Below are 72,089 nucleotides of genomic sequence, written 5' to 3' on the forward strand. Positions count from 1 at the left end.
CTTCTAGGGGTTCATGGGAGTCATGGTTACCTTTAGCTGAGTTTGCTTATAATAACAGTTATCAAGAAAGCATCAAGATGGCTCCATTCGAAGCTTTGTATGGCAGAAAATGTAGAACACCACTGAATTGGGTCGAGCTAGGAGAAAGAAGGTATTATGGTATTGACTTTGTAGAAGAGGCCGAGAAGAAAGTTCATATTATTCAACAAAATATGAAGGCAGCCCAATCATATCAGAAAACTTATGCAGATAGAAGGAGACCCCTTGTGTTTGAAGTTGGTGACTATGTTTATCTGAAGGTCACGCCAATAAAGAAGAAATGGTTTGGAGTCCGAAGAAAGCTTGTCGCTAGATTCGTAGGACCATACAAGATCTTGGAAAGAAGAGGTCCAGTAGCTTATAAGTTAGAGTTACCTGAGACAATGAGTATCGTCTTCCCAGTTTTCCATGTATCGCAACTCAAGAAGTGTTTGCGTGTTCCGGAGGAAAGAATAGAACCTCGAGGCATCAAACTCAAATCAAATTTGGTGTATCATGAGCAACCGGTCTGTGTGTTAGACACTAAAGAACGTGCTACTCGGAATAGTGTGGTGAAAACATACAAGATACAGTGGAATCATCATGATGAGGGGGATGCAACTTGGGAAACGGGAGAATATCTATAAAAACCTTATGAAGATTTTTATAACAAATGGTTCGTAACCCAAATCTCAGGACAAGATTTTTATAAGGGGGGAGGGCTGTAACACCCCGGTGTTATGCAAGCATTTAGGCACTGCAAATCATGCATGTTATGTATCATCAAGCATCATAATCATATATGCCTAATCATGTAAATAATAACTGAAACAATGCTTTGAAACATACGAAACATGCTCGTGAAACATGAATGTTGCATACACTTGTTTAGAGTTATTTTTGCCCTAATTATGCTTGCTAGGCTAATAAAACATGTTTGGCTATAATTGTAAATCATCTAGAATTATTTAGCACAATTTTTGGAGCAATGTTTGTATTCAAACTTTTGACAAAATATGCTTTTGAAATTATTATTGAAAAGGGTCAAAAATCCTCTCTATTTAGCTTTTACTTCCTAATTCAAAATCTATTTGGAATTTGACTTTGGTCATAAAAGCAAAGTTGTAGAGAATAAATTTTTGAGCAACTTTTATTTTTGGGCCAAAGTTTGAAACTGCTTTGAAAAAGTTCAAAAATTCATTTGAATGAATTTGGGAGAGAAAATAATTTGAAAAATATCATTTCACCTTAGTGGGCCTCGCGCCTCGCTTTTGGCCTAGCCGCACAGGTCGGCCTGGCCTACCTCCACGCCGCACTCCTGCTCCCGCATGCCGCGCTTGACCGGCGCCAGAGCGCGCACATCGCGTGGCCGCCATACGCCGGCGAGTTCACCGCGCGGCACCGTTGGCCTACCCTGCGCCCCTCCTGTCGCGCCTACACCCGCTGCGCCGCATCTGCCACCCCCTCCTCCATCTCATTTGCTTCCTCTCTTCCGCCAGCGCAAGCAGCAGCAGCGCACACACCTACCACCGCCCGCACAAGTGCCATCGCCGGCGTTGGCCGCTCCCGCTCGCCGTAGGCCGCTCCATCTCGCCAGCAGCACCCCCTCCACCTCTCGCAACCGGCGCTCGCGTCAGTTCGTAGTGGTAAGTCTTCTCCGGCCAGAAATTCCTCGCCAGAGTAAGCTCTTCCTCGCCGGAGCTTGGCTCCACGCGGACAGCCCCTCTCTGCTCCACCTCTCTCCTTCCTTTCGCGTGCATGAGCGCCGCCTTGCCCTCGCGAACCTCATGCGTGCCTCCCATGCCCTACCATGGCCGGAGTCGGCATACCGTCGACGAGCCACGCCACTACTCCCCCATGCGCACTGTCGAGCTCCATTCCGAGCTCCTCCTATGCCTTCTCTTGGTGCATCGTGTCCGCCTCATCGCGGGTGAGCTACTAGTGGTGACCGCACCGCCCGCCTCGTCGCGGGTGAGCTGCTGGTGGTGACCGCACCGCCGGCTAGCTCACCGTCGACGAGAGCCGGTCGGTCAGCTCCGCCCTTGTTTCGGTCTGACCGATAGGTGGGGGCTATTCAACCATGGGGGCACGCTTGTCAGCGCCCTGACTCGGGTCTGGGTGTATAGCACTGGGTGCACCCAGCGTTTTCATCGGCTGATTTTTGAAAGGATTTAGGAAATGATTTTTCCAGAAAATGTTAAATGTTTCCAAAAAGTCATAACTTGCTCAAAATAGCATCAAATTTGTTAAAACAAATTTTGCTAGGCTCCTTGTCACCAGATCTACACAATAAAAATATTGCATGTCATTTTTGAGATACTTTAATGAAGAGCTTTATTTAATTCTTGATATTGCTGATATCTTGTAAAATGTTTAGTAAATCCTATATATATCAGAAAAATGTGATTCTAAGTTTGTTACTCTTCTTGTATAATGTACTTCCTAGGAAAAATATATGTCATGCATGTCCTGTAGAAAAATTATGAGGTGTAGTTCAAGTGCCTTTAATGGCTGATTTTTGTTATTTTGCTAGAGAGCAAAAATTTGTATAAAACATGCATGTGATAATTTTTGTACAGTGATTATTTACTATTTAGAACCTAGGAAAAATACTAAATCTTTTGTTTGACACTTTTCATAATACAAAGTATTTTCATGCTCATATTTAGGTCCAAGCTTGTCATTTTTGTGTAGGCTATTCCACTTATCCAAATGCCATAAAAATTTGATGGTAGACTACTTAGGGTAGTACTGTGCTATGGTAATTTTCTAAGATTTTTCTATGCTATAAAAATAGATGTTGCTATTTAAACATATTATTAATTAGGGTTTAATCAAATGTTGCTTTATGCATGATTAATAAATTAGTGAAGCTTTGGTGTATCTTTGAAGCATTTAATGAGATGTGTTGACTTAGCATATTAGTAGTAGAAGAGAATGCAGTAGATGACATGTGCTTGTAGTACATGTTCTTGGATGATGTTGACTACCTTGCATGCAAGCATATTCATTGTGTTCATTTCATCCGATGCACCTTTTGCATAAGCACTTACGCACCTGCATCATATAGGATCGCAAACCAAGAGCCCAGGCATCATACCCGAGGAGCAGCTCGAGGCGCAGCTGCAAGAAGTGATCGAAGCAGACGAGGAGGACGTTGAGGAACTTCCGAAGTGCCCCGATCATCGCTCGAGCTCCTTCGAGAGAGGCAAGCCCCGAAGTATTTTTCTCTCCGGTTTGCGATTATTAATTAATGCTTTACTTTAATTGATGCATTACGTTCAGGAGTTGTTTGCAACCGTTGCTACATTATACCTTGTTTACCTTTGTTATACTATATCCATGTTACCCTGGTATCCGCAGTCGAGTCAATGCTTAGCTGGCTTAGATCGGTAGAAGTCGGGTGATTTCCTATCACCTGCGAGCTATAGGTGGTTACCTAGATCTACTCGGATAACTATGTAGTCATGGTATAATTAAGTGTTAAATTGAAGTTGAGACCGGACGGAGACTTACAGGGTTTTGGACTGTAGTGCTTTCTGTCTATGTCGATTAAGGACCGACCGTTGTTGGGCCTCGGGTCATGTTGAACGCATGCCTTATATTTAGCTGGCCGAATAATGTACCTTTCAACCACGAAGCTGGGAGAGTATTCGGGCCGAGTGGATTGTGTAACGTCCCGCCTCTATGAGGCCGGGCCCGCTTACATCTGGTAGCTTTTCTAGGACATAGACTGCCCTCATAGACCCACACAAGTCTTTTCTGCGCACTTTGTCCTCACTCATGCGCACCCGAGAAGGACTTCCCGGTCGGTCACCCATCCTGAAATTACTCTAGACCAAGCACGCTTAACCTCAGATTTCTTGAGAGATGGGCTTTCGGAAAAGAAATTGCAACTTGTTGATACAAGTATTATATTAATCCTGTTAAGCCCTAGGGCGGGATGTTACATCCTCACCCCCTTAAGAGACCGACGTTCTCGTCGGTCAATCCCAAGCTAGGAACGCCCCCTCTTGGCCACATCCATGTGTCTAGTGCCAGCGCATGTGCCATGCTGTGTGACCACTCCAGGACCACACCAGCCATGAGCACCATGCCTACGCAACTACGACACGCGTCTGTGAAACCGCGAGAGTTGGCTCTGATACCATTCTGTAACGTCCCACCTCTATGAGGCCGGGCCCGCTTACATCTGGCAGCTTTTCTAGGACATAGACTGCCCTCACAGACCCACACAAGTCTTTTCTGCGCACTTTGTCCTCACTCATGCACACCCGAGAAGGACTTCCCGGTTAGTCACCCATCCTGAAATTGCTCTAGACCAAGCACACTTAACCTTATAGTTCTTTAGAGATGGGCTTCCAGAAAAGAAGTTGCAACTTGTTGGTACGAGTATCATATTAATCCTGTTAAGCCTTAGGGCGGGATATTACAGACTGCCCACAGCGCACTATACCAGAGCAGGTGTGGTAGGACACGGGGGCGCGATGATAAGACCGAAAGGCAGTCAGTCGGCCCCCGAGTACATGTGTTCCTGGCAAACTTGAGATTTTTCTTGGATAGTTGACTCGGTGACCGATACCTCACTTTAGCGGGTGAGTGAGGTTTGTGTAAGAAATAAATTAACAGCTGGTTAATAATCGATTTGAATCGCCATCGTTCACTAGATAGTGAACACTTGACTTGAGTTACTTCATCGTAGTAATGTTGATGGAACACTTGGACAGTTATAATGGATATGACATTATGGAAGTTGTTAATGATCATTGGTTATCATTATTTGCTTAATCACATGCTTGCTCTAGTATAGGTGCAAATGTAGTCGACAGGTTAATAATAATTAACTTGACAATAATGCTTTTGGAAAGGTTCTTGAAATGCTAAAATGCCTTTTTGCAAATGAGTCAGCTACCCTACTATAAAGCCCTTCATAATCCTTGGTGTCACTTTATTTTCGGTTATGTCGGGTAAGTCTAGCTGAGTACCTTCTCGTACTTAGGGTTTTGTTCCTACTTGTTGCAGATGGGCAGATGTATTACGGCTACTGTATCAACTGCCTTTATCCTACGATGGGTGATGCTTAGGACCATGGGCATGGTCATTCCTTACGTCTCATCTAATGCTTTTGTTGGGGATGATCATCAGCTGGCACTGTATTTGAACTCCGTGTGAGTGTGTGTGGTTTTGAACAAATGGCTTCCGCTACTTCTATTTGAACTCGGGTTGTAATAACTATGTTTAAACTCCGATGCACCTGTGATGTGAACTTTTATGTAATATGTGATGGTGATCGCTAAACTTATTACGATCTTGGCTGGTATGTGAGTTGGTTTGAAATCCTTCGTGATTTCATGGACTACCGGGTTATACGGGCTTAAGTTTGCTAAATTGTCTGCTTTGGCGGGTGATTTTCTTACTTGATTTCGTATAATTGGTTGGTTATGTTACATCACCCACGCGGCTCATGATGCCCACACTCTAGGGATGGGGCTTCACCCACATGTCTCACGCCACCCACGCACGGTGGGCTCCTGGCGGCGCACCTCGCGACGGCCACGATTCCCTGCGACGGCCGTGGCCATTGTCTTCTTCCTGATTTCCAACGACGGCTGTAAACCCCAATTCCCCACGACGATCGAGGTTGTGGTCTTCTTTCCTGATTCCCCATGACGGCCGCGGTCGTGGTCTTCTCCCCGATCCACAATGTTTTGGCCGCACGACAACCGAGTCCCATGTGTCATTCTCTGTTAAAATGAATTTGGGGGCTCTATTTTTAGGGCCACCGCTAGAGTACAACCTAAAAACATGGCCCTCAAAAGTGGGGGAGCACCCAAATGAGAAGTAGGGGCCCTGTTTTAGGAGCTATTGCCGGAGGAAATCACTTCACCACACAAGAGCTACTAGTGAAACAAAGCTACTCTAACTAACTAACTCGTGAGCAACTAAACTAGCTACTCTACTACTAGAACTACAACTAATTAGAGAACACCTAACAAGCAACTACCACACAAGCAATATATGAATGTAAATGAACAAGTGTGGAGCTCGATACTGAACTAGGCAAGATTTATCCCTGAGGTTCGGTTGTTTGTCGCAACCTATGTCCTCATTGTGGTGAGTCTCAAAGTGATGATTCGCGTCCTAACTAGCCACTCAAGCTAGACCCCCAACTTGGATGCCACAAGAATCAAACACAATGGGCACTCCAACTAGCTGCGAGTATTCCACTAGAGTTTCTCTTCGTGATCTCCCATAGGGACAAGCACAAAGAGCCCCTTACAATCAACTCAAGCGGAGGCGGCAAACAATCACCACAAGCCCCTTAATGATCCTCCAAGCTCCAAGCCAGCTAGGTGATAGAAATCACCAAGAGTAAAAGAAAACCGCAATCGCCACACTCAACTTATGTCACGAGATGCAAATTGAAGATGTAAATGCACTATAGCACTCTCAATCTCACTAAATGTGATTCAAAGCAAGGGAGGTGAGTGAAGTGTGTTGCTCAACTTTCAAAGGATATGCACAAGTGTATAGAGTGCCGAGTGGCCAGGCCAGCCACAAGGTCTAACTGTTACCACCTTTGGTCAGCTGCTGCGCCAGAGACCTCTGTGAGCATCACAGTGCTACACCAGAGAGCCCCAATGGCTATATTCTAGTGGCTAGAAAAATAGTTGTTAACCCTATTAGGAACTCCGACTACCAGTGAAGCACCGATGCGTGTATGCCCAAAGCACCCACTTGCAACCTCTCTGGACTGAAGGTCCGGTGTCACCTCCAGTGACACGCCGAAGAGCTCCAGTGAACATTAGCTCGGTTTGTGCAAGTTGTCACCCTCTCTGGTACTACAGTGCCAACTCTGGTGGCTGCACCAGACAGATCCGGTCAGCCCCTTGAAATTTCCCACGCGTGGCTGAGATCCACTGAATATCAATGGTGTGTGCACTCCGGTGAAGCCGCGAAAGGCAAGGTGCGAGCGCATAAAACAGTTAAAAGCCTTTGACTCTTCCAGAAGTGAGAACAACACTTATTTTGGAATGTAGTGGGTATTGATTATTAAGGGTGCGTTTTGCATGTAGGATCGGTTCTGGTTCCCTCTAGAATGCCAAACATGATGGCCATGAAAGTTTCAGCAAAAAAAACATTTCTCCTTATTGACAAGGACATGGTTTCGCAGTGATTCACGCACTGTTCTTCAGTACTACTTTAGAAATACTTTTCAGCAAACGAACGGTGTTTTCCTCTTATAACAAATCAACATAAGCTAAATTTCAGTGAAACAAATAGGGCCTCAAGCTTCTGTTTCTACGCCTCTCTTCTATGAAACCAATTATATTTTCTTTAGTTATAATTCTTTTGCAGTGCAACATGTTAAAATGGATTGTATTTATGCCATGTTCGCTTGAACTTATGAGTCATGGTATAGTATTTTTCTCTCACAACGAAACAATATCAGCCGACTTATTAGCCACAGAAACCATCGGCATCCGATGTATGATCCAAATAGTTCCATAAAGAGCTTGCCATGCGGAGTTGTTGATGTGCGGTGGCGAATCCAGCCAAAAAATTTAGGTAAGGCGGGTCGCTACATACATATACCAAACTTAACCGGTAATCCGGTTTTTCGGTCTAGCCATGTAAAAGGAAAATATACACCGATCCGAAAACAGGCCATTTGGGGGTAAACTTATATTCCGATCTCAACACTCAATTCACCAGAGGCGTGAGGCCTTGTCCATCCATCACCAATTCACAGCCGAGGCGCTTTAACACTTAATTCTAGTGACCTTCATCTACTGTAGTTACAAAATTAAAATATAATCAAAGTTTTTCTCTCTCTTCTTTTTTAACAAAATATCAAACAAAGTTACGCCTTATTCGCTTAGAACTTATCGGCCCGGCTCATTAGCCATAGTAGCATCAGCCAGCATATCAGCGAAAACAATCAACCGCTACGTGATCTTGTGGGCAGTAGCATAGGTCACAGCATTACATCGGTGGAGATCCACACACCACACTATCAGGTTAGATGCTTACGGTCGCAGATGAACTCGTGGCAAAACTGCAAGACAAGCAAACCCAATGTAAGTATGCGCGAGTACCTGGAAGATCGAGCGACGTGCTAGTAGTAAATCCACAAAGGCGTGAGGCCAGCGCCAGGTCAGGGTGGACGTTCAGTTCTCGGTTCGGTTCCCTCGGTTATTGATGAAATCCGGTTCCTAAAAAACGGGAACCGATCGGTTCCAAAAAATTTTAGGAACCGAGCATTTCGGTTCTCGGTTATTTCGGTTCGGTTCCGGTTCCGGTTCTAACCGAACTAACCGAATTTTTTTAGAAGACCTCAAGTCAACAATAAATATATGTGTTCTAAGGTAAATTTATGCAATACTATATTCATTTTTAATAATAATAATGTATAAGAAAACAATAGCAATATAGTAACACAAATATATAGCAGTTCAAATATAAAATACTACACATAAACCAAACATAATCCTACAAAATACAAGTAAGTGAAGTATAATTCATGTATTCGGTTAATTCGGTTAACCGAGAGTAGGAACCGAATTTTCTTCGGTTATTTCGGTTCCTCAATATCAGGAACCGAATAAGGAACCAAAATTTTCGGTTCTGGTTCTTTCGGTTCGGTTTTTGGTTCCCGGTTAAATTTGCCCAGGGCTAACGCCAGGGGCAGGCCGCATCCCATAGTGGCGCAACCCCCAGGCTCCAGGCGCACTGCGACATCCCGCTGGCCACCGGGCGTAGCCACGGCTGCTGCTGCTAGCCTGCTGCCGTTTGCCGGGAGGAGTGCGTGGGACAGGGAGGGGGAGCCGTCGTGGCGCCGCACTGGCCGGCGATGCCTTGGATTGGAGCGCCGCCGCCGAGCACCCGTGGGTGGGAGACTGGGAGTGCCCTGTGCCCTGTGACCACTGCCCTTGCTCTGCTTTCCCTAAGGGCCAAGGCTGACTAACCGGCTAAGTGATGGGCCATGGGCCTGGCCTGGCAAGACGACCCAGTCACGCGCCCTCATAGCCTTGAGCGTGTAGCCGACTCCGTCTTCAATCTTCGCTCGTCGCTCGGAGCCTCGGCTCGGACTGTTGCGATCGTGGTGTCGTCGGCTGGGGGTATAGGGGTGCTCACCGGAGGGGAGGTAGGGCGCCCTATAGGGGCATCCGCCTACGTTGACGCGTTCCATGCGACGCGTAATAAGCCGGGAGTTCCATTACCACATGTCCACATATATGATGACTGTCGTATGGGCCTCGACGTGCCGTTTTAAACCTAAGACTGTCTCCAATAAGGAGACCCAAACCCAAAATGGGTAGTGAGAGACTCAAAATCAGCCTCCAATAGAGTACATATACGTGAGACCTATTTTGAATTGTCCGAGAGACACAACCCAAATATGAGTATCCTTTCTCCTGGAAACCTATTTATAGAAATGATTCTCTTTTGGGTCTTGTTGTTGAAGAAGATGCCGAACATGTATTGAACCTTTTGCTTGTAGCGCTACCCAAAGTATAAATGAGTCTTGTATTTTAGGTGGTGTTGTTGGAGATAGCCTAACCGGCCGAGCCCAGAAGATGCATAGGTCCCGTTCGCTGGTCTAAAACTTGGCTAAAACTGACTAAAAAATACTGTTCCGACTGAATTATTATGAGAAAAAACATTGTTCCGACTAAAAAAAGCCAAACAAATCGAATACGGAATAAGCCGAACATGACCATAAAAGAGAAGTCGGGAAACAAAAAAAAAATAATCGTGAGAATTGAGGGATTTTTGGGCGTTTAAATAGCCCCCTCTCTTTCCAAAGCCCTCCTCCCTCTATCCCCCAGCCGCCTTGCCTCCCCACTCCCTTCTCTTCCCTCTCACCTCCTAAAACCTCCCTTGCCCGCGCGCACCTCCAGTTCGTGCGTCCGTGCGCGCGCGCGGTTTCCTTGATAAGAACTGTCGTGCGGGTTGGGGGATTGAGGAGGAGGGTGGGCGGCGGCGGATTTGTCGGGCCCGAGATTCCTGGACAAGGCGAAATGAAGTACGTCCTTGTCACCGGCGGGGTGGTGAGCGGCCTGGGCAAGGGCGTCACGGCCAGCAGCGTCGGCGTCATCCTCAAGGCGTGCGGCCTCCGCATTACGTCCATTAAGATCGGTACGTGCCCGCCGCCGCCGCCGCCGCCGCCTCTTCCTTCCGTTTCAAAAGACACATTTTCGGACCAGGAACGGTGCGTTAGGGTTGCGCTGGGGGATTCGACCGAGGGTCGGGGGTGGCTCTGAGCCCTCGATCCGTTCCGGCAATACGGGCCGGCAAAAGATTTGGTTTTGGAGCGATACTCGTGGCGGGGACAGGTGGGAGTTGGTGTGCGGAGGACCCGGGTTCCTGGTCGAGCTAGGTGAAAAGTCCCTCTTTTGAACCTTCCGCTCAGTGCTATTGCCGTTGTATTCGTTGGTGCCTTGGGTTTGGAGGATATGGTGTCAAACTGGTCTTTGATTTTCATGATAAGTTTGCCAATCTTGTCAGTAAAAGAGGTTGTACTTCTTTTCCTTCAAAGATTGCTTTATAATTGGTGGGCACCTACTCAGGGTTACCCTTTGTGCAAAGGGGGTTTCCCTTCCTGGCACCTTCTTTTGACTTTGTAGTGGTGTTTAGGGATTCTTCTGGTTAAGCCATAAAGCCTTGGAGTTTGAGCAATGGTAGTTCATTCATGATTTGCCTGATATTCTAGAACCTTGTGATTTATTTTACTTCACTGGTTGTCGGTCAGCTCTTATGCTTGGGCAAGTGCCTCTGGCATTATGTTCTCTTTAGTATTTGTTTTTACAGAAAGGGCTTGCGTTCATGTTTGGGACAAGAAATATGCCTTTGTTGGATGCCCAAAAATTTGCTTCGTCTCTCATTAGTTGCGCACAATTTTTGGTTCTCGATGCTGTGGCCATGGAAAAGATAGTTAGAGAAGACTAGGTTTCACCTCCCATGCTTCTCTCTGTCTTCCAGATAGATTATGCTATGGAGGGCTTGCCTATGCTGATTTAGATATCACGTGACACCAATGCTGATTTAGTTATCGTCAGGCCACAAACCTATGGATGCCAGCTCCACACTGTGGAATCATTTGACTTAATTCAAACTAATGTTACATGTTTTGTTTGCCCATACTTATTCTTATCCAGTGCCACCTAAACCCTTCTTTGTTTTTGCTGTTGTTGCCTTGTCACTCTTTGTACTATTGTTGCACTTGTGCTCTGATTGTGGCCTTTGCCTTGTAAAATCGGTGGTGCAAGCCAGCTATTACTTGCATTAATGCTTTAGTTGCTTGTGTTTGTCTTCATGTAGTTGACATGTTCTCATTGAATTTCCTGAATATGCAGATCCTTACCTTAACACTGACGCTGGAACTATGTCTCCATTCGAACATGGTGAAATGTTCGTGCTGGATGATGGTGGCGAGGTATTGATATTGACATGTCACAAAGTCAAATTTTGCTAGCCAAAGCGCTTGTTAGCCCATCTAATTTAAGTACTTATTTTGCGTCTTTTAGGTGGACTTGGATCTTGGTAATTACGAGAGGTTTCTGGACATTAAACTTACTCGGGACAATAATATAACCACCGGAAAGATCTATCAGGTAAGAATAATAAATACTATTTTCTTTCTGTCAGACTTTAATCCGTTGCGTTGAACTGCAAATTGGTATATGTATTTAAAATTCTATAATCATAACTTCAGTTTGTTAACTAGCCATATAACGTCATTCTTCGTCATACAAATATTCAGAACATGAAATAGTTCACTTGATGTTGGTGTTGACATCTTGTACTAAATTCGGGGGAAAAGGACATCCTTGTTGTCTTTATGTTATTTGAGTATCTTAAGAATGTAAGGAGAAAACAACTAATCACAAGGACAATGAACATGTCGTATATGAGACATTGAAAACACAGTTGCTTTTCCCTGCATAAAGGGCTGCCTTATTTTTTTTCTTATATTTTTCAATGGTTTATGCCAGTCTGTAATTGACAAGGAGAGGAAAGGGGAATACTTGGGAAAGACTGTCCAGGTATTTGGATCATGTTTTGTGGACTCGTGTTTGTTTCATCTGTCTTGGAACTTCTGCTTGTGTTCTTGTTCTAGAACTGATCGCCCAAATGATTTTACTTTTAAGGTTGTGCCACACATCACAAATGCCATACAGGAGTGGATCGAGCATGTTGCCATGATACCAGTTGATGGCAAGGAGGGACCTGCTGATGTCTGTGTGATAGAACTGGGGGGCACTATAGGTGGCATGAGATAACCATACCATTCCTTTTTTTTTTCTTTTTGGGTCAATAGCTGTTCACAGTAGACATTTTATAGCTGGTTTTCCTGTTATCGATTGTATTGTGAACACCTGCAGGCGATATTGAATCCATGCCATTTATTGAAGCTTTGGGTCAGTTCTCTTATCGTGTTGGTGAGAAACTTCACACTTATTATGACGCATACAATCTCCAGTCTATCTTCTGCTAGTAAGCAGGATTGATGATCTTATTTTTATGCTATTTTGGTTGACACTTGACAGGTCCTGGCAACTTCTGCCTGGTGCATGTCAGTCTAGTTCCAGTTTTGAATGTTGTTGGTGAACAGGTATTCTTGGTCATTAGTTATGTTCTAATGTTTATTAACTGATCATAAAAGTTATGGTTTGAATAAATCTGTTTGGCTCCACTGACTTTATTCTTGACCTATGTTGCTTGCTCGTGTAGAAAACAAAGCCAACCCAGCATAGCGTACGTGGTTTGAGGGGACTCGGGCTCACCCCAGATATTTTAGCTTGCCGCAGTACTAAGGTTAGTTATCAAACTAATTATTTTTACATTGGTAGAATATGACCTTTACTGAGTTCCTTAACAGTACTTATAATTGAAACTGTGTAACAGGAATTAGAGGATAATGTGAAGGAGAAACTCTCCCAGTTTTGCCATGTGCCGGTAGGGAAACATTTTCATTCAAAGCTTCATATGCTGTAGCAACTTTACTCCAGGAAGCTAATTCATCATTTGTTTTTGCAGGCAGCAAATATTTTCACTTTGTATGATGTTTCCAATATCTGGCTCATTCCTTTGTTGCTACGGGTAAGGCACATCTGTTTTCTTTGGACTGAAAGTCATTTCTGTGTTTTGGAATTCACATTCTGTGTTCAAATGTCATTTTTGTGCCCTGCAGGACCAAAAGGCTCATGAGGCTATTCTTAAAGTTCTGAATCTGGAAAGGGTGGATAGGTTGGTCTTGAACTATCTAGTTAGTATGTTCTCTGCAATATGTGACATTGCTTTGTGCCTGAAAGTAATTTATTTATAACATTTCCAGCATCGCTCGAGAGCCAAAGTTAGATGAATGGGTTGCAAGAGCTACTATATTTGATACCCTTCATGACACTGTTAGTGTTTTCTCCTCAGTCAGTCCCTTTCTAGAGGAAATTTTTTCATCCTTAGTTCCATGCAACTAACGGTGATTATTTCAGGTGAGGATTGCTATAGTTGGGAAGTACACTGGCTTATCAGATTCATACCTCTCCGTGTTGAAAGTGAGCTTGCCAACTTGTTCAGTGCATTGATGTTTTTTTATGTTTCCAAATGTGAATTCTGTTGCCTAACTATTGTGTCATGCAAAAATTTGCAGGCCCTCTTGCATGCATCTGTTGATTGCCGCAGGAAGCTTGTTGTTGATTGGGTTGCTTCAACAGATCTTGAGGACTCCACAGCAATTGAGGTTTGGCACAGTAGTCTAGTATTCAATGTGCTAAGTCTTGAGGTGAATCGTTTTTTTACTTGGCTCTTTCCAAACTTTCTAGGCACCTGATGCATATAAAACAGCGTGGAATTTATTGAAGGTAAGTTATTATCAAATGGACTGTTTTTAGGATATGGAAAATTGGAGTCATATCACATTTGATTTCTGAGTATCGTGGTTACAAGAAGAGTTTTCATTACAGGGGGCAGATGGAATTTTGGTACCTGGTGGCTTTGGTGACAGAGGTGTTCAAGGGAAAATTTTGGCTGCTAAGTATGCCCGTGAAAAGAATGTCCCCTATCTTGGTATATGTCTTGGGATGCAGATTGCTGTGGTGGAGTATGCTCGTCATGTCATGAATCTCACTGATGCGAACAGCACTGAATTTGATCCAAATACTAAGACCCCTTGTGTTATTTTTATGCCTGAGGTAATTGTTAATGGGTTTGCATTGTTTTGAATTAGGCTTCACACTGATCTGTTTCGATGGCAATGAGCAACCTTTTGTCAGTTTGTTACAGATTATCTTGGAATTTAATTTGTAGGGTTCCAAAACACATATGGGGGCGACAATGCGCTTAGGATCAAGGAGGACATTTTTCAAGATTACTGATTGCAAGTCTTCTAAATTGTGAGTTGCATATAGACCCTTCTTAATTTTCATTGTACCCCTTCAATAAAGTTTCTCCTTGAATTCTTTGTTTAGTTTTATAACCTATCCAGTCATTGATTATTTTGACCTTTTTAGGTATGGCAATGTCACTTATGTTGATGAAAGGCATCGCCACAGATATGAGGTCTGTTTATTGAAGTTCACCAGTTTCCTAAATGTGCATTTAAATGCTATGGTCCTTCTGTCTGTTATGTTGTTCCTACATTTTGCATGTTCTTTGGACTGAAATTTTGTCTTCTCAGGTGAACCCTGATATGGTTCCAGAGTTCGAAAATGCTGGACTTCAGTTTGTTGGCAAAGATGATACTGGAAGAAGGATGGAGGTCTGAATCGAACTGAAACTTGCTTTACAATTTTTATTTTCATGAAATTTGTCTCTTAACCAACTTGCTATGTTCTAGATTATTGAAATGCCCAACCACCGATATTTTGTTGGCGCACAATTCCATCCTGAGTTCAAGTCAAGACCTTCAAAACCTTCTCCCCTATTTGTGGGTAAGATGCTATCTGATGCTGAAAACTTTGTACTTTTTCACTTCACAAACATTTGTGCTGTACTATTCCGTGGAATATATCATAACCAAATTTATGTTTCTGCAGAACTAATTGCGGCTGCATCTGGGCAGCTGGATAGGGTGCTGCAAGACTGCTGCAATGGTCATGTTGTTGCAGCTAAACATGTTCTGAGCAATGGCTCATATACATCCACAGTACACCAAAATGGGCACCCAAAGAAGCTTGCCAATGGTCTGTCTAACAGAACATACTATGCCAATGGCAATGGTGTGCATGCTTAGGGCATCAGTCGATGGATCAGGGATTTACAACTATTTACTTCAAATTTTGTGGTTCCTAATGCATCAGTTTTGTCGTGGTTGGCTTGACTATCATCACGGATTCACGGTCGCTTGAGGAAGAAAAAGTTCTTGTGCTCGATGCGGACTGTCTGCTGGGGATAGTGCTCGTTCGGTGGTTTTTAGTTAAGGAACCGAGCTGGATCTCGTTGAAGCCGCGAGATAGTGGTTTCTGTGTTCGTCTCTACCCTCTTCTGTAAGCAAATGGAGCAGATTTGGGTCAGAAGAGTTTACATGCTGTACATCTTAAAGAAAAGCTGTATGTTTTGGTTACTTAAAATTAGGTTTTCAGTGAGGTCTAGAGCTGATGCTTAAAAAAGCACAGCAGTGCAAGGGAGTATTTCGATATCAAGTCTGTTTTGATTTCGGACAGTTTGTTTTGTGCTTGTGCGCAAATAAGTTGATGCTCTGCTGCATGATCACATCAGTTTTGACTTGCGAATCCATCTTGAGCGCTTGCTTCTCATAATTCCTGAGACTACGACTTGCCCAGTGGCAAGCTAACGTGGGTTTTAGTGAATGCTGCAATTATGTTTGACCGACTTTGGGCGTGTTTGGGACCATGGCGTGGCCACCGCGCGGCCTCCACGCTGCGGTGCATAAAACGAGCAGTGTGTTTTCGGTGGAGGTTTTCTCGGTTCTCACAGTGAGCGAGCGCAGATGCTCGGTCGTCTTCCATCCTAGCCAGCTATCCTGTCTCATTTGTCTATTTAATTTGATTTTGAGCGGTTCCAAACACGCCTTGTAGCCAGCTATCATGTCCCCTTTGCCTATATAGTTTTGAAGAATGATGCTATTATATTAAGGGGACAATTGGCCACGGGACATGCCAAATGAGCACCGACGGCTGGTGGACATCCCAAATCCACAAAGTTGCTGCTGGACACTGTGTTTCCACTTTGAATTGCCAGAAGACACCGCGTCCGGTTTCAGCCAAGAAAGGTAATGATTTGCCCAAATTGCCCTTGTCCCAACTGGTCAGCCCATTCTTCTTCCTCCCCCTTTCTTTCTCTGTGCCGGCCGCCGGCCTCCCGCCGTTGAAGGAGAAACGGAGGAGAGGGTGCCGGCAGCAAGGCGAGCTCCGTGCGGACGCGTCATGAATTTGGGGCAAAGGAGGCGCCGGAGCCCGTTGTTCCCGGCCGGAGGAGGCTTCCCGGCCGCGGTGGCGCACACATGCGCCCATGAGGCCATGGCGGAGCCGCAGCTCGCACGCGCGCCCATGAGGCCGCAGCGGAGCTGCTGCTCGCGCGCGCCGGCGAGGCCATGGCGGAGCCGCAGCTCGCATGCGTGCCCATGAGGCCGTGCGGACCGGCTGCTCGCCCGTGCCGGCGAGGCCGCGGCGGAGTTGCTGCTCGCGTGCCTGCCCGCGAGGCCACGGCGGAGCTGCTGCTCGTGCGTGTGCCCGCGAGGCTGCGACGGACCGGCTGGTCGCGCGCGCCGGCGAGGCCGTGGCGGAGCGGCTGCTCGCGTGCGCCCGTGAGGCCACGGCGGAGCTGCTGCTCACGAGCGCCGCCATGTGTGGCCAGCTCAACGGCGGCGCGCGGCGCGGCCAGTTTGGGAGCGGCCAGCGTGCTCCCGCAGAGCTGCTCGGCTCGGCTGGAGGTGGTCCGGCAGCCACAGGCACTGGCGGCTGCGACCGCGTCCTCGCCGCGACGGGCTAGCACCGGCGGCGGCGACCGGGGAGGAGAGGCGCGGGAGCTGCGATGCGCCGATAGGGAGGCATGGTGCGGTCGTACGGAGGAAGGGCGTAGCAGCGGGGCGACGGCGTGAGCTCGACGGCCGGCGGCAGCGAAGGTGGGTTCGTCTGGGAGGCTGTCTGGCTCGCTGACGAGGACCGCGTCGCGGCGGATGGAATGGGCTGACCAGTTGGGCCAAGGGCAATTTGGGCAAATCATCACTTTTCTTGGCTGAAATCAGGGCGCGGTGTCTTCTAGCAATTCAAAGTGGAAACACAGTATCCAGCAGCAACTTTGCTGATTTGGGGTGTCCACCAGCCATCGGTGCTCATTTGGCATGTCCCGTGGCCAATTGTCCCTTATATTAATCACGTTTCTGTCTCGTTTGTCTGGTTTTAATCGTATTTGCCCATCGTAGCCAGCTATCCTGTCTAATTTGTCTATTTGATTTTAAGCAGTTCTAAATATGCCTTGGAGCCGGCTATCCTGTATTCCTGTCCCCTTTGCATAGTTTTGAAGAACGATGCTATTATATTAATCACGTTTATGTCTCATTTGTCTATCTGATTTTAAGCGTTTCCAAACACATCCTGGAGCCGGCTATCCTGTCCCCTTAGCCTATAGTTTTGAAGAACGACGCTATTATATTAATCACTAGGGATGAAAATGATACGGATATTTTCCGACCGTATTTGAAACCGAATCCGTTTAGAGGGGTTGAGATCTGTCCGTATCCGAGTCCGGATATCCAACATTCGATACCGTATCCGTATCCGAATACTCAAATCGCATATTTATGATGTTGATATCCAATCGTATCCTATCCGACATAGTTGACACTATCCGTATTCGAATCCGAATCCGGACAGAAATATGAAAACAAATGTAATATCGGTGATATCCGTCCGTATCCGATCCTTTTTCATCCCTATTAATCACGTCTCCTCTGTATCGTCGATGAAATGCTTCGTTTGTTCAGCCGACGGCTCGTCTGTCCGAGCTCGTGCCGTAGTTTGCGCTGCTGGTGATGTATTCTCTGTATTGGGCTCGCTTTACCATCGGATCTTTATACAAACCCGCTAGCAGGGCACTAGATTTATCAGCTCCCTCATTTTCTCTCGCCCGCCTGATTTTTTAGTCCTCTTTTGATTTGCCCTCTTGTAATTTGTCCTCTTTGTGATATGTTAGTAATTTATTAATTGTTTCTGTGTCATAATATATCAAATTTTTATTTTGTTTGACTATAGAATAATTGTTAATTGTCTCTGTGCCAATACGGATTAGATTTTGTCAGGTTTATAGTTTTATCTAAGAGGTATTTTATTCTCAGAACAAAAGATTACATATTATGCCTACATAAATTGTAGCGAACTAAAACTGAATTTTTAGTATAAAATATATGTAATAATTGTCGCCTGAAAGAAAGCTAAAATTAAGGGCACCTGAATTTTAGCAATTCCCTATACTAATTACCAAAATTCTCTTGAATTTGAAACAGTGTGTATTGAACGTTTTTCCCTGTGTGTCATATGCATACGATTCATAACAGAAACACCTTGATAAGCCATATTGTCGACTACAGTCAACCAGCTGCCATTAGAAGGCATGGCATATGCTTTCTAAATTTATGGATTACTTATTTCAAACTGTAAATACACAACAGCAACCAGCATCTACTTGCAGTCATGTCTGCTGCTGTTTCGGTTGGCCCCGTTCGGCTTACCCCATATTCAACTTGTTCGACTTGTTTTTTTCAACCAGAACAGTGTTTTCTCTCACAATAATTCAGTTAGAACAGTGTTTTCAGTCAGTTTCAGCCAAGATTCAGCAAGCCGAACGGGGCCACGAATATGGGGTAAGCCGAACGGGGCCATTATGTGCATGCAAGTGCTAAACAATTCACCAAACAAAAGACAGTATGAACACTCCGGTATGACTGGGGTATCTGATGAACTCAAATGCTGCAGTAATCACACTGCTTGATAGAATTATATGCGAAAGTGTTTGTGCTATGTTCTTGCATGGCAACACTGAATCCGCTCGATAGTAATATCTGATACGCAAAAACCATCCAATATCATAACAATTTCAAGAAAAAAATTGCTAAGTTCACCGGAATTTCTTGCAGTGCATTCAAAGTACACGAGCATAAAACTTTGCCATCAATTATGGGATAAGAATCTATCTATGAATGAAAACCGAAAACTCAATCCGTGCATTGTTCTTCGCCCACAACGGCTCAGGGTTCCCATGCTGAGAGAAGCTTGTCGATCAGCTCCACCAGCTTCCCCGTCTCCGGCTGGCGCATCGCCTCCTCCAGCGCCCACGCTTCCTCGATCCTGGCGTCCTGCAGCATCGCGTCCCGCACCGCCTCCCGCAGCTCACGCGTGGCCGGCAACCCGTCCGTCGCCATCTCCCTGAGCGCGGCGAGCGCGGCCCTGGGGTCCTCAAGGCGGCAGAGCCCCGCGACAGCGTCAGCGTAGGTGGCGGCGTCGGGCCGGCGCAGGGAGTCCGGGCGGCAGAGCCAGCGCAGCACGGAGGAGGCGTCGCGCGCGCGGCGCAGAGAGAGGAGGCTGCCGAGCAGCGGCGACGCCAGCAGGAGCGGCGAGGGGCGGGCCGGGTGGTGGCGCAGCGCGGTGAGGAGCGCAAAGGCGGGGGAGAGGGTCGGAAGCGAGGCAAGGTACGCGGCGAGGGAATCGAGGGGCAGGCGGTCCTGGGAGCCCGGGAGGAGGAGCGCCGCCGAGAGGAGGCGGCCGGCGGCGGGGACGTGGCCCGCGGAGAGGAGGCGCGGGAGGAGCGCGGAGATCGCGTCCAGGTCGGACGAGGATAGGGGTTCAGGTGGGGGCTTGGATTGCGGCAGCGCGGTGGCGCAAATGCTGCGAAGGGCGCCGGCGAGCGGCGGCGCGAGGCGGATTGGCACGCGGGGCAGCATCGTCTTCTAGGCTCGGTTCACTCGGGGAATGATTTTGCAGGCGCGCGCGCTGCCATCAGATGCCTCGGCCTTATACAGGATACATTCTTATCTGCATAGCGCTACATGTAAAGGGTTTAATATTTATTTTTGATTTTTTCAATAACAAGATTTAAAAGACAATCCTTTCTATAAATAGGTCTCCAGAAAAGAGATACTCAGATTTAAGTTATGCCTCTCTCAACACCTAAAATGGGTCTTCCATATAAACACTATGTTGGAGGCTATATGTATTGTGTTGAAGATCTATTTTGGGTTTAGGTTTCACAATAGGTCTTCCGTTGGAGACAGCCTTAGGGGGTGTTTGATTCGCCTCCTAAACTTTAGTCACTGTCCCATTAAATATTTGACACATACATAGAGTATTAAATATAGACTAATTACGAAACTAAATACACAGATTAAGACTGTTTTGCAAAACAAATTTTTTAGACCTAATTACTCCATGATTTGACAATTTGGAGCTATAGTAAACATGTGCTGACTTTTTAGGCTTAATAAATTCATCTCGCGGATTATTGACGAATTCTATAATTTGTTTTTTATCAGTATCCGAACACTCCATGCGATACCCCCGTATGACACCTCTAAACCTTAGTCACCGGATCCAAACACCCACCGATGTCTCATGAAGTTTAGGGCTCCTCACATCGAATGTTTAGAAGTTAATTACAAGACATGGGTTAATTATAAAACAAATTATAGAAACCCTGGGCTAATTTACGAGATGAATATATTAAGCTTAATTAATTCGTCATTAGCACATGTTAATTGTAGCACCACATTGTCACAGCATGGACTAATTAGACTTAATAGATTCGTCTCATAAATTAACCTCAATCTATGTAATTAGTTTTGTAATTAGTCTATGTTTAATACTCCTAATTGGTATCAAAGATTCGATGTGACAGAGCTAAAGTTTTGCCTGCGGGAAACAAACACCCCCTCAGATCGAGTAGACACTATCGGCCTTATATAAGTACAAAAGCCCAAATGGCGCGACTAGCGTTCGAAGTCCAGACGCTGCCTGCCCCTGATTCGCGCGCTCCGCACATGCAGCTCGTCCAAGTCGTTGCACTGCCGCTCTTTCCCCTGACCCCCTCCTCTCTGTCATGTGGGCAGGACTGAGGAGTCAGGACGAACAATGAGCATGCCCCGTCCATAGGCCCCTAACGCTTTGCACGGCCCGACCAACGGTGTGCGCAACCCGTCCATAGCCCAGGCCACGTCGCACTCCCCTGGCTTGCTTAAAGGCTCTTTGTTTGGTTTTGGTAATTGAGTGACAACCTAGGTGGACTAATTGTGTTTATGTGAGATACACAGATGATTAGTCCACAGGTATATATGTGTGAGCAATATATACCATGGAGGTGAAAATGGTTTGGATTTGTTGCAAGGCTCACACATGTGATGAAGGAGCTCATTGCATATGAGACATGACATGAAGTCATGTGATCAAGGTGGAGAAGATCAAGACAAGACTTGGCTCGTCGGACCGGTTGCAAGTGTGAATGGCAAGTTGAGTGATGACTTGATGCCGATGGACCAAGGCAACAGTGAAGAGCAAGTGAAGTCAAGATCGATGAATAAATATGGTCACGTGATGATATGAAGTTGATCATATCATTTGGTGATTGGTTGGTGCATGTGTTGCATCGACATCGAAGCAGATGAAATGGAATGCGCAAGACAAAGGTATAACCTAGGGCATTTCATTTCACCGGTCAAAGGTTCTGTAGAGAAGTACATGACCAGGTTTATCATAGATGGTCGTACTATTAAGAGGAGCAAACTTGTTTGCATATCGGTCATTTAGTGCCACTTGAGCGATCTAACTTTGCATACGTGTTAGGATCGAGTGGCATTGAGAAAAGAGTGCTAATCCTTTGGAAAAATATTTGTGAAAAGCTAACATACATGCACAAATTGGTGAACACTTGGTGGTGTTAACACACTTGCAAAGGAGAAGTCAAAAGGTGAAGCAAGGAGGCGAAAATCGGGCTAGGAGTGGTGCCCCCGGGGCACCACCACCCCCTGTCCAGTGCACCGCCACCCCTATGGCAGTGATCGGCTGGAGGAGGCCAAGAGGAGCTAGTGCTAGGGCTGTATGGTAGAACCACCCAAAATAGCACATTTTTGGAGGCACTCGTCTTCCACCAAACACTAAGCACCCCTAAAGTAAGCTACATCGGACGGTTCCATCGAGCACACCCCAAGAGAGAACTCAAATAATCCACTTTTTCCTCCAGGATCCAATAATGAGAACAAGTTTACAATACTTAGTCCCTTTCATACAACAAGAGTTCTTAGAAATACATTATTATAATAACAAGTTTAGAGTGCAAAATTTAAACAGCGGAATTACAATAAACATCTAACGATAAGATAGAAGGATCTATCTGTGCCCACCAGAAGAATCCTCCATACAACAACTACTCCTCAAGCTGCACCTGCAACAGGGACAAATAAACCTTGAGTACACAATGTGCTCACAAGACTACAAAGGATATGATAGACTTTATGGTTTGTTGGGTTTCCTTTTGCAAAAAAAGCATTACTAGTAGGGAATTCTTATGTATGTATTTTATTAGCAGTCATGATTAGTTCGTTAGCTAACCATTCTATGTAAGCACCTGTTCTACTTTCAAACAAGAGTTGAGCAATCAAATCTATTCATTTTCTTTCATCTTCTAGTTCTTACTACGGTGCTAGATCGTAGGTAAGTCGTACCGTAGTACATGGCGATTCGTGAATCAATATAGCCCAGCTGGGTACCCTGAAACATATGCCCTGCTTATACCCTAAGCACAAGCAGGACCAACCCACCACTCTCTTATCAAGGGGTCTAGGTCCCAGTCCAAACTTGGACTCCAAACCCCTACATCTGAGTCCCAGACTCATTGTGGTGCTTAGACCTCTACCATCCCTGCCTCCAATCAGTCAGTCTGGAAAGAGTCAGAACCCACAACAAGAGAGAATGAACCTTCCCGCTTCCATAAGCAAGCATGTCCTCAGGATAATAAGTCTGTGACTTGACTAGAATCCAATGCAATGGCCAGTCCTTAATCGACACGGATAGGGAAATAGTGTAACCAAGCTATGGGCCATTGGCCATGGGACACAACCTATTACCCCACCAATATTCGTACCATATCCCTGCCCGGTCTCCATTTTTTCTTTCACCATTTTATTATGAGAGTGATAATAATAATCACCTATTGCGAGTAATGGCAGGTTACTCACACTACCGATAGCCTAAGCATAGCAGCTACTCGACCTATGCTAGTAGAACTCATAAGTAGGTTTATATATGCATGTAGTTTCAACAATAAGCCTGTAACGTAAATGCATATCACACACATATATATATATCCAGTGATCATTCAAAATAAGGGTTATACACCGAGGCTTGCCTTGGACAGGCAGGGTGTCTGCTCAGTCAGTCAGTGGTGGCTCTAGGACCTCCTCCTGTACAAGAATCTCTTCCTCGTACTCCTCGATCACCACCTCGATGGTCACGATCTCCACCAATTCGTTCTCTACATGCATGCGATGATGATGCAACACTTAACATTTTGGCAACAACAACTCTTAAAATAAGAATACACATGCTAAGATACTAAGCTAATCGTTATGTCTAAATAGATTCCAAGCTCATTCTACAAGTGCTTAATTTTTATAAACCAATATCATGCCATTATTCATTTAGCCTTAATGGGTAGTTAGCTACCATATTAAATAGTCTATTTAGGTCTACAAAAATTACAATGAGCACATAATAATACAATGAAGCTACTATAAAAATTTTAGGTTTTTTCTATCACCGATCTACCACAAAAATTCCTACCATATTTAACCTAATAATATTGAGCATTCTCAAATGATTTAAAAGCTCCTAGTATCAGCAAATATATATATATATATATATATATATATATATATATATATATATATATATATATATATATATATATATATATATATATATATATATGAACTAAATACACTGACAGATAGAGCACAATTTTAGGAACATAACAAAATTGGTTTCATAATTTTTGAATATCTAAATTATTTTATATTAATTACCAAAGTTCATCTTAGAATTAAAATAAAAAGCTATTTCTATTTTCCATGAAAAAGCTAAACTGATTTTGGCCCAACGTGGCCCACGCGGCGCAATGCGCGCGCTCGAGCGTGCGGCGGCCCATAAACGAGGCGCGGCCCACGCGCGGAGGCGACCCGAGGCGTGGAAGCCCGCGCGCGCTGGCTCTCTTGCAAAAACACCCCTAGACTATGATAAAAACAACACGCAGTCTATGTTACTATTTCTATAGACAACGACTTTGCGATGAAACCCTTGGAACTTTCTCCTCTTTACAATGGCAAGGTCCTCGACCATTTCCGTGGGCGTCGGCACGGCGAGTGGTGTCACTAGCACTTACGCTAGCCATACGGGACCCACTCTGACCTATCTACGAGGCCAACGCTCACCTAGGGTTCGACGTGAGATGATGGGCGGTGGTTGTATGAGTGGGGATGCCATAGAAGGACTTCTCCACGATGGAGGGCACCCTACGGTAATGGTGATGGCAGTGCCATAAATGGCATGGCGATGGCGGCTAGCCCATGTGCGCGCGGCAAAGGCGGCACGCATAGGGCCGGCAACGGCGCAGAGGTGCAGCGGATCAGCGCGAACATGACGACGATGTGATGGCAGCGGTAGCGTCACGACGCGAGTATTGATGGCAGTGTGGACGTGATGGTAGCGCAGCGCAGCCGTGGCGGCACCTAAGACAGCAGCGTGAGGCAGAGCAGTAGGGCACGGGGCCAGCGCCTCGCTGCGGCCGACGTCGGCCAAGCCCAGGCGGCTCGACCGGCCAAGCGTGATGGCATGGCTGACCACGCGGGACACAACCATGTGCGCTGTGTGAGAAGGCCACACGGTGACCGCGCACCCAGCGCCAACCAACCCGAGACAGTGACACGCATGAATTTTAAAGCGTTCAACATGACCAAACGATTGCTTTAGGACCTACACCTTTTTCACCATGCTCAAGATGGCACAGAAGACTACCAAATCGAGCTATAACACTATACCACTCCTTAACCCAATCTTTCACAATAAATTAATAAACATAGCAGTGTCCAATGTTTGACAGACTTGGAAATTTGTAAGTTTGAGCTGAATTTGATTTCCATTTGTGATTTCTAAGCTAGTGGAAATATTAGCTAGTAATATCATTTTTTGACCGTAAGTATTTCACTATCATCTACAAAGTTTGTACTTCCAACTTTATTAAGATGACACATATATGTTCTATAGCATTTTTGCTTAATAAAAATTGGTTTTAAACCCTAAGTGATATAACATGACTATCGAATCAACTTTTGTTTCGCATTTTAGTTGATCGTTTTGAGTTATAGAAATTGATCTACACACTTTATCACATGCATTAAAACATAAACATGATGCTCATGACATGTTTTAGTAAATAATTTACGATATAACACCAAGGGTGTTATAAATCTACCCCCCTTAAACAAAATCTCATCCCGAGATTTTATGTGCCTAGTGTGGGAAAAGAGATAAGAAATAAATTCCGATCTAAACAATTACCTTAGTGAACTAGAAAGAAGGTGGGGATACTACTTCAAGATATAACTTTCTTGCTCCCACGTTGCTTCGTCCTTTGAGTGATTTTGCCACTAAACTTTATAAAACTTCATCACATTGTTTCTAGTCACTCTTTCTTTTTCATCTATGATCTTGACAGGATGCTCAATATAAGACAAGTCGGGCTAGGGCGTGGAGTCCTTCAATTTCTACAGCTTCATTGGGGACCCATAAACATTTCTTTAACTACAAAACATGGAAGACATTATGCACTGCTGACAAAATATTTGGGAGCTAGATACGGTAGGCAGCAAAACCACACTGGGCCAAAATCTTGTAAGGTCCAACATAGCGAGGGGCTAGCTTTCCCCGGACACCAAAGCGATGCACCCCTCTCATGGGTGACACTTTGAGATACACATGATCACTAACTTCAAATTGCAAGGGACTTCTTCGCTTGTCAACATAAGTTTTCTGATGACTTTGAGCTACCTTCAAATGGCTCTGAATAATGATAACTTGCTCTCGAGCTTCTTTGATAAAATCAGGTCCAAAATAACCATGGTCACCCACTTCAACCCAGTTAAGTGGTGTTCTATATTTCTTGCCATACAGGGCCTCAAATGGTGCCATTTGAATGCTTTCTTGATAACTATTGTTATAAGAAAACTCAGCTAGAGTCAAGCATTTGTCCCACTTTTTAGGAAAAGAAATGGCACAAGCTCTCAACATATCCTCAAGTACCTGATTTACCCTTTCTGTTTGGCCATCAGTTTGCGGATGATAAGCTAAACTTCTAAGGAGACTAGTACCAAGACATTGATGAAGTTGCTCCTAGAAATGAGAGACAAAGACTGACCCTCTATCAGAGATGATAGTAAGAGGAACTCCATGCAGGGTCACAATCCGATCAAAATACAACTTGGCATATTTCTTGGCTGAATACCTTGTATCCACCAGAAGGAAATGAGCGGACTTGGTAAGGTGATCCATAATGACCCAAATAGAGTCATACCCTTTTGCCGTGCAAGGCAAACCCACAATAAAGTCCATGGAAATATCCTCCCATTTCCAAATAGGGATAGGCAAGGGCTGCAAAAATCTTGGTGTACACATATGGTCTGCCTTAACTCTTGCACAAGTGTCACATTCTGCGACATACTCAGTGATATCCTGCTTCATATTTGACCACCAATACAAGTAGCGCAAATCATGGTACATCTTGTTACTTCCTGAATGAATGGATAACTTGGAGTTATGAGCTTCGTCCAAAATTTTTCTCCTAAGCTTGTCACTCGAGGGAACAACCAATTATTCTTGAACCTCACCACACCTTGGTCATCAACACTAAAATGAGGGCTACGCCCTTCGGTAATTAACCTCTTGATACTCGGAATTTTCAAAACATCTTGCCTTTGCTCTATAATAATTTGCTCAAGTAAATCCAAGACTAGAGCAATATGGGCTAGCACCTCAGCATGGTTGAGAGACAAATGTGCTTCTTCAACTTGATACGACTTCTAACTCAAAGCATCAGCTACCACATTAGCTTTTCCAGGATGGTAATAAACCTCCAAATTATAATCCTTGATTAGCTCTAGCCATCTCCGTTGCCTCATGTTCAGCTTGGACTGAGTGAAAATATATTTGAGGCTCTTGTGATCCATATAAATATGCACTTTATTTCCCAACAAATAATGCCTCCAAATTTTTAAAGCGTGTACCACAGCAGCCAGCTCTAAATCATGGGTGGGATAATTCACCTCGTGCTTTTTCAGCTAGCATGAAGCATAAGCTATCACACGCCTACCCTGCATAAGTACGCATCCCAATCTAGTCCTTGAGGCATCACAATACACATCAAATGGCCTATCAATATCTAGTTGGGCAAGAACAAGAGGAGAGGTAAGAAATTGCTTCAGGGCTTAGAAAGCTTCTTCACAAGCCAGACTCCATACAAACTTGACATCCTTCTAGAGCAGCTTGGTCATTGGTTGGGCTATTTTAGAGAAGTCAGGAATGAAGTGTCGATAATAACCAGCAAGACTAAGGAACTAACGAATCTAATGCACTGACTTTGGAAATTTCCAATTTAACACATCTTGCACCTTGCTTGGGTCCATAGAGATGCCCTTAGGTGTCCGAACATGTCCCAAAAACTGCACTCGATCTAACCAAAACTCACACTTACTGAATTTGGCATACAACTTGTGTTCCCTTAATCAAGTCAGTACTACCCAAAGATGTTGTGCATGCTCTTCATTGTTCTTGGAGTATATCAAAATATCATCAATGAACTCCATTACAAACTTATCCAACTTTGGCATGAAGACTGAATTCATGAGATACATGAAGAATGCAGGAGCATTGGTGAGGCCAAAAGACATGACTAGATATTCATACAACCCATACCTAGTAGAGAAAGTTGTCTTTGGTATATCTTGTGGCTGGATCTTAATTTGATGATAACCCAAACAAAGATCAATCTTTGAAAACACTTTGGCACCAGCCAACTGATCGAACAAAGTATCAATACGGGGTAAAGGATACTTATTCTTAATGGTTATCGCATTGAGAGGGGGGTAATTCACACACATCCATAGAGTATCATCCTTCTTCACAAAAATAGTTGGGCAACCCCATGGTGAAGAGCTAGGATGAAAAAATCTCTTCTATAATAATTCCTCTAACTATTCCTTCATTTTAGCTAGTTCTTTAGGAGCCATGCGGTAGGGACGCCGAAAAATAGGAGTAGTGCTACGTTCTAACTCAATGGAAAACTCCACATCTCTATCTGGTTGCAACCCAGGTAGATCTTCAGGAAAAACATCCGGGAACTCACAGACCATAGGAATAGAGGCAAGATTAGGAGAAGCTTCAACATGAGCAACAACTGGTAAGGCTGGATTTGAGGGTATAAGAAGAGACATCCTATCCTTAGAAGAAGGAAGCCGTAACTCAACAACTCTCTGCTTAAGGTTCAACACTACCCCATAAACTCACAACTAGTTCATGCCTAGAATTGCATCTATGCCTTGCCTAGGTAGCACCATGAACTGGAGGCGGTAAGTGTGAGTGGCTAGTGTGGCAGAACCACCCGAAATAACACACTTACAGAGGTGCTTATCTTCCATCAGACACTAAGCGCCCCGAAAGCAAGCTACAGCGGGCGGTATCCGTCGGGCACACCACAAGGGAGAACCCAAAAGATCCACATTTTTCTGAAGGATCTAATAATGAGAACGAGTTACAATACTTAATACATTTCATACATCTAGAGTTCTTAGAAATTTATTATTACATTACCAAATGTCAGAGTGCGTAATATTAAACAGCGGAATAAAAATAAACATCTAGCGATGAGGATCCGTATGTGCCCACCAGAAAGACCCTTCACACAATGGTACTCCTCAAGCATTACCTATAACAGGGGTAAATAAACCCTAAGTACATAATGTACTCACAAGACTTATCCGGCTAGTGGGAATAGCTTCCCAACTCCAAGGGATATGCAAAGCTTTATGGTTTGCTGGTTTCCTTTTTTGTAGAAAGCAATACTAATAGTGAGTCCTTATTTATGTTATTATTTATAGCCGTATTAATTCATTATCTAGTCATTCTATGTAAGCACCTATTCTACTTTTAAGCAAGGGTTGAGCAATCAGTTCCATTTCAAAATCTTCTAGCTTTTAGTTCTTACTACGATGCTAAACCATAGATAAGCCGTACCAGATCGCTCGATGATTCGTGAATCAATGCCCCCAGCTAGGTACCCTAAAAACACATGCCCTGCTTGTACCCTAGGCATAAGCAGGACTAACCCATCACCCTCCTATCCTGGGGTCTAGGTCCCCGTCTAAACTTGGACTCCAAGCCCCCGCTCCTAAGTCCCAGACTTAGTGCGGTGCAAGGACCTCCACCATCCTCGCCTCCAATTAGTCGGTTCGGAAAGAGCCAGAACCCACGACAAGAGAGCAACAAGTCTTCCCTGCGCCCATACCCAAGTATGTGCTTGGGATAATAAATCTGTGACTTGCCTAGAGCCTTATGCAATGACCAGTCCTTAACCGACATGGACAGGGAAAAAGTATAACCAAGCTATGCCCTATTGGCTGCAGGACACAACCTCTTACACCCACCAATACCCAAACTATATCCCTACCCGGTCACCATTTTTCTTTTCCACCATTTTATCATGAGTGATCATAATTATCATCTATTGCAAGTAACGGCAGGTTACTCACTACTAGGATCCAGCCTTGTCGTGACGCCTATATTGGGTTGCAATATGGCTATTTTGGTTGCAATATGGATCAATTGCATCTATGTATGGTCGTTGACAAGTGGTTGCATTTGGAACGGTGCAATAGCTTTTTGCATCCTTTTGATGTGGTGTTGCAATATCATGGTTTTGCAATGCACAAAAAAAACTAACGCAACCACGATATGGTTGCAAGCACGGATATTGCTACCAGCAGAATGGTTGCGTGAGTTACTGTTGCGACGAAACATGTGGCTGCCATATGACACTATTGCCACGAATGAAGTTGTCGCAAAATAACTTTATTGCCACTCCATAGTTATGTGGGAATATGGCCATATTGCCATGTAGTGTGCTCCATTGCATCATAGAAATATTGCAACATAACAAATTTGGTGGCTAGAGTCACAATTGCCACGTTCATTTGTTGGTGGTAATAGATGGGAAATGCAATGAATCATTGTTGGGAGCAATAGATGGAAAATACAACAAATCATTGTCGGTGGTAATAGACAAAAAATGCAACAAAGCATTGTTGGTGGTAATAGATAGAAAATACAATGACTCATTGTTGGTGGTAATAGATGGAGAATGCAATGAATCATTGTTGGTGATAATAGATGAAAAATGCAACGTGTCATTATTGGTGGTAGACACGTCCTATAGCAACAGATAAAGTTTGTGGCAATAATGTATATTGCAACAACAAACAGTGGTTGCGTGATAGTTTGTTGCAACGAGGGCATTTTGGCCAGCACATTTAATTTTGTTTCATAGCTAGAAATTTAATTTTTGTTACAAAATAATTGTGCCATGAGTATAGACTTCATCATCACATATAAGAACTCAAACCTTCATTAACTTCAAATATGAGTCTCAACCAAAGTAATAACACAACGACCAGAGTACTGCTAAAATAAACATGACCATAGTACAATAAAAACATCATCTCTGTATACAAGTATGCGACTATGTTTGGCATAATAAAATAGAACTAAATATGAGTTCCCTTATTGACTGCTTCAAGCTCCATCGCCCATCAACACTTCATTCTTCTAGCAGTCCATCACTAGCATATAGGCATAAAGCTTTCTCTAAATATTTTGGGTGTCCGCGCTTTTCTGCAACTCATGAACACATATATAATTTATTATTAATTTAATATAGGAACATTGGTGATTAAGTGCATGGAATAACTAAGCACGTGCAAATATAATGATCATAGTGGCAAAGCAAATATATAATGTAAATTAAGGTACACCATAAAAAATAACATATACCATTTAGCATATGAAATATAATGATCATAGTATTCATACCTGCAGTTTTTTCATTTGATTACGAGTCCTCAGTAGTTGTTGGGAAGAAATTACATGATTCAATGACTCATTGGCACCATTCTTTTTCTAGAAAAGAGGCCTGGTTGCACTAATTTTTGTTGTCATGGTAGTACCTTCATCAGCTACCTTTTCTGTGGTCAACACGCTTGCTGGTCCATTATTCTACCAAAATGAATGCTTTGATGTAAACAAGTTGCATTTTATATGTAAACATGTTGCATCTTTTGTAAGTAATCTTGTTGCATTTTTATTACCTCTATAGCTGGATCCTCTATGCGTGGTGGTGTGATGAAGTTGTTGTCGGCACTTGGGCCATTTGGAAGCTGTGTGGTGTTGATGGTTCCTATGATAGCCTATGCAGCCCAAAAGACAAGGAACATTAGCTAAAATAGAGGAGCAAAAAAAGGAGAACTGTGTTCCAAAGTTAGTACCTGCTGCAATGCCAATTGTATTTGTTGTTGTAGTGTTGATCAAAATTCTTCCCTGATTTCTTCAATTTATTTCATACTTTCTTCCTTGTCTCTTTCCCTTGCTGAAACTTCATTTGCAAGCTTTTCTTTTAATTCTTCAACCTCTTGTTGGTGCTGCATTCTTTCTTGTCGGGCTAAAACTTCACTACGGGCTGCATCTTCTTCTCTGTGCTTCAGTAGAGCACTTTGTGTTAGATATTTCGCCATGTATCCACGTCCATGACATCTGTATGATTTTGTTCCAAGAGTTTTAGAGTAGTTGAGTTGGAAAACTGTGTTTTCCTCCTCAACCGTAAGGAAGGGCCTATTCTTTCCCTTTTTTGCCGCTGTAACTTGTATGTAGGCATTTTCCTAAGTGAAACATGAGAAATAAATTAGGATCATGTAATTTAAAACAGTTCCAAAATAAGTTTGAAGCATGTTGTAATTTTAAAGCTGCAATCATATACAAGCACTCACGAAGACATCCCTAGAGTCGTCATTTGACCATTGCCCATCCTTGGTGGTGTGAGTCATCATCCAAAGTTGCAAATCAGTAGGTTGTTGACCATTAGTCTGGTTTCTCTGAGATGGCAACAATATAATGTAGCATTAGGCAACGACCATATATTTAAGTAAGTAATCAGCTTAGTTAATGTTGTCATCACCTGTTCAAAACTAATTTGGGAAAATGGTTTCGATCCCATGAGATGCTTAGTCTTCTGTTTCTGTCGGTTTCCAGAGTTCTTGGTGCTAATATTCTGCAAAAGTGTACAAGCAGAGCTCTGTTATTTACATTGTATTTAACAATGGAATTACAAAAGAAACCGGACACCAACGAACCTGGAATCTCTCACTTCCAAAATATTGAATCAAGTAGTACCACTCCACGTTGTCTAAATCTTCAGGCTTATGCTTCATTCGTTGAGCGTTAGTGGAGTATGCCTTGTATGTCGAACTAAATGAAGCTCTCCATCCTTTGTACCTCTCTTTGGCAATTGCACATATCTTTTCACTAGCATCTTCAATGTCATCTAAGTCCCAAATTTTCTGTTTGAATGGAAAGACAAATAGAACAGTAAAGCGGAGGTACTGAATTCATAACATTTGGCTAAAGAAAACAATTGACTCACCAGCATCTCATCTGCTATTGCTATTTTCACAACGTCCTTCACGTCCTTCCACGATTGCACTCCTATAAGTGGAGCCTTTTTCCTAGTAAACACTACAATCTCATCAACGAATGTGCGACTGTTCTCACCATAGGGGCCTCCCGTCAAGGAATCAAATTTGATCTTTAATTTCTGAGAGCCGCTCTTAATTCTCTTGATAGTTGCTTTGAAGCCTTTGAGACATCCACGTCCACGAATTTTGGATCCACCTTATTAACATATGAAACGAATATAATATACATGACCAGCAAAAGAGTTTTGAAGTACAATGCAAAATGGAAGGACCAACACATACCATTCTCTTGTTGTTTTGGCTTTCTTGCATTAGCTGGCCTATCTTTGTTTGTCGTGCTCATTTCCTGATTTCCCTCCCCACCAGCTAAATGATTTTCATCCGCATGTTCTTCCAATAATGACACTAGAAAAAAAAATCAACATGTGTCAATTATTTTATTGAATGCACAAGAGGTGGTAATATATTTGATGACATGATGAAAGCAATTTAATTACGCATATGTCGACGATGGCCTGTATGCCTTAGCCATTCCTTGTATGTTTCAATTGTTTCATCCCTGAAGTCATCCATGTAGTCTGCGAGTCATGATTAACAAGATGTACTTGTCAAAGCAACATTGTGTTATAACAATTTGAATGAGTGATGCAAAGAATGATCTTACCTATGTCTGGATCTTTGGCTCGCAATTTTGCTAGCCACACCTTGTAGGCATCAAGGTGTTCATCTGTACCTGATTGATCACGTTTTCGCTTCCCCCCATGTCGCTTAATGGGTGTTATGCTGACATTTTCCTCCAGTTCCGGCTCCCTTGACAATACCAACCTGATTTCTTTATCCGCAGCATTGTCCTGTAGTATTGTTTCTGCGTGGCATAAATATTCGATGGGCTCAAGTCTAGCTACATCCCCGCCACAACGCTTCTTGTAGTATAAGAAGTCCCTGGCTCCATACCCAAGCTGTTCTTTGAAATGTACTAGGTTAAAATATGAGATCTGAGCTCTATCCATATCAGCAGAGATGAATTCATCTTCCTCAGGTCTCCCCTTGCATTAGAAATGAATTGTCCACATGTCACCTGTCATTGGTTCACTGTGTGCATATAGAGAGCAGAAAAACATTAAAGTGTGTGCATAGCATAATCACCAAGTATATATATTAGGAGTAAAACATCATTGTGTGGTGTAAGATATTACTCTGTCTGGAATTCAACAAAATTAGCAAAACATGATTGCAAAACAAGAGGCAATATTTTTCTCATTATGATGAGACTTTGATTAATAATTTCTCTATTAGTGTGCTGCTGTATATGTACCCCATTGCACCTATACGATAGATTAAACGGCATGTGTACTTAATAAATTTGTAGAAATTTGTTTGTTCAAAAAAATAAATTAGCAGAAATTTAGAGGACATGAGTGCTTGGTAGATGGTATATAAAATGTTTCTAATTGTATATTATTCACCTTTCAGTTTGGCATTGGCCATTCCCTACCATCTCCCATCCATCTTTACTTTCACCATTCAGGAGGGTGCACACTGCTAACTGAAGAATAGCCAATGTACTTCTAAAGTTGTAGATGGCATTTCTACAATCTGCTCGAATGCACTAGTGTGCTACCATGGTGGTTAGCGGAAATTGGTTGGTGACCGGCAAGGCAGACAGAGAGGAAGTCTTGTATGCTTCTCCCCATCATCTCCCTCCCCCACCTTGTCTGTGTATATGCAGCAAATTAATTTTCCTTTGTAGTGCTGCGTTGGCTTCTTTGAAACTGCCTAACTACAAATTTAACCATGTATATGTGGATCTATTTATGGCTGTGAATTTTCTTTTAAAATCAAAATGGATGTGTGCAATTAAATGACCCAATGATTAAATGACTATCCTACAGATCATGGATGAATGGTGTTGATTGGAATTTTGATTCAATCTATTACTTCTGAACTTTCAGGTGTGCAATTGGCGAGGACAACAAATGTGTAGATTTGGTGGTGACTTACATCTTCCTGAACGTACTGGCTTCAGATTTGCAAGTACAGGTACATGTATAGGTATACTCATTGAGAAGTTAAAAACTGATTAACAGGTATGTACTAAGCACTCAATCTGTACGAACCAGGAATAAATCAATGATTCTAGCAACATCCAAAAAGGAAATATAAATGCCGCTGTATGTACCTGGTGTAGAGAAAACGTAGTATTCTCCCAGAGCCATCATCGTCGTGCATGTCATCATCTTGTTCTTGGACGACGGCTTCATTAGGAGGACGGCGCCTCTCTTGTGAAGCAGACGACGGTGGATCATCTAGCGCGGAAGATGTAGGCGCGGATGAAGGAGGCGGCATCATGCCGCGCTTGCGTAAGGTGTCGGAGGAGGCAGCCGCCGTCATGGTCGTGTCTATCGATGGAGCGCTGGTCTCCTTGCCTAGCATGAAAGGGATACGAGTATACGACCCCCCCCCCCCGGCTCCCACGCTCGATTTTAGGAAACTAATCACGTGAATGGCGTGGTGGGGATTGTGTGCCGTGATTATTGGATCACGCGAACAGCATGTCCCACTAATTTAGGTAGACAAAAATGATCGGACTCCTCCACCATGCGATTGTGTAACCGCGCGACGACGCACGCCCAAACTCCAAACTGCTCATGATCCGATCTGTACAGGCTACGTACTCCTATATACTCATCTATATATACGGCAGGGCGGCGATGGCGGTGCTGACCGAGACCTAGAGCGGCATGACGCATGAGCCTGGAAACCGGCCAAACAATGCAAATCCGCAGCACTACTGGCGGATGGACGTGCGCGTGAGTGCATGCCATGCATCCCACGGAAGCGGCACCTGGCCGTAGCTAGCTAGCTAGGCGCCGTGACGACGTCCCCATCGGGCACAATTCACTTGCAGCTAGAGCTTGACCGATGGGTGGTGGATCAGGATCACCGGCAAGGTCACGCAGGAGGTGAAACTTGATGCCCTCTAGGTCACGATAGTGCTGCTGCATGTGTGGCATCTCGCCGTCGATGCTGCTAGCGCCGTCAAACTGCGGAACTGGATATGGTGTCTCGGATGCACGGGGCCGCCTTCGGAGCCAATAGGTATCCTGCAGCACCGTCGAACTGGACATGGTGTACCGGGTGCACACCACCACCGTCCATCTGATGGTTGGGCACATCGGAGAGAACAGTTACCCCGCATCGCCATCGAACTGGACGTGGTGTCCTGGGTGTACACCGCCGTCGGAGCGAACAAGTACGTACCCCGTGGCGTCGTGGTGGTGGTGCGCAGGCAACATGCCAAACATGATGTTGACGCCGCCATCATGGGAGTCATGGTGCTCTAGGCAAAAAGTGAGGGACACACGCCGCCGCCGAAACTCCCGGCATGGTGGCCACGCGCGTCATACTTGAACCCTGCTTTGTGTTCATACGTACGACCACGACTCCATGTAGTAGCTCGCACAAGGTATGTCGACTTGGTGTGGTGGTGAGCTAAACGTTGCTGTTCTGCCCCTGCGTGTTGAAGAGGGTGTCCACGGTAAAGGGCTTAACTTAAAGCGCGTAGACGTCGACGACGATGACCATTTGGATGGAGAAGAAGAGCTCATTGTTGAATGCGGCGTTGATGAGCAAGAGCATGTACATTTTGCCGGGCTTCACCTTCAGTTTGAACCATGTACATATGCACATACAAAATTGGTGATCACCGTGAAACTCCCGTAACTTTTCTAGTTACTTTCCTCGTTAGGGCCAGAAACTGCCGTAACACTTCTTATTACTTTCCTCATTAGGGGCAGAAACTCTTGTCATCATGAGTTGAAACTCCTGTGACTCTCCTCGTTACTTTCCTCATTAGGGGCAGAAACTCTCGTCATCACGAGTTGAAACTCCCGTAACTCAGCAACTCCTGGCCGGCCATAATTAACACCCAAAAATTGGCTTGAGTGGCAAAACCAACTAATGCGCCGCACCACGGCCGTGTCAGGCTCGAGCTCGGTTATACCATGCCATGCCACACCTCTTCTCAACTTCTCAACATAGGCGGACACAACCTGCACATATAAGTCGAGTCAACATCCAAAGAATATCCCGTATGAGACTAAATAATATTGCACACATTATTTAATATGGCCCTTATATTTTTTATTTGATTTAATTAGATAATATAGGTAATTAGTAGATATAATTTCTTATTTGGCATAAGCTTTCAAAGGCCGAACAAACATCGGCCCATGCCGTACCATACCTACCTATTTCTATTCTGCCGCGCAGGCCGCGGATCGAGCGAGGAGCTAGCGCTCGTTTTCCGCCAGCGCCGGTGCTTACTGTTCTTGCTCATCGACCTGGATGCGCTATTCTTGCGTGGGGATGCCGACTCACCCGACGTGGTCGCCGACTCGCCGACGCACCGCACACGGGCACACCGTCGTGGTGCCGCGACGGCGCGAGCTGCAACTGCATGCAAAGACGGCGAACAACAGATGCGATCACAGTAAGCAACCCCAACATGCCAATACCCATGACCGATTAGTATTTTCCAATTTCCAATTTTTTACTTGGACCTCTAGAAGCTAGCGCCAGGGCCATTACCGTATTGAAGCCTATTTTTTGTTATTTGTTTAATTGTTTTGTGTATGCGCTTTACTTGTATAGAGGTAGGGTTATAAAGTTCTAATTCAATGTATTTATTTAGATACTTATTAGATGCTACCTAAGAAGCATTTGTCGGGCGCTCAGAAAAGTAAAATATTCATAAGAATGTTTTGGACCACATTGATCTTTATATTGTTCTTAAAGATTTTGCATCAATAAATGCCTAAAGATAGTTTTTTATAGGGCACTGAAGCATTATATTTTTATTTGAGGTAATCATAACAATTATTGTTCTTTTAATTTTCTTGTTGTACTATAGTTATCTTTTATACAAACTAAGTATATGCTGCAAATGAACTTTTATTATTTGGTCTTTACATAGTTCAACGGGTCCTTATCATCTTGCTTGCCCAAAAGCAGTGGCGGATCTACAGGGTATGCCGAGTATGCACCGGCATACTCTGCACGAGTAATACATCTGTGTATATAATGTAAAAAGAAAAAGAAAAAAAAACACACGATGCTTTGCCTGCCTTCCGCTAAGTCTGCTGGGTGCGTTGCGAAGTCACGATCCCAATCCCCAACAGCCGCCGCCGCGCCGCTCTCGCTTCGTCTATTGTCTGCCTCACGAACTCGCGAGGCGCGATCTGGCGATCTCGTCCTGGCTGTGATTCTGCCTATTTCGTTCCTGGAAAAGAAGCCAGTGCGGACAGCGGTGCCTACGTTCTGCAGTTCTGGCCGGCTGGCCAACTGCTGCTGTCGGCGTACTTGTAATTTGTAAAGTACGCAGACTCGCAAAGACTTCAAGAATTCAACAGACGACTTGCACATGTTTGCCGGATTTAATTATTTTATAATTTATAATCTCTAAACATACATAATTAGTTACATTATTTTATAATTTATAATCTCTCCTAACGTGCCATAGCTGGGGAGGACCTGGGTGACGGCGGCCCGATCGATGTGTGCCCAAAATGCAGCCTTTGAACATAAACAATTTAGAGATAATGATTTTTCAAATTACTGCAACATGTGCAATTAACCTATACTTACATAACATATTCTCTAAAAGTGCCGGCCATCTATCCCATGGTTAAAACTGCAACATGTATAATTAGCCAGAAGGAGGAATATTTTGCAAAGGTTTTTGTACCGAAGTGCGTCGCTTCGCTCGTCTCAGCAATAAAATGGCGCCAAACACTTCTTTGCTGCTGCCATTTCCCTCAAAAGGGCTGTTGGTAGAATAAAGTCAAGAGAAAAGAAGAAAAAAGGAGGGCTCTCATCCAAGCCGTTCATTCTCCTATGGATGGCTCAGGTGCAGCCACTGCTTATCTTGCAGTAGTGCACACGATCTGTATCCCCTGCGGTGGTGCGGGGGCTGGGCCGCTGGGGGCCTCCATAGGTCGCCCTCTATGCACAACCGATGATATTTTTCGTCTGCGCTATGTGGCGACGAGGCCGGCGGCGGCCATCAAACAGGTGAATGACTGGCTGTGGGTGCCTAGTTGACTAGATCTTCACGTGCCCCAACTGTAAGCCATCATCTTCCTCAATAGGATTTTCCTCAATCCTCATCTGCATCTAGAGTAGAGCCTGCACCTTCCATCCCCTGCAGCAGTAGGACTGGGTCGCATTGTTCGCTCAAGGGATTGCCGGCTTCTCGCTGCCTATTTTAGTTAGTACAGGTATGTTCCCCAATGTTAGATTTTGACATTTGATTGTTGTATTTTTCAGTAGTTAATAATTGTGGATAGGTTTTTATCTCAATTAGAACACTAGATCAGATGATATGGTTTCCTTTCTTTCAACTTTGTACCTGAGAAAGTAATTTTACACGTTCCTTCATGGATGCATGCTATCTACTTGAAGAACCCTGACTGTTGCTTTGGAGTAGAGGGGAGGGTACCTTTGTTGCCTATGAGATTCAATGTTTACTGTTTTGGATGTGTAATGCATCTTTAATAAAGGGAATTTGTTTGTAGATTGCATCTATACTATCTCGGAAAATTTGTCATGTGCCTCTACTAATCTGCTGTTCTAAAGTCATGAACCAAGGTAACGTTTATGGATTTCTTCTGCAGAATTCAGTTAATAGTACAATAAGCACCAAATGTCTGAACAAAACTGCTCGTGGAGAATCCTTGTACTTAGTACTAATAAAGGTTGCCTATAATCTATACTTATATAAATCTCGTATTTTATAATATGGATTACATCTTAAATTTTAACTAGCCTGAATTAATTATCTAAAAAACTGCCCTAAAGTTATTAATTTATTGTATCAGTAAGAAAGAAATTTGAGTATTGGTTGCCACCTGAATAACAAGGATCTGGCCATCAATACATGTAATTTGATTTTATTTATACGAGCATTCCAGTACTGGACCGATGATGCTGTACGTAGGCATCAAATTTATGTGAGTTTATTATCTTGTTCTACATAATGCAGTTAATTTTTATTTGGTCTTTGCTTAAGTACTATGATTTTTACTCTTATCAAACATATGCAATATTAATGTGCTGACTGTTTATAGTCAGTAACATGAAAAGACTACACGAGCCACTATATAAACTCCTCAAGGGCCAGGTCACGGCGGTAGTGATTAGTGCTTCTAATCCGTATTCAGATAATGCATCATGTTTCGGTTTTCCTTGCCAAATTTCTTGGCTGAACCTTTTGTGTTATCATGTTTCAGCTTATTCTAAATAATTATTCTTTCTAATCTGTATTCAAAGAATGCGTCATGTTTCAGCTTCCATGCCAAATTCCTTGTCTAAACCTTTGTGTTCTCATGTTTCAGCTTCTAGGCATTAACTTCATTGAAGGGGATGAGTATCATAAGGTATATCAGCCTATGTAATGTTGCTTCAACTAGTCATTTTTCTTAAGTTTGTACATAGTCTTAACTTTACCAAATGTGCTCTTCGATATATTGAAAATTTAAATTAGGGAGCCTCTTTCATATATATGAAAATAGCTTTGTCCCTCAACTGAAAGTAGCAGAGTTCATGCTTCTTCATCCATGTATTGGTACTAAAACTTTGAGGTAAAATAAGATAGGTTTGAGTTGTTATTGTGTATTGCTTGGATGTCAAAATCTCAGATCTTCTCAGGCATAATTCTGATATTCAGTGCATATTTGACATCAGTTCATTTAAGTATTAACTAGTTATTATTTTGTTTTGTTTATGCATAGTGTTAACATTGAAGTTACTGCAGGCTTTTCCTTGTTGACAAGACCAAGCTGTCAGAGGGTAATGTTGCAGAGTGCCTCCAATTGAAGATTAGTATTCTAGTTATAGTAGGTGGTTTTCACCTTCAAACATAGCTTATTGCTGCTAATTCTTTGTAATAGGAATGGTCCTGAAGTGAGGCACTGTTAGTTTCATGGTTAGCCGTTTTTTTCCTTTTTTTGCAAAGATATATCTTTATATGGTGACAAATTGGATAAGTAATAATAGCTTGCTGTTGCAAGTTTATCAATTGTGTTTTCTCTGCTATAGAAAATTTCATTGTATATGGTGTCAAGTGGTGGCTGATGTTATAAATACGGAGCTTTTAACGACCATGGTTGACCACACTTTTGTGGTCGTGAATAACTTTTAACGACCACATTAGGACCTTTAACGACCACATATCCCGTCGTTAATATCTCTTTTTCTTGTATAGTCGCTATAAATTAAGAGGCATCACTATATCGCCTATATTTAGATTAATGGTGTCACTGTCACTCTAGCTAATGGTTGCCTATGATAACAAGCATTATCGCCAATGTCTAAATTAATAACTTTTTTTTTGCTGATGTCTTATGATTATCATTACAGCCGACTAGAAAATTTCTTGTTGATTTTTTAAATTGTACAGTTTGTTAATTGCAAGAACATCTATTTATTCTATGGCTTCGTGGTCATTGCAGGGAGTACTACTTTGGACAGATTGTGTTGTTCTTGATCTTTGATAGTGTGAAGAATGTCTGATGAAGATAGGAGGTGGATGCGCATGTCTAGATTTACTTCTGAATGGCAAACAGGATTCAAGAACTATATTCAGAGTATATTTGGAGGCACATCTGAAGAAGAAACTGCTCCATATCCATGTACTCGATGCCGTTGCATGTCTTATCGAACTCAAAAAGAGGTTTGAACTCACGTGGCACTGAGAGGGTTTGATGAGAGTTTCATCCAAGGAGAAGGTAATGGTCCGCCTTTATTAGTTGAGAAGGACAACGCTGATGAAGGCACGCGAGATCATGCGGATGGTTCCCACGAGCTGATTTCTTCACTGATCAACGGTGTTGTACATGGAGAAGTCATAGGAAATGATGAGGAAGACCCAAATGGGAGTGCAAAGAAACTGTATCGGTTACTAGAAGAGGCAAAGAAGGAATTGTATCCAGGTTGCAAGGAGGTTACAACGGTTTCTTTCATTGTCATGCTATTTCAGATTAAGTGCATGGATGGTCTTAGTAACAACTGCTTGGAACGCATACTTCGCCTATTCTTGCTTGTGCTCCCTGATGGCCATTGCCTCCCAACATCCTTGGACAAAGTGCGTAAGGTTGTTCGAGATCTTGGCCTCGATTACCAAAAGATTCATGCATGTGTGAATGACTATGTGTTATTTCGTGGGGATTATGCTGAAAGGGATAACTGTCCAACATGTGGTGAGTCTAGGTGGAAAGAGTCCGGGGGTACTGAAAAGGATGGTCCTGTTGTCACTGTCGGCGGACAGAAGCATTTTCCACGTAAGATCCTTCGTTATTTTCCACTTATTCCTCGTTTGCAAAGATTGTACATGAGAGCATCAACATCTTCACTGATGCGTTGGCATAAGGAAGAACTGGTGCGTGATGGGAAAATGCGTCACCCTGCAGACTCGTTGGCATGGCAGCATGTGAATAGTGAGTTTAAGGATTTTGCATCGGACCCTCGCAATGTAAGGCTCGGTCTTGCAGCTGATGGCTTCAATCCATTTGGAATGTTGAATGTTGCATACACTACATGGCCTATCATCCTAATTCCTTACAACTTGCCTCCTTGGTTGTGTTTGAAACAACCGTTTTGGATGATGTCTATGCTGATACCAGGTTCGAAATCTCCTGGAATGAATATTGATGTCTATTTGCAGCCCCTGATTGATGAGCTAAAGGAATTATGGGTACAAGGTGTTAAAACATGGGATGCAAAGGAGAAGAAGAATTTTACTCTTCGTGCGCTTCTACTATGGACTATAAATGATTTCCCTACCTATGCCATGCTATCTGGCTGGAGTACTAAAGGAAAGTTTGCATGCCCATACTGCCACAAAGATACAGACTACTTATGGTTGAAATTCGGGTCGAAGCACTGCTACTTGGGTCATCGTCGGTTTCTACCTCAGAACCACAGGTGGCGTAGGAACAAAAATAGCTTCAACAACAAGACAGAGACGAGGGAGGCACCTGTGCCACTGACTGGTGCACAGGTTATACAACAGTATGAAAGTTTTGAGCAACCAAAATTTGGAACAACCACAAAGAAGAGGAAGCAGTGTGAAGAAGATAGTAGGTGGCACAATTGGAGGAAGAAGAGTATATTTTTTGACCTGCCTTACTGGAAAAAATTGCTTGTAAGGCATAATTTGGATGTTATGCACATCGAGAAAAATATCTGTGAGAGCATAATTGGGACGTTGCTTGGCATAGATGGTAAGTGTAAGGATAGTGACAAGGCGCGGCTTGACATGCAACATCTTGGGATAAGGCACGATCAACATCCAGTGCTGGAGAATGGTCAGTATACTTTGCCACCATCACGGTACTCCTTAGGCAAGGACGAGAAGATAGTGTTATGTACATTCTTAGAAGGAGTGAGGATGCCTGATGGTTACGCGTCTAATATAAAGAGATGCGTGGATTTTGATGGATGTAAGGTTTTTGGACTGAAATCACATGACTATCATGTTATTTTGTAGAAACTGTTACCCTTAGTTGCACGTCACATATTGCCTGAAGATGTTGCTAGACCATTGATTGAGCTTAGCAGGTTTTTCAATGCCCTATGTTCAAAGGAGCTGGTGCAAAGTGACATTGAAAAACTAAGCTCTTCAATTGCAGAGACTTTATGTCAGCTTGAGATGATATTCCCTCTAGCATTTTTTGATATTATGATGCACTTGCCAGTTCATTTAGCTGAGGAGACTAAAATTGGAGGATCTGTGTGTTATCGCTGGATGTATCCGATCGAGAGGTATCTACGTACACTTAAAGGATATGTTAGGAACAAGGCACATCTAGAAGGTTCGATAGCGGAGGGATATATCTCAGAGGAGTGCATGACATTCTGCTCTCGCTTCCTAGAAGACATTGACACGAAGCTGGATCGCCCAGCGCGTCATGAGAGGAGCACAGTGAATGAACCACCGGCTGGGCATAGCATATTTGGGAGCATCGACTATAGTAAGAAAGGCTGCAAACTTGAGCCTATTTCTAGATCTGACATGCTACGGATGCGTCACTATATATTATCAAACTGTGACGAAGCAATTCCATGGATTAAGTAAGCTGTTACTACCACCTTTTTTGTGTTTTTGTACCTTTTCATAGTAGATAAGTAAGAGCAGAATAGTACTCCTGATTAATGTTACACTAATGTAATCTGTTGGATCCAACCAATAATATATAGTGAGCATAAGGAGCTAATGAGAAGAACTAGCGCACACGGCGTTGATAAGCGACACAGGGAGCATTTTGTTGGGTGGTTTGAACGTAAGGTCAGTAATGTTGTCTTATACATGTAAAAAATATATAGTAATTATCTTATTTATTTATTTGAATTGGGTGCAGATGAAGGTAGTTTATGCGGAACAGAAGATTAGTGAGGAGCTATATGCCCTTTCTCAGGGTCCTCATTACATGGCTCGTGTTTTTAGCAGATGCTTCATCCATGATTTCCTTTTTCGAACGGCTTCTATAGAGGTTAGCTTCAGTACACAAAATTCTGGAGTTTTAGTGAAGGGTGATGACAGTACAGACAATATGGATTGGTACGGTGTCCTTAAAAAGATAATCACACTAGATTTTCCTAGTGAAAAAGAAGTCATATTGTTTGAGTGTGATTGGTACGACGTTCCTGCCGCTACTAAGAACAAAAGTAGAGGTTACAGTAAGGATCAATATGGGATTATAGATATCGATACAACTCGTCGTCGATATGTAAATGATCCTTATGTTCTGGCGACTCAAGTTGAGCAGGTTTTTTATGTCAAATGCGCAAATAAATCCAACTGGAGCAGTGTTGTTAGAATAAAGCCTAGGACTTTGTTTTCCATGCCAGAATCTAAAGATACCGAACAACAAGGACAGATTGATATTGACTCACTCGATGTCGGTGTGGAGACCATGACCATTTCTAGCCAACATGAAGAGTTGACAAATTGGACAAGGAACGACCTCCAAGGAGTGACCGGAGATGCCAGCATCATTGAAAAAGCTATACCTATGCCAGAACCAAATGATGAAGACTTAGTTGATGAAGATGATGATAATGATGACACCTACATCGATGATGGACATGTTGAACCTGTCAACTCTTTAGGCCAAGGACAGGATGATGAGTTTTTTACATAAATGTGATTCTATATGTATTGGTGCGACTTTTTTAGCAGAAGGCTTGGTTCAAATGCTGCGCAATTTTTTGTTTGATTTAAGGCTTGGTTCCTGAGCTATGAAATATTGAACTCAAATATTGTTACGGCATATATATATGTGTGTGTTGGTGTGATATTTTTTATTAATTGAAGGCTTGGTTCATCAGCTGCTCAGTTTTTTGTTTGAATTAAGGCTTGGTTCATGAGTTGTGCAATATTATTATGGACAGGAGCAACGCCTCATCTGTTGGCACCGTTTTGCATTCATAGTGCTTGCCTGCATCCACAGTGATCTGCACATGTTGCATTTACCTTATATATTCTAATTAAAAATGGAGAAATGCTACTCTATTGTGTTGATCTCATCTTGCTGATTACGGTGACATAGGTTTCATTTGTTTATGTGTTTTGTTGTTCTGATTAGTGTGTAGGGCTGAGGGTTTGAATCGTAGCCCAGTGGGGGTGCCTTAGTGGTTTTATGCATGGGCGAGGGTTTGAATCATTGTCTTGCTTGTGACTTATCTTTTTTTCCCATTTTTCTCCTAGAAATACTTGTTGTATGGGCCAAGAGCTGACCATGTCCATGTCGACCTCCCGTGGACACGTGCCTGGTGCCACTCGGTGTTGCTGCTGGGTTGGCTGCGCCGCCAGCGCATGCTATGATTTTTTTTCTGTTTTTTATTTTTTATTTACTATTTTTTAACTTTAGGATGGTAGGTTGGTCTAATCCTTTGCTTTTGGCTCACGTGCATGATAAGTAAAGTCCATGGGCAAATTTTAATGGCAATAGCACTCTTCTTGCAATGACATGTACTGCAATATTGCCAAGTATAGAGTTGGTGGCAATAGAACATCAACGGATGCAACAAATGACTTTTTGGTTGCAATATAATAAAATCTATTACAACGTAGGACAAGATTAAGGCAACAAAGTTTCATCATGGCTTTATTCACAACTACTTGCAACTAATCATTTCTTCGATGCAATATAGATCTGATCTATCGCAACGCAGCTCAAAGTTAACACAACGCAATTACTTCATTGTCATATGTACAACTACTTGCAACCAACTTTACAACGGTGGCAACAACACCTAGCTATTGCAACGCAACATAAGTATTATCACAACTCAACATAAGTTGTGGCAATAGGCACCCATAATCGCAACCATCTTTTCCTTTGTGGCATTAGCGCCTATGTCTTGCAACGAAGCTTATGACTAATGCAACACACAATTTTGATGGCCATAAGGCCCATATATCGCTACCAATTATGACGTTGGTTGCCAAAGAACCAAATATTGCAACCAAATGTGTGGTGTTGTGGAAACAAGTGGTGCTATAAGGGTCAAATCCTTGTAGTGACTCGTGCTACCAGAATCCTGAGCATAGCGACTACTCGACCTGTACTAGTAGGACTCATAGGTAGATGTATTATGCATGTAGTTCACATAAAATACATGAAACGTAAATGCACATCATATATATATTCAGTGATTAGTAAAAATATGGGTTATGCATCGGGGCTTGCCTTGGGCAGGTGGTGGGTTAGCAAAGTCAGCACCAAAAGGCTCTAGAGCTCCCTCCTGCACGAGGATCTCCTCCTTGTACTCCTCAATGACCTCTTCATAATCTTGTTCGTCCACGGGCACGAACTCTACCAACTCATGATCTACATGCATGAAATGATGATGCAACATTTAATAATATGGCAACAGCCACTCATAAAATATGAATACATTTGTCAAGCTACTAAACTACCTCTACCAACTAAGGTGCTAAGTTACCTACTATTACCACTAACAAGTATGAAGCGTGACATATAGTATCTTAACAACTAAAGGTATTCTTACTCTTAATACCGATTTACTGCACATACGATAAAACAAGGGTACTAGCTATTCTATTTACCAACCTACTCTAGTGCTACAAAAATTGTAGTGAGTATATAATAATCTAATGGTCTTACTATAAAAATTTCATGGCTAAATCTATCATCAATTTTCCATAAAAATTCCTACAAATATTATGCTACATAATACTAAGCTCTCTAATTTGAATTTATGAACCTATCAGTATCATAGCTAACTGCAAACTAACTACACCAACAGATAGATAGCATTTTTGTGAACCTAGCAAATTTTGTTTCACTATTTTTGGACATCTACAAGATTTGCTACAACTTATCAAAGTTTAGCTCAAAACTAAATTGAATAAGCATGTATTAATTCATTGGAAAATAGAAAACCAAATTTCAAACCATGGCCCATTGCTCGTGGGGAAGCCCATGTCCACACGACGTGTGCGTGCTCATGCTCCACTGGCGTGGCCCACGCAGGAGCGCGGCCCAACCGACCGATGCGGGAGCACGATGACTGTTTTACCAAAACACCCCTGACCTACCGATGAATCACCCTGAGACCCATAGCACTATTTCTATAGACAGTTACTTCGCAGTTAAGCCCTCAGAATAATCTGTCTTCGCAATGGCGATATCCTCGGCACCCGCGCACGCACCGGTGTGGCGACGCTGGCACTGGGCGATTACGTCAGCCAGACTGGTCCTTTCCTACCCCCAATTATGAGCTGATGCTCACCTAGGCGTAAACCCAAAGTGATGGGTGGCGACGCGGTGAACAAAGATGATGTCCCAAGCTCCCTCCTTGATGGTGCACTCCTCCCTACAACGGTAGGCACATTCCCATGAGCCAAGGCACAGACAACATGAACAAGCTCAAAGATGGGCAACAACGACTCAACCCGAACCTACCAGACGTGGTGGCTTGATCGGAGACTAACCAAGCGAGTCTGGTCATGCACACATGGCAAGCCTCGCGGCGGCGTTGGTGGCACGACTACATCAGCAGCGCTGAGCAGGCAGTAGCAGGGCAAAATGGGGTGCACATGGGATAGAGTGGAGCAAGGCAAAGATACAGTGCCAATGAATTGGACGGAGGTGGACGGGGCTAGGGGAATTTTATGGGCACTGTCATGGAGTCTTAAAGTTTTTGATGGCAAAGAAACTTCAAATTGGGGCTCAACATCAGCTAGCAGTAGTAGTGGAAGTGTTCAGCGTGTAGCTAGGTTCTTACGCAATCCTTAGGCACATGCAATTGCATGGATTCGAACAACGCTACAAGCTAGCCTTGGCGCGGCCTAGTGACTCCAACGCGATGCCATTAATGGCAGAGGTGACCAGGAGTGTAGAGCGATGCTCGCCACACAACACAACGGACAAGGCACACACAGGGAAGACACACATGCTCATACAATTTAGCATGGCTCGGCAGGCGTAGCACATTAACTTGCAAGCAGATGGCGACACAGCCACATGCTAGCATAGGGACACAGGCAGACATGACACTGGCAGTGAGAGCGCACGTGGGCGATCCAGCACTTGCAACCGAGGCCAGCAGCCGTGTGGGGACCCAGTGAGGCAGACGGCAATGTTAGAGCAGAGCGACTGGGCCCATCGGCACTAGCGAGGTGGAGCGTGCATGAGCGCGTGCTTGGGCGCGGTAGTGGTGTGGCCGTGGCCCACAGTGTGGAGCCAACAGCAGGCTAGTGCAGCGACGATGGCATGTGTGCGGCGTGCATGAGCGCGTGCTAGGGTGCAGCAACGGAGATGCGACCGGTGTGGTAGCAGACACTTGGGAAGGCCAGTGTAGCGGCGGTGAGCCAAACTGAGGTGGTGACCGCGTCCAGACATAGACACTGACCAGAACGTGGCTTCCTTGATTTTTAAAGCGGTCCTAAAACCCAACTCAATGATCCAGTGGTGAAACTAACTATTTAATGCTCGAGATGGTATGCCAAACTACTAAAACCAACCATGAAATTACACTATTTCTTAATCCAATTCGCATGTAAAAATCCCAAACTTAGCTTCGTCGAAGTGTTTCCTAACTTACGAAATTCAACTATGTTCTTATCGGTTTCGCGTCAAATTCAATTTCTATGCTATCAAGAATGCTAGCTAGTGAATCTCATTCCCGGCCACAAGTATTTCACCGCCAGCTATGAAGTTTGTACCACAAACTTTATTAAAGTGTCAGGTATGCGTTCTATAGCATTTTTGTTCATTAAAAATTCATCTAGAACTCTAAGCGATATAATGCGACATAAAATATAACTTCTATTTCACGTTTCCAATAAATGTTTCAAGTCACAGGAATTTATTTACACATTATATTTCATACACTATCACATAAACATGATGCATATGCAATGCTTTAGCAAAAATTGTACAGTGTAACACCGAGGGTGTTACAAATCTACCCCCCTAAAACAAAATCTCGATCTGAGATTTCATGTGCCTAGTGTGGGAAAGGAGATAGGAAATTACATTTCAACATAGCAACTACCTATCAAAGCTAGAGAGAAGGTGGGGGTAATGCTTTAATATATAGCTCTCTTGTTCCTATGTGGCTTCATCCTCTGAATGGTTTTGCCACTGCACCTTATAGAACTTTACCACACTGTTCCTTGTCACTCTTTCCTTCTCATCCAGGATTTTGACAGGGTGCTCAATATAAGTCAAATATGGCTGGAGGGGAAGCCCTTCAATTTCCATAGCTTCATCAGGCACCCGCAAGCATTTCTTCAATTGTAATACATGAAACACATTGTGTACCGCAGATAAAATATCGGGAAGCTAGAGACAATAAGCAATTGGGCCAACACCTTGTATGGACCCACATATCGAGGGGCTAGCTTGCCACGGACACCAAACTGGTGCACCCCTCTCATAGGAGACACTTTGAGATATACATAATTCCCATCTACAAACTGCAAGGGCCTTCTTTGCTTGTCTGTATAAGCTTTCTGCTGGCTCTGAGCTGCTTTCAAGTGACTCTAAATAATGCTTACTTGCTCCCAAGCCTCTTTGATGAAATTAGGTCCAAAGTACCCATGGTCTCCCATTTCAACCTAGTTGAGTGGTGTCCTACATTTCTTCCCATATAGAGCTTCAAATGGTGCCATACGAAGGCTCTCCTGATAGATGTTGTTGTAAGAAAACTCAACAAACTTTAGGCATTCATCCCACTTTTTAGGGAAAGAAATGACAAACTCTCAACATGTCCTCAAGCACCTAGTTCACCCTTTCTATTTGGCCATTAGTCTAGGGGTGATAAGCTACACTACGGAGGAGACTAGTTCCAAGACACTCCTAGAGTTGCTTCCAAAAGCGAGAGACAAAAATTGATCCTCTATTAGAGATGATAGTAAGGGGAACTCCATGTAGGGTCACAATCCGGTCAAATATATCTGAGCATACTTCCTGGCTATATATCTGGTGTCGCACTCTGTGATGTACTGGGTGTGTCCTGCTTCATGTTGGACCACCAGTATAAGTGGCGCAAATCATAATACATCTTGTTGCTGCCAGGATGGATAGACAACTTTGAATGGTGAGCTTCATTCAAAATCTTCCTTTTTAGCTCATTATTTGATGGAACCACCAATCTATCCTTGTATCTCACCACATCATGCTCATCAATACTAAAGTGAGGGCCACGTCCTTCGACAATCAATTTCCTGATGTGAGGAATTTCTTCAGGGTCTTTCCTCTGCTCCAGAATAATCTGCTCTAGTAATTCTGAGGTCAAGGCAATGTGAGCCAACACCTCTGCATGGTTGAGAGACAAAGGTGTTTCTTCAACCGGATATGACTTTTGGCTCAAGGCATTAGCTACCATATTGGCCTTTCCTGGGTGATAATGTACTTCCAAGTTATAATCCTTGATCAATTCTAACCATTTCCTTTGCCTCATATTCAACTGAGACTGAGTGAAGATATATTTGAGGCTCTTTATGATATGTAAAGATATGCACTTTGTTTCCCAACATGTAATGCCTCCAAATTTTTAGAGCGTGGACCACAGCAGCCAGCTCTAAATCATGAGTGGGGTAATTCACTTCATGCTTTTTCAATTGGCACGAAGCATAAGCTATCACACGCCCATCCTACATCAGCACACAACCCAACCTCATCTTCGAGGCATCACAATATACATCAAAGGGTCTATCTATCGGGTTCATAAACCCGGGGTCCCTCGGGGACCGGCTTCCATGCCAAGGCTCGGCCCGAGCAGACAACACGTAACTCATGGGCCAGCCCAAGAGTCTAAAATGATAGGCTAGAAGGGCAGCCTAGTCACCGAATGAAAGGTCTAGCTGAAGAGGAACAATGCCCTCTCATCGGCTACTTCGGCCCACCTCTCCGACTGGAGCGTTCGCTTCGACTCCAGCCACCACCGAATGGCCCTTCTGATCAGAAGGCCTGGCCCAAAACACTACTTCCAACTCTAACCCCATGTCTCTGACCGAGGATCACAGGAACCCTGCTCACCGCTCTTCTCCAACCAGCGCACTTAGAGTTGACTAGAGCCATCCGATCGAGGATGCCTGCTCAATAAGGTCTGGCTAAAGAGGAACAATGCCCTCTCGTTGGCTACTTCGGCCCACCTCTCCGACCGGAGCGTTCGCTTCGACTCCAGCCGCCACCGGATGGCCCTTCCGATCAGAAGGCCAGGCCCAAAACACTACTTCCAACTCTGACCCTGTGTCTCCGATCGAGGATCGTAGGAACCCTGCTCACCGCTCTTCTCTGACCAGCACACTCAGAGCCGACTAGAGCCATCCGACCAGGGATGCCCGCTCGATAGGAACCAGATGACGTGTAGAGAAAAGCAAGGCAAGGCTCACAAGTCAAAATCACTGTACTAGGGACCATACCCTATGTGGAATAGTACTATGTAGCCACCCTGACACAAATAGTATTGTAGGTGCCAACATCTCCCTTTATAGTATTGTAGGGGCCACAAAAACTCCCATATGGTAAGGCCCCCACGTGCCTCTGGGCATCGATAGCGGTATGGGCGCCAAGATTTACCGTACCAGGTGAACATAGCAAGACTCCTCACATGCCTCTAGGCATCAAACAATATTTGTAGGTACCAATGACCACCATCCCTGAAAAAGGCAGCACGACCTCCCGTATCCATCTGACATTCAACAGTGACATCAACAGTGTTGTAGGCGCCTACTATTATCTTGTACCCACCAGCGTGGGCGACAAGGCTCGGTAGGTGTGGGCAACAAGGCTCAGTAGCATACATACCATCACCCTCTCACTTGTAAAGCCATCCCCTTTATCTATAAAAGGGGATGCGCCCCTCCAACAAGAGGAGAGCCCTTCTTGAAGACAAAAAGCACCGATCAAGTTCACTAGCTCACGACCTCAGAACCACTGGGTTCGGACTCTAAGCACACGCTTGAACACTTAGCTCAGCGTAGCTCCTGTCGCTCTTGGCCCTTCTGACCAGAGACGATCGGACCTCCTGTACACCCCTTCTTCTTCCAACTCGTTTGTAACCCCACTGCAAACTTCGAGCACCTGGGCTCAAGAATAAAGTCACTAACCGACCCAAACTAGACATAGGGCATGTTGCCTGAACCAGTATAAATTCTATGTTATTGAGTGCTAGGCCACCTCCGATCACAACATACGGTAAAACTACAAATATTCACTAGTTGGTCACTTTCTACACCGATAGTTGGCGCCATCTGTGGGGAAGATGCTATACGTTCAACACTTTTTGGTCATCGGATGACCCACTTTCCCGCCACCCTCGCCATGGTGGGCTTGGGTGATACGATTCGCTTTGGCTCGCTGGAGTTTCTTGCACTCTCACCCACTGAGATGTGGGTTCCACCCATTTTCGAGCCATCCTAGGCCTTCCTCTTCAGAAGCCTAGACTTCATCGCCGATTGGCTCGGCGTGCTACACCTCCACGAGGAGCCTCATGTCCCGGCACCTGTCGAAGGGGCACCCTCCATCGACTCTGGGACGCACGACTTCGATGACGCAGCATCTATGCTTCTTTCTGAGCAAACTCTCTACTCAAACCCCGCTGTAAGCAATATGCATACTGTTATTTACTCTTTGCTTACTATCTCCCACCGATCACCTAGAGGGACTATATCACCCACACCATAAACACTATACGATTGATTCCCCTATGGACTCGTGTCCTCTGCGGATGCATACGCTCGGGGGCTCCGAGGGATGCTGGTGTCATCCCCCCTCACATCCAAATTCATGGGAATGGTAGGCTACGCTCTTGCTGAACTCCTAGATGGCGAGGGCGAGAGCGATAGTTCCAGCATCGGTGACATGACACCCCACCACCATCCGTCCCGAGGGTGCACTATGGCGGACGCTCCAGGATAGCCACCGGTGGTTGTGGAGTCTGCATAGACTCACACCCCTCCAGACTTGCATGTGGGGGCCCTCACATCTGCATAGGCACATGCTTAGGAATTATGACAATGGCGGCAAAGCTAGTCGCCGCCTGCATCGACACAGTCGGTATAGCACGTTGCGCCCCATGCATGTGGCCCGACGGGTGGCGTTCGTGGTCGTGCCCGTCAGGTCCAACACAACATCATGAATGAGGGGAATGATCTCCCCCAATTCGCTCAAGCAGGCCAGAACATCGCTGTTGTGGCAATGCTTTTGCATGGCATTCTTGAGCCCGTCGACCCCTGAGAGCGCGCAATCCATTGGAACCTCTGGGTTCTAGTAGAAGCCACCATCGTCCAACAGGCGGAAAGCTCCCTGTCATGACTCCAATCCGCACCCTCTCTCCCCACTGAGGGAATAGGGACATGCTAGACGGATCGCTCCATTCGCTCACTGCTATAGCCATTAGGCATGGCTTGGGGGGCGGCAGCCCCGCCATGGTCCAGCCTAGCACCTGCCCCACACCGACTGCCGGTACCTGAGCGGCCTGATCTACACTAGGACGCTTGTAGCATCGTCAGCAACTAGCATTGGGCCCGACACGATCATGATGTCCATCGTACGATGGTGGGCGACATGGATCCTAACCGAACCCTCGAGGGGAGCGGTGAAACACGCCCCAGGCACGGTCGCCGGCCAGATGACCAGAGCCCCAGCCCTGAGGGCCCAAGACCATGGGCCTTTAGCTGGTGTATCTAGAGAGCACCATTCCCGCAGCGATTCCAGCCACCCACCAACATAGCTAAATACATCGGGGAGACAAACCCAGGCATTTGGTTCAAAGACTTCTGGCTCGCCTATCAGGCCGGAGGAGTGGATGATGACTATTTCATCATTCAATATCTTCCCATTTGCGTGGGGGACATGTTCGGGCATGACTTGAATTCCTCCCACATGACAGCGTCCGCAACTGGGCGGATCTCAAGAGGGTTTTCGTTGGGAATTTCCAGGGGATGTATGTCTATCCTGGAAACTCCTAGGACCTCAAGAGCTGTCAGCGGGAGCCCAGTGAGTCCCTATGGGATTACATCCATAGGTTCTCCCAATGATGCAACTCCCTCCTTGATATCATCGACGCAGACATCATCAGCACATTCCTCTCTGGGACAAACTGTGAGTCCCTGATCCATAAGCTTGGCTACCTAAAACACTGTACCAATCGTGACCTACTCGACGTTACCACTAACCACACCTCTAGCGAGGAGGCGGTCAGAGCAATCTTCGGTGGAGGTCGAGACAAAGTCAAGGCCAAGCACGCGGACCCAGACGAGGGCCCCTCCACAAAGAGGGGCAAGAAGAACAAAAAGGATCAGCGCCGATCGGACAACACCACGATGGTAGCCGTGGCTGATCACATGGGCAAGCAGCCCCAACAAGGGCTGCCTAACCACATCAACAAACTCATGGATAGCCCATGCACCAACCACGCCTACCCCGTTAAACACCTCTATAAGGACTACGAGCTCCTCAAATGTTTCCTCTGACAGACCAGTAGGCCAAAGGAGGGAGACAACATGGAGGCGGTGGCCAAGAAAGGAGGCACGACAGGCAAGGATGGGGACATTTTCCTCGACCCAGATGAATGCATCATGATCTTTAGCAGGTCTGACACCATCTGGTCTAAGCGACAGCACAAGGTTCGCTATAAAGAGGCATGCGCCGCCGAGATGGCCATCCCCTCCTTCCTCAACTGGTCAGAATCTCCAGTCACCTTCGATCAGAGGGATCATCCCCCCCATGTTGTGAGACTGGGACACTACCCGCTCATCGTCGACCCCATCATCCGCAAGAAGCGCCTTACCAAGGTGCTGATGGATGGAGGTAGCAGCCTCAACATCCTATACATCGACACCCTCGATGCCATGCGTATCCCTCGATCGGAGCTCTGCCTAGTAGGCTCCCCCTTTCATGGGGTAATCCTAGGAGCATAGGCGTACCCGCTCAGACAGATTGATCTACCCATCACGTTCGGCAACTAGGCCAACTTCCGCTCAGAGATCCTCACCTTCGAGGTGGTGGACTTTCTAGGGTCCTACCATGCCATCTTAGGGTGGCCATGCTACGCAAGATTCATGGCAATCCCCAACTACACCAACCTCAAGCTAAAGATGCCAGGACCAAATGACGTCATCACCGTGAGTAGCACCTTTTCGCATGCCCTCGCGTGCGATCGCGAGCACTATGAGCTTGCCACTACGGTCGTCAACTCGTCTGAGCTCTCGTAGCTTGGGGAATCATTAGCTCCAATAGTCCTAGACTGCAACAAACCAACTTCCTCAATGGCCTTCCATCCACTCAAAGAAGCCAAGGTGGTGGGAATCGACCCCGCCAACCCAACCAAGATGGTTTGGATCAGGACCTAGCTCCCGACCAAATAGGAATGTGAGCTCGTTGACTTCCTACACGACAATCATGATGTCTTCACATGGCAGCCCTTTAACATGCCGGGGATACCGTGGGAGGTCACCGAGCATGCATGACGCCTTATCCCGGGCTCAAAGCCCACCAAGCAGCGTCTACATTGCTTCGACAACGAGAGGCACTGGGCCATAGGTGAAGAGATTGCCAAACTCCTGGCAGCAGGATTCATTAGAGAGGTATTCCACTCCGACTGGCTCGCCAATCCCGTTCTTGTCAAAAAGAAGACCGGGAAGTGGAGGATGTGTGTTGATTATACTGGGCTCAACAAGGCATGCCCAAAGGATCACTTTCCTTTGCTGTGCATAGACCAGATAGTTGACTCCACCTCGGGTTGTGAGATCCTCTCCTTTCTAGATGCCTACTTAGGCTATCACCAGATCATGATGAAAGAATCCGATCACCTCACGACCTCATTCATCACCCTATATGGTTCGTACTGCTATGTAACCATGCCTTTTAGCCTGAAGAACGCTGGCGCCACCTACCAAAGGTGCATGCAGCAATGCTTCACCAACCAAATTGACCTGCTCGATCAGCCTGGTCAAGTCGAGCGACCAAAACCAACAATTGTCATCTATGTTGATGACATAGTGGTCAAAATAGCCAAATCTTGTGACCTAATCATAGACCTGGCCACAACATTCGTGAACCTCTGAAGGTTCAACATCAAGCTGAACCCCAAGAAATGTGTTTTCGGGGTTCCAAAGGGGAAGCTGCTCGGATACATCATATCCAAACGCGGCATCGAGGCCAGCCCTGAAAAGATCATGGCCATTTCCAACATGGGCCCCATATGCAACATCAAGGGCATACAAAGGCTCACTGGTTGTCTGGCTGCCCTGAGCTGCTTCATCTCTTAGCTCGGTGAATGGGGGATGCCGCTCTACAAGCTCCTCAAAAAGATGGATGCCTTCATTTGGATTGAGGAAGCCCAGCAGGCTCTAGAAAGCCTCAAAGCGTCCCTAACATCAGCCCCAATCCTCGTCACTCCCGAACGGGGAGAACCCCTACTCCTATACATCGCGGCAAGCAACCATGTCATGATTGCCGCCCTGGTCGTCGAAAGGGAGGAACCAGGACACCAGCTCAAAGTTCAGTGACCCGTATACTTCATCGGGGAGGTACTCACTGACCCAAAGGTCTGTTACCCCCAGGTGCAGAAACTCCTATATGCCGTGCTAATGGCGACTAGGAAGCTCCTACACTACTTCACCGACCATGAAGTTGCGGTCATCACTTCATACCCACTTGGAGACATCATCCACAACCGCGACGCCGCGGGACGAATGTAACACCTCAGTGTTATGGTTGCACTAAAACACATGCATCACATGAGCATGTGCATCATCATCTCATTTATAAGCATCATTCATTCATGCATAAGCATTTCTATATGAAACATTGCTATGAAACATGTGAAACATGCTATTGTTCTTTTATGTTTCATTGTATGTATGCTTTATGATCATGTGTGATTGAGTGTAAGTGATGAATGTGGGTAACTATAATACCTTAGCTACACTTAGAATGTCATTAGGAACAATGTTCATGTTGACCATATTGCCTAATTACACTTCCAAGTAATAGTTTGACTTGTGTTGACCCTAGAGCTCTATTGTTTGACTATTTAAAAATTACAGCTTAGATTGTTTGCATGTCTGAGTAACCTAAAGCAAAGTTGTAGCAAATTATATTTGGAACAAACTTTGTTTAGAGGCCAAGTCATGAAAATGTGAGGAACAGTCTCAAACATGGCCCACAAGTCAGATATGGGGGCTGATTCTACACTTGGAAAAATTTCTAAGTCTTGCTTTGAGTTTCAGTTTTAGGGTAGGCTACTTTGGTCCTTAATAGTTTGAAAACCGTGGAGTTTTAGACAAAGTTAATATTGATAATGTTGGAGTTTACATGTAGCTCTACCACTTTGATTAACGGACCTTTTGCTAATTCACCGTGGTTTAGGACTTAGGAGGTGTTGAAAACTCACTGACAGTCGACTAATGCTGCACCTGATGATCATCTCGGCCGGTCAGTCATGGCTGATAGAGCTCAGGTCACATGTGCCAAGTGGAGGCCGTACACCGGCACTACCCCGCAGGTCAGGCCATCACTGCCATGAGGATGCCATGCACCAGTTAGCTCGCCTATTTGCTTCGCCATGTCCATCTCGCCTCGCCAGAGCATGCGGAAGCCGAGCACCGCGCCATCTGCCATTGCCGCCGAGAGCGTCACCGTCGCCGATTCCCTTCGCCACCGCATCATTGCCGCCTTTGGTTAGCCACGAGTGTCACCTTGCTTCGCACCACTGTATCCACCCACTTGCAGTGCCAGGCAAGCCTAGGTGAGGACCTTTGGCTGTTTCTGCTACCGCCATGGCCGAAGCTCGCCGGTGTTGGAGCTCACCGTGGCCGGCTATTGCAAGAGCCCTCTCACTCCCCGTTCTTCTTTCCCTTAGCTTCCCCATGAACCCTAGAAGCTCATACCGAGCTTAGTCGAGCCCTTATGGCCAGACTTCGCTAGAGTGCCGATGGGTCCTCGCCGCCGTCCGCCATTGCCGTTGCCGTCCTAGCTGGAGCTTGGAAGTGGTCAGGGAAAGGGCATAGATAGGTGTGGCTCGTTGCGAGGAGCACGCCGGTGCCCTTGGTTTCACCAGAGGAGTCGCCGTCGGTGAGCTCCACTGATCCACGTCGCCGGAGAGCCGCCTCCTCTGTTTTGGTTTGACTAACATGCAGGCTCCACTGACTGGAGGGCCCCAGCTGTCAGCGTCTCTTGAGTGGAAAGCTAGCTCATTTATTCAGTTTTTGAATGCAATTTGAAAAATTCATATCTTGGGTGTGGTAGATCTAAATTGAGTGGTTCAAATTTTGTTAGGATCATGGTGAAGTGTAGTATTTAGGAAAAATATAACATGAACACTTGTAGTGGAATTTTTGGAATATTTAAATTGAAATTTGAGATGTGTTTTTAAATGAATGCAAATTTGTTTAATTTATATCTTGAGTTTCTGTGCTCCAAAAATTATGAAATTTTGTGAGTGAGCTCTTCTTGATGAGTAGAAGATTTGGTAAAAATTTGAGAGTCAGTGCATCTATAGTTTTTGATTTATAGATTTTCCTTTTATCATTAGATGATCCTTGTGTGAATTTTAGTAATTTATCTATGAATCCAATGACCATGAAATTTATTGGAGGATGTCCTGGTACCTTAAAGATGCTAGGAAAACTAAAAAATCTATTGCTTGACACTTTTCACTAGGGTTTCCTATTTATGTCATTTTAAGCCTTTATGCCTTGTCATTTTTGTGTAGGATGTTATACTTGTTCAAATGATGTGAAATTTATGTAGTAGCTTATTGGAGACATCTATAAGCTACTGTAATTTTTATGGAATTTTCTGTATACTTTGAACATATGTTTATTATTTAACCTAAGTATCTAAATAAATTAATAAAGGCATGAAAATAATTTATTTAGGAATGGCCACTATGTTTTCTGGTGTTCTTCTAACATATCTGATGAGTTAGTAAAGTTGGTTTTGTCCATTTGTATGTTTACAACGTAAGTTAATAATTATTTTCTTGCATTGTGTCTTTCTAGACAGTTCTGGGAACTTTATAAAGTTCACCATGATAATTTGGGTTGCTATTAAAGGGGTGAATACAAAAGTTGTAGATAACTTATGTATCTATCTCCTGTTAAAATTTGGTGGCATTTGGCCTAGTAGTTTAGGAGTTACCGTCGTTTATAGTTGGATCACAATTTTGTTTGCTCTCTGTCTTGTTTAGACCTGATTCGGTGTTTATGTAAATTCGACCTGCTAAACTTGGGAATCATGTTGAGGTGATTAATAATGAATTGTAGACAATTTTATAAGCTTTCTAGATTCTCTTGTTGCATGTCTTTTGGATTAGTATAACCCTAGTTATGGATAAAACTAGTTACTGCTATTAGCCTTGACTCTGTGATTTCAGTGAATAGCTTGTTTGTTTGATATGAGTCGGTATGATGAGTTAGAGGCTAGGCTAACTAAAATAACTTGTTAGTTGCAGGTGCTAGACCTCTTACTGAAGATGAACAACTTTATCTTAGGTTGTTAGAGCTTGGTGAGTGTGCAGTTCTTGTTTTCTAATAGAGATATGCACCTACTCGGTAAAATAGATGTTAAGCTTGTATCATCATGTTGTTCATGCGTCCATCTATACATGGTTGTACATTTCATCATCATCTTCCATCTCTTGTGCATGCATGATTCTTATCCTATGCATATGCATGCAATAGGTGTTCCGGAGGAAGTCACGCTTCTAGAATTCGAGCAAGTACTTTTGGAGGATCAGCAGCAAGCTCAGGAGCAGGAGGTGCAGGCCCCCAAAGAAGGAGCCGACGAAGAAGTTCTTGAGTGTCCCGATCACCAACCTTTGTCTTTTCTGAAAGACAAGCCCTGGAGCATTCTAAGTCTCCTATATTTTGAAAATGGTTACTTTGAGTATCTTTATTTGTGATGCATTAAGTGATAGGAACTGGATGCAAACACTTGTTGCATATATATATCTATTCCTTGTCCAATAAACATACCCTGAATCCTATTTAGGTCCAGGAGCGAATCAAAGCTTAGCCTTGCTTAGACCAATAAAAGTCAGGTGATTTCCTCTCACCTGCAAGTTAGGATAATGTCTGGTCATGGTTGGCTATATTTGCTATCGTGGAAAATAACCATGTGTTAATAATGAATTGTGACCGGGCGGGATGTTGATAGAGAAGCAACAAGGCAAGGAGGTCTTGGGTGTGATCTATCCCCGTCTATGTCAGTTAAGGACTGATTCATTGTACGTCCTCATGTCATGTTGAACACATGCCTATCACTTAGTTGGCCAGATAACTCGTTCCGACCGCGAAGCCGAGTAGCTCAATTTAGGCCGAAAGTCTGGGAAGTGAAAGTGCGCACCCTGGCGATAGTAAGGATGTGCGGGGAGCTATTGGTGTAAGTCCGAGGTGAGATTGACCACCTGGCAGAGTGGACTCCCTGAGGGTGCGGTGCTGCTCGGAACCACGATTCCTGAGTTATACCAAAGGTGACCTAAGGCTACCTAGGTTGGTGTTAGGAATACCCCTCCAGCTGGATAGGAATCGATTCGAATCGCCATCTCTCCTGGATAGTGAGAACTTGACTAAGCAGCAGCAACATAAATGCACTTAATGGAACTTGATGGTTAAATCGATGATGATGATGATACAACATTATACTAGATATGGTTACTAATGTTTGGAGTTAATCAATTGCTTGCTCTAGTACAGGTGCTAATCTAGTTGATAGGTTAATATTGATAACTTGCTGCTTACTCATAAATTAAATTATGCTCTCATATCACTAAAGCTTTTATGCAAAATGGTTGTCAAGCAAGATCCATCGATAAAGCCTTGCATACTCCTTGGTGTCATTTACTTTTGGTTTACGACGGGTAAGTCTGGTTGAGTACATTCTCGTACTCTGGGTTTATTTCCCCTTGTTGCAGATGACGTGCTCTATAACGGCTACTGCAGGTATTGTCTCCACCCTATGGGGGATGAAGACTAGATCATGGGCATGATCATCTATGTTATCTTATCTTATTGCTTTTGTTGGATATGACTATGGAACTGGCTTGTATTTGAACTAAGTGGGTGTGATGGTCTCAAACTACTTTGCTTCCGCTATTTGTGAACTCATTTTGTAATAACTATGTGTACTCTGATGTATGAGGTACTTGTGAACTACTTGTGAATGGATGTAACAAGTGGCTTATTATGTTGAATTACTGTGATCTTGGTTGTATGCAAGTTGGTTTGAAATCCTTCGTGGTTTCAGTTGACTACCGGGTTTATATGGGTTCAAGTATGATAGTTTGATCACTCCGGTGATTGCTTTCGTACTTGTGCTCTTATAAATTAGTCGGTTCTATTACAATGAATCTCCAAGTGGGCACTCGAACTCATGGGCCATGACATCAGATATACCCCTCACACCGCTATTAAGTCTCAAGCCCTCGTGGATTTTGTCGCCGAATGGATGGAGGTCCAGCTACTGACCCCGGACATCGCCCATGAGTACTAGACAATGTACTTTGATGGGTCTATAATGGCACTCAGCTCAGGGGCTAGAGTGGTTCTGATCTCCCTAGATGGGAGTAGGCTCCGCTATGCCATCCGCCTCCATTTTTCAGCCTCAAACAATGCCGCGGAATATGAGGCCCTTATCAAAGGACTGTGCATCGCCATCGAGCTCGGTGCTATGTGACTCTACGTTCATGGTGACTCATAACTAGTTGTGGATCAGGTCATGAAGGAGTCCTCCTGCAAAAGCCCCCTCATGATAGCATACTGCCAAGAGGTCCGCAAGCACGAGGACAAATTCCAGGGGATCAAACTGCATCATGTCCCTCGAAGGGACAATGCCACCGCTGATTTCCTTACAAAATTGGCTACTAGATGGGATCCATCCCCAAACGGGGTCTTCATCAATGACATCCATGAGCCGTCTGCTTGCATCCTAGAAAGTCCAATCCAGAAACACCCCGATGCCCAGCCAGCGCTCGGGGGCTCCAATCTTAGTACCTCTATGACAACATCACCCACGAACGTCACCGTATTGGCACTCGATCAAACTAACTGGCAAGTACCTCTACTTGCCTACCTCCTCGAGGAGGTTCTCCTACCCGAAAGAACCGAAGCCCAACAGATCGCTTGGCGCGCCAAGACCTTCATCGCGCTCGGTGACGAGCTCTACAAATGGAGTCCATCAAGGGTACTCATGAAGTGTATCCCCACCAACTAGGGGAGGCAGCTCCTCCTCGAGGTCCATGCTGGGATTTGCGGACATCATGTGGCCCCACGGTTGTCGCAGAACCGTCCAATTTATAAGAGCACAAGTACAAAAATGATCATCGAAACAATCAAATTCTCGCACTTGAGCCCATATAAACCCGGTAGTCAACTGAAACCACAAAGGATTTGAAACCAACTTGCATACAACCAAGATCACAGTAATTCAACATAACACATCACACATTACAACATTTCACAAACAATTTGTAGATAGATTACAACACATCAAGTCATAGTTATTACAAACCAAGTCTTGTAAAGTCGTGGAAGCAAATAGTTTAACTCACACACATGAGTTCAAATATAAGTATCGGCTTGCCGATCACATCCCACAAAAGCATTTGGATAAGATAAACAGAGATCATGCCCGTGATCTAGTCTTCATCACCCGCCAGGTGGAGATAGTACTTACAGAAGCCCTGATAAAGAAGGTCATCTACAACAAGAGGAAATAAACCCTGAGTATGAGAATGCACTCAGCTAGACTTACCCATCGGAAACCAAAATAATTGACACCAAGGATCATTAGCTTAATTTAGTAGATCTGGCTGACACTTTCTTTGTGCGGAAAAGCATAAGTAATAATGATCAACTCTTAACCTAAGCTAGCAGTGGCTTTTAGCCATTATCCTATCATCTATATTAGCACCTATACTAAGCAATCACTTGATTAAGATGCAAATATTATTAACCATAGCAGGTATAAATTGTGGCAACATTATCGTCATTCTCCATTTAACCATATTGTTAAATTAAGTGAATCTATGTTGTTGTTGCTCAGTCAAGTTCTCACTATCCAAGAGAGATGGTGATTCGAATTGATTCCTATCCAGCTAGAGGGGTATTCCTAACACAAACCCTGCTTCCCCCGTTAGGGTCGCAAATAAGTCACCTTTGGTACAATTTAGGAGTCGTGGGTCCAATTAGTGCCACAAAATCAGAGAACCACTCTGCCATGAGTGCTTGGTGACTTAACCCGCCCTTGGCCTTATGCCAATGGCTCTCCACACATCCTTACTGTCATCCAGATTGCGACCAACTACCCAAGTCCCGGCCTGAATCGAGCTACTTGGCTTTGCGGTCGGAACGAGTTATCTAGCCAGCTAAATGTTAGGCTGCGTTCAACATGACATAAGGACGTACAGCGTATCAGTCCTTAAACAACATAGACGGAGTCACTATGTCCAAACCTACAAAAGACTCTGGCCAGTCTTAATTTATTATTAACATGGTTCTTTTCCACGATAGCAAATATAGCCAACCGTAACCCACCTCATCCTAAAGCTCGCAGGTGATAGGAAATCACCTGACTTCTACCGCACTAAGCATGGCTAAGCATTTAACCCATTCCTAAACTTAAATAGGATTCAAGTGCGATATCTGGACAAGGATAGATATATAATGCAATAATTGGTTCTAACCAATTCCTAAACTTAATGCGTCATCAACAATAAAAGATACTCAAGATATTTATAAAAACATGGGAGACTTAGAATGCTCTGGGGCTTGCCTTTTAGGAAAGAGGATGGGCGATGGTCAGGGCACTCGGGCAACTCCTCCTTGGCGGTTGCTTCGTCGATTGCCTGAACCTCGAGCTCCTCCTCCTGGCTCGCTCCCTCAAACTCCAGAAGCGTCACACCCTCCAGCAAACCTATTGCATGTATGCACAAGATAAATATCATGGATGCACATGAACAAAGTTAGGGATGCTCGGGGAATGCACATGCTTACTGCAGTTCGCATATTCTATCTTAAGCTCTATTCAAATCACTTTAACTTACCAAGTTTATACAACCTAATGTACAATTGCTCATCTTTAGTTAAGGACCTAGCACTTGCACCTAAGCATGTTCTCAAGTTAGGCTAGCACCTAAACAATCAACAAGAACATTGCAACAAAGCATACACACAAACATTCGTATTTCAGCAAAACAGGGACTATATAGTGGTGCAGTCAACTGATCATAACCAGAGATCTACAAATCAAAATGACAGGCAATAAGACAATTTGGAAAGATTATGAAATTTCCTACAATTCATTTTCAGACCTCAAGACATGATTCCAATCTTTACCAGGTCAAATTTATAGAACCACATAATCAGGTCCAAACAAGACAGAGAGCAAGCAAAACTGTGATCCAACTTTGAACGACTGTAACTCCTAAACTACTGGTCAAATGCCACCAAATTTTAACAAGAGCTAGATACATAAGTTATCTACAACTTTTGTATTCACCATTTTCCTAGAAAACCAAATTATCATGGTGAACTTTGCAAAATTCCTAGAACTGTCCAGAAAGACAATGCAAGAGAATAATTATTCACTTACATTGCAAACATATAAATGGACAAAACCAACTTTACTAACTCATTACACATATCAAATAACACTAGAAAGTAAAGTGTTCACCACCAATTCATTTCTTTTAACGCCTTTCTTAATTTATTAAATTATCTAAGAGGAATAATAAACATATATAAAAATTGTACCATTTAATCTACAAAAATAACAGTAGGTACTACATGATCCAAGTAGGCTACTGTAAAAATTTCACATCATTTGAGCAAGCATAACATCCTTCACAAAAATGACAAGGCATAAAGGCTTAAAATAACATAAATAGGAAACCCTAGTGAAAAGTGTCAAGCAATAGATTTTATATTTTTCTTATCGTCCTTAAGGTACTAGGACATCCTCCAATAAATTTCATGATCATTGGATTCATAGATAATTTATAAAAATTCACACAAGGATCACCTAATTATAAAAGCAAAATCTATAACTCAAAAACTATTCATGCACTGACTTTGAAATTTTTACCAGAGCTTCTACTCATCAAGAAGAGCTCACCATCCAAATTTTATAATTTTTGGAGCACAGGAACTCTAGATATGAATTAAACAAGTTTGCATCCATTTACAAACACATTTCATGTTTCAATTTAATTCTTCCAGAAACTCTACTGTAAGTGCTAATATTATATTTTTCCTAAATACTACACTTCACCAAGATCCTAAAAAATTAGAACCACTCAATTTGGATTTACCAAACTCTAGATATGGATTTTACAAAACAGCATCAAAACTAGAAATAAATTAACTAGCTTTCAAATTAGTGTCGCTGACAGCTGGGACCCGTAGGTTAGCGAAAGAAAAACAGAGGAGGAGGCTCGGGACGGTGACTCCTCCGGTGAAACCGAGGGCACCAGCGTGCTCCTCACGACGAGCCACACCTAAAGGTGCCTCGGGTTCAACCCCTACCAAAGCCTAACTAGGGCGGCGATGGGCATGGCGGACGGCGGCGAGGTTTCGACGGCGCTCCGGTGAAATCTAGCCATGTAGGGTGTGGCTAAGCTCGATACGAGCTTCAGGATTAGCTGCCGGCACAGGAACTCCAAACCATCCCCATCACCTGGCCATTTGCGGTCTAGGGCCTCGACATGGTGGGACACCTCAAAAAGGGCCCAGGCGGTTTCACTCACATACTCGTAGCAGTCGACAAATTCACCAAGTGGATAGAGGCCAAGCCCATCACAAACCTCCGCTCGGAAGAGGCGGTCAAATTCTTCCTTGACATTATTTACCAATTCGGTGTTCCTAACTGTATCATCACTGACCATGGAACCAACTTCACCGGAAAGAAGTTCCTAGACTTTAGTAATGGATACGGCATCCGGATCAACTGGGCCTCGGTCAGACATTCATGAACCAACGGTCAGGTCGAGCACGCCAATGGCATGGTCCGCCAAGGACTCAAGTCACGCATCTTCAATAGACTCAACAAATACGCTGGATGATGGGTGGCAGAGGTCCTAGCAATCCTCTAGAGCCTAAGAACGACCCTGAACTGATCCATAGGGTTCATGCCTTTCTTCCTATCTTACGGAGCTAAGGCAGTGCTGCCCTCTGACCTCGACCATGGTGCCCCAAGAGTGAAGGCTTTTGACCGCGACTGAGCCATGGAGGCTCAGCAAGATGTAGTTGACCTGCTCGAGGAAGCCCACGAGATGACCGTCATCCGCTCCGCTCGCTATCAGCAAACTCTCCGCAGGTACCACAAAAGAAAGATCAGGGGGAGAATCCTTGAAGTTGGTGACCTCATACTCTAGAGGACCCAATCAATAAAGGAAAAACACAAACTCTCTCTGCCATGGGAAGGACCCTATACGGTGACTGAAGTAATCCGACCATACACCTACCGACTAGAGGACGACAACGGCAACACTATCACCAACACTTAGAACATTGAATAGCTACGTCATTTTCTCCTAAAATTTGGTATTACCACTTTTTTAGTCAACACTTACTCCTAAAAAGCGCCCTAGCCCGAACAATTTTAGCCTAGGTTGCTTGGGGGCTACATAAGGGCATAATACCGAATATTACCTCTGTTTTTGTTGTCACGTGGTAAACAATTTTTTCTCGAATGGAAGCACTTTTCCTTTCCTTTAACTATCCTACGTAACTTTGTTCTCACTCCTAACCAAACGCACCCTGCCACGACCTATGGCTATGAGCAGCCGAGCCCCGCGAGCCAAGCCCAGGCTCTTAAAAAAGCTGCAGCCTACAGAACTAACGAGCAGGTGCGAAAAAGAAAGGACAAAAACAATAGCTATGCTAGGATAAAAACAAGGAACAGATAGTGATCCTATCACATAGAATAGGACTGATGTGCTCACCCATGAACGACGAGCATGGGTCCTGGTCGGCCATTTCCGACTGAAGCTCTCCAAACCCCATCACTCAGGCCATCAAGGTGAGCATGTGTTCATGAATACAAAAACTGTTCACACAAGGGCTCACCCACGAACGACGAGCATGAGTTTTGGTCAGCCATTTTCGACTAAAGCTCTCCAAACCTCGTCACTCAGGCCATCAAGGTGAGCATGTGTTCATGAATACAAAAACTGTTCACATAAGGGCTCACCCACGATTGATGAGTGTAGGTCCCGGTCAGATATTTCTGACTAAAGATCTCTGAACCCCATCACTCAAAGCCATCAAGGTGAGCACTACCAACCCCCTCTATTTCCTTACAATCATTTCATACATCCATACGTGCATTCATTCCATACGCCTGAACCTCCTGGATGATTCGAGCCCTAAACCGCCCGAGGGCTCGGGAACTAAGCATCGCACGTGCAGTGAAATGCATCACAACATTCTGTGTTGCCTCACGAAGCGGCGATTGCCTCATTCGACATGAGCAACCAATACAGCCAGGGGAGAAAAACATAGATGAGCCCCATGCGGCCCTCATTCGGTCAGGCAGATCGGGTCATCTCAACCTTCTCGTTCGATCCTGAACCTCTCACCAAACCCATAGAATCTCCATCAAGGAGAGGCCATTAGGCCACCTGGGTCGGTCTCCAGAACGACCTAGGCATCTACCGAGTTATAGGTAAAGGAGTAGTGAAATGTCACAAGAGGGCTATGCTTACCCCATCATGAACAACGGACCTAGATTCCACTCGATCACACCCATAAGCGAACTCACCGAGCACGTCACTCGAACCTGAGCGATTGGGACAAGCAACAAAACTCAACCCCTCTAGTTGTGAGGAACCAAGGATGGGGTAACACACACAACTCACACCGACCCCTACTAAGGCCCAACAGGGCTCGGGGGCTCAAGACAAAAAGCCTCGGACTATGACCCTAAACTCGCCCCTTCCGACAGCGCTCCAAAAAACCTGGGTTTGCGACCCTGGTCTCGCCCCATCTGGCTACACTTCCGACTACGCTCCAAAAAACCTAGGTTTGCGACCCTGATCTCATCCCATCCGACTACGCTTCTGACTACGCTCCAAACATCTGAGTCTGCGACCCCAATCTCGCCCCATGATTCTGACTCGCTTGATCCCATGGCGCGCATCGATGCCAGGATTAGTGAGCTCTGTCTCATCCAAGACTGACTCCCTCGCTCGATCCCACAGCGTGCATCGACGCCACCATCAGTGAGCTCTGTCTCATCCAAAACACGACTCCGACTCACTCGATCCCATGGCGTGCATCGACGCCAGCATCAGTGAGCTCTGTCTCATCCAAGACTGACTCCCTCGCTCGATCCCATGGCATGCATCGATGCCAGGATCAGTGAGCTTTGTCTCGTCCAAAACATGACTCTGACTTGCTCGATCCCATAGTGCGCATTAGCGCCAGCATCAGTGAGCTCTATCTCATCCAAGACTGACTCCCTTGCTTGATCCCATGGTGTGCATCGACGCCAGGATCAATGAGCTCTGTCTCATCCAAAACACGACTCCGACTCGCTCAATCCCACGGTGTGCATCGATGCCAGCATTAGTGAGCTCTGTCTCGTCCAAGACTGACTCCCTCTCTTGATCCTACGGCGCACATCGACGCCAGCATCAGTGAGCACTGTCTCATCCAAAACATGACTCCAACTCGCTTGATCCCACAGTGTGCATCGACGCCAGCACCAGTGAGCTTTGTCTCATCCAAGGCTGACTCCCTCGCTTGATCCCACGGTGCACATCGACGCCACCATTAGTGAGCTCTGTCTCATCCAAGACTGACTCCCTCGCTCGATCCCATGGCGTGCATCGATGCCAAGATTAGTGAGCTCTGTCTCATCTAAGACTGACTCCCTCGCTCGTGTAACACCCAAAAATTTTTACTACAAAATTAGCAATTAATTCTTAGCATTTATTAAATTTTCTAGGTATTTTTAACTTAGGCCAAATAATAAACATTGGTTAATAAAAGTAACTATAAGGTTTAGAAACATGTTTGTTGCATTCATGCCGAAGCATATTGTTTCTGGTTAAGTGTAGGGCTAGATGGTTGGAAGTTGAATTCAAAATTCATTTTAATCTGGCTTAGAAAGGAAAAATAGATTTGGAAAAAAATTCTTGTTTTTGAAAAGTCTCCCTTTCTTCCATTCTGGCCCAGCCTCTTTTCTCCTCCTTCCCGTGCTGGCCCGTTGGTGGCCCAGCCGTGCCTCCCCTTCCTCCTTTCTCTTTCTCCCGCGCCGGCCAGTTCACTCTAGCCCACTCGATGGCCTGCCCTGCACACCAGCGCACAGCCCGCATCGGCACCCTGGCCCACATCGCTCGCCAGCTCGGCCTTCATCGCCCACACGTGCTGCCCATCTGCTCTCTCCCTCTCACTGCACACTAGCCCCGCTAGCCAGCCATGCCGCAAGCCATTTTCTTCCCCACTACGACGTAGGCCCACCCGTCAGCGCCACGCCCTTCTTTCCCTTCTTCTTCCCTAGTGTTTCCTTTCTTCTCCCTGGCACCTTCCTTTCTCCACCGCCGCCATTAGCGCTGCCGGCATGGAAAGCCACCGCCATCGCCCACATATGGCAGGCGGCCAATCCCACCAAAATCTTCTTGCTCCCCTTCCTATTCCCCTCATCGTCCAGCCTATAAAGCTCCACACCGTCCCTTCTCCCTCTCCCATCCTCGGCTTTCATTTTCTAGCAGCCACCGTCGTAGTTCTTCCTCATCGTGCCTTGGAACTAGATGCCAACGCCACTCTAAGCTTCGTCGTGACCTCCTGTAGCCGTAGGTACCGTCAATTTGATGTTTTGGTCATAGCTTGATAGGATTCATCCTCACCCACGCGCTCTCTTTCTCTCTAGTTCACCGCTGTCGTCGACCTCGCTTCCAGAGCCTATCCCAAACGTTGTGGATGCCTCCATCGGACCCGCAGTAAGCCCCTCGACCTTCCTGTCCCATCGTCCTTGAGTTTAATGCCCTGGAGCACTGCTTAGGGGAGCTTCCGTTCATCCCGGCCATGGCACCATCGTGGACCAGATGCTCCGGTGGGTACCCTGTCTCGACTTTGTGTCCTTCTTGTTCGTGCGCTCGTGTAGATCATTTCCGTGCATCTTATTTCGATTGGGGAGGTCCCGAGCGCTATTCAGGCATACACCACCATGTTGCCTCGCCACCGGCAATGGAGGCTCACTGGTGTCATTGTACTACCATCGGAGGTTCACTCGCTCACACTAGCGCCGTCGATTTTTAGATGGACGGCTGAGATCACATACCCCTTTGGGGATTATAACTAGTCCACCGGTTGGACCGTGGACTCGATCTGTAGCGCCACATCAGTGTGCCCACGCACACGTGGTGCACCACACCACTCACACACCGCCACGTGGCCGCCTAGTCAACAGCTAGGTCAAACCCGCAGTCAAGCCGTGCCCTTTTGCAGAAAAACCCCTCTGTTTTCGTAGATTCAACCCACAGTCCAGTTTAATTCAAAGTAATTGTTTTTCAGTCCTATTTTTATTCACTTTAGATCATGTATTTTCTAGAATTAGTACCCGCAGTCCTATTACCATGAATATTCATATTTTTAATTGTTTTAATTCAAAAATAGGTTCAGTTTATTTATAGAAATGCCATTACATCTTATTTCATGCATAACTTTCGCGTTTCAAGTCTAATTTGAGTGATTCTTTCACTCACATGTTCGTAGCAATACATAGAATAGATTTATAAGCTTTTCAACTTATGTTTTTACTATTTGGTGTACTATTCTAATAGAAGTATATCTTGTATGCATGTAATGATTGGTATGATGCTTGATTGGTGATTGGAACACGATTAGAGGGTGAGCCATTTGAGGTGACTGAAGACCCACAGCAGGATCAGTAGTACTTCTAGGACAACTTTGAGGAAGGCAAGTGTACCAAAGGCCCCTTGTTACGTATGAACTATTACCATTCATATTCATGCATGTGTTTAATTTGAAATACCTTTAAGGACTTTACCTAGATGATTACTTGTACCATATATCCTTGATACCTGGGGTTTTTGGGTAGGCATTTTGGATAGATACTGTAGCGCTTAACATAAAATAATTGTTAAACATGACTAAAGACTATATACACTGTGATAAAATGGAGCTTTTTAGCAATAGATAGGGGCTAGAGTATGGGGTTGAGTACTCTAGTGCCTCTCCATAAGGACTTAATCCTAAAGTGGCAACCCAAGAGGGTCCGTACAACCCTGAGTGTCATATGGCTCTAATTTTAACCTATTAACTATATTGTACTAGTCGTCTATAGCTCTAGTAAGGGTAAGAGGGTATCTTTCCTTTTTCTGCTAGGGTGTGTACCGTGCTACGATGCCCACGTGTGCCACTCCTTTGTAGCTATGACTTGTTAGTGCAACTAGCTAAAGGTTTCATAGTGAAACCCTACCACACTTCCTGGGAAGAGGTGTAGTGGGTCTCGTGAACCCTAGCTTTGGGAATCATGGTTCGGTGGGTAAAGATGTACAATTTTTGCAGAAATATTTAACCTATTATAACAGCCGTGCTCACGGATACGGGCGGTCTAGATCCTTTAAGATTAGTGGTTACTATGGGTGGTGGATGGTTGGGAACTGAGATAAATATGACGATACATTAAAATCACTTGGGAATTGGGATTGTTCATTAAAGTAGTGATTCAGGATGCTAAAATTTGATCAACTAAAATTGCGAACCATAGTC

The 72,089-nt window shown here is 44.5% G+C and overlaps 3 protein-coding genes across 4 annotated transcripts; 2 read left to right on the plus strand and 1 right to left on the minus strand.

The window, feature by feature from the left end:
* Positions 1-9,898: 9,898 nt before the first annotated feature.
* LOC136452405 (uncharacterized) lies at positions 9,899-15,752 on the plus strand. Of its 2 annotated transcripts, XM_066453023.1 has the most exons (21): positions 9,899-10,161; positions 11,379-11,458; positions 11,550-11,636; positions 12,018-12,068; positions 12,174-12,291; positions 12,408-12,464; positions 12,573-12,637; positions 12,757-12,840; positions 12,931-12,981; positions 13,063-13,125; positions 13,217-13,272; positions 13,361-13,430; positions 13,515-13,577; positions 13,673-13,762; positions 13,845-13,883; positions 13,986-14,213; positions 14,329-14,414; positions 14,532-14,580; positions 14,699-14,779; positions 14,858-14,951; positions 15,057-15,752. In XM_066453023.1, exons 1-21 carry the CDS (start codon positions 10,044-10,046, stop codon positions 15,251-15,253), a joined length of 1,827 nt encoding a protein of 608 aa, XP_066309120.1. In that variant the 5' UTR covers positions 9,899-10,043; the 3' UTR covers positions 15,254-15,752. The 2 variants fall into 2 exon arrangements, with proteins under 2 accessions (XP_066309120.1, XP_066309119.1); XM_066453022.1 differs by having other exon boundaries at positions 12,018-12,291.
* A 3,256-nt stretch (positions 15,753-19,008) lies between these two features.
* LOC136452406 (pentatricopeptide repeat-containing protein CRP1, chloroplastic-like) lies at positions 19,009-19,937 on the minus strand. The gene has a single exon (XM_066453024.1). The coding sequence runs from the start codon at positions 19,916-19,918 to the stop codon at positions 19,226-19,228; it is 693 nt and encodes a 230-aa protein (XP_066309121.1). The 5' UTR covers positions 19,919-19,937; the 3' UTR covers positions 19,009-19,225.
* Positions 19,938-41,372: 21,435 nt separating this feature from the next.
* On the plus strand, positions 41,373-43,355 carry LOC136454800 (uncharacterized). The gene is made up of 2 exons (XM_066455079.1): positions 41,373-41,499; positions 41,617-43,355. Exons 1-2 carry the CDS (start codon positions 41,373-41,375, stop codon positions 43,353-43,355), a joined length of 1,866 nt encoding a protein of 621 aa, XP_066311176.1.
* The last annotated feature ends 28,734 nt before the right edge of the window (positions 43,356-72,089 follow it).

This window comes from Miscanthus floridulus, chromosome 5, assembly GCF_019320115.1.
Source record: "Miscanthus floridulus cultivar M001 chromosome 5, ASM1932011v1, whole genome shotgun sequence".
NCBI classification, from domain to species: Eukaryota; Viridiplantae; Streptophyta; class Magnoliopsida; order Poales; family Poaceae; genus Miscanthus; species Miscanthus floridulus.

What these genes read in the sequence shown, in the direction of transcription:
- LOC136452405 (XM_066453022.1), top strand. Translation starts at nt 10,044, where the DNA reads ATGAAGTACGTCCTTGTCACCGGCGGGGTGGTGAGCGGCCTGGGCAAG. An exon ending in GGCATCGCCACAGATATGAG is followed by an intron (nt 14,581 to 14,698) that starts GTCTGTTTATTG and finishes TTGTCTTCTCAG; the next exon opens with GTGAACCCTGATATGGTTCC. An exon ending in ACCTTCTCCCCTATTTGTGG is followed by an intron (nt 14,952 to 15,056) that starts GTAAGATGCTAT and finishes ATGTTTCTGCAG; the next exon opens with AACTAATTGCGGCTGCATCT.
- LOC136452406 (XM_066453024.1), bottom strand. Translation starts at nt 19,918, where the DNA reads ATGCTGCCCCGCGTGCCAATCCGCCTCGCGCCGCCGCTCGCCGGCGCC.
- LOC136454800 (XM_066455079.1), top strand. Translation starts at nt 41,373, where the DNA reads ATGTCTGATGAAGATAGGAGGTGGATGCGCATGTCTAGATTTACTTCT. An exon ending in AGAAACTGCTCCATATCCAT is followed by an intron (nt 41,500 to 41,616) that starts GTACTCGATGCC and finishes CGCCTTTATTAG; the next exon opens with TTGAGAAGGACAACGCTGAT.